This window comes from Bacillus rossius, chromosome 7, assembly GCF_032445375.1.
Source record: "Bacillus rossius redtenbacheri isolate Brsri chromosome 7, Brsri_v3, whole genome shotgun sequence".
Taxonomy (NCBI): domain Eukaryota; kingdom Metazoa; phylum Arthropoda; class Insecta; order Phasmatodea; family Bacillidae; genus Bacillus; species Bacillus rossius.
The window spans coordinates 27,049,310-27,121,398 of NC_086335.1; positions in this window are offsets into that span (position 1 = coordinate 27,049,310).

Sequence of the window (72,089 nt, forward strand, 5' to 3'; positions counted from 1 at the left end):
TGACGTTATTCGCGTACACATAGAGTGAAAACAAAGATATGGACGAAATATGTTTTAATAAACGTGGAAGTTTAAATTTAAAAAATATATATGAAAATCGTCTTCGGTATACGGCATTTCATAGTTGTAATTCTGTAAAAAATTAAACTGACTTAGTTGAATGTAAATGTGTAAATAAGATGGTGGACCTACATGTATCAACATAAACCCGTTTATAGTCACTTCCGAAAATATTAGGGGACATGCCAAACGTATTTGTGTGCCAAATGTAACTATATGATAGTGAAACTACCCTGAAATATATTTGGTATAAATTAAAATAGTAGTTGAAAAAAGTAATTTCACGTTTTGAAAAGTAAGAAAACTGACATTACAATGATTATAATACATATTTCCTTTTTAATTCTCAATAGGATTAGTAGAACAGAGTTAGAGCACGTGGATCAAATATATATCGTCACTGGATAAACTATTATTTTTAATTTTTAATAACATTATAATAAAATAAAATTATATAATACTAATATTGAACCAGCTTAATAAGGATAATGCTTGTTTTTAGGAAGTATTTGGAGATTCATTTCAGTCGTTAAGCAAATAATAAATAAATATAAACATATACTTAGTTATATTATATTTATGATTTAAAATGTTTCAGGTAAATATTTTAGTAATATCATAATAGTATAACTTATTACGCGTGTGGTCACTTAATTGTATAAACTGTTTCATAAATTCTAACAAGATAGACAGTATTTTAAAATTATTTATTGAAAATCAGATCCAAAGCCAGAGTTTATGATTTTTCAAGTCTTTTTCACTTTTATCGGAGCCGTTTCTAATCGTTTAAAATTTCCTGTTGTTTCGTGCTTATATCTGAGCGCGATTGTGGCAAGCAAACTTTGCAATTAGGCAGCGAATTCTAGTGGCAGACGTAGAAAGTTCGTGCGTGAATGGTGTCAAGAAATTATTTTACTTGAAAAGAGAATATTTTATTAATTAGTACATTTATGACGCACTGCATTATTACAAAAAAATTATTTGTTAAATTTTGTGTTCCAGTTTCGTAATATACTTTTATTTGCAACATGAACATGAGAACACATGCATTTTCTTGTTACTTAGGTAAGATGTTTGTTCATCAATTGCAGTACTGAAATTCTCGCTCACATCTTTTGAAACCTGAAAATACTATTTTTTTTTTGAAAAGTCATAAAAATAGTGAATAAAAAAAATATTTCTGGAGCGTAATTATATTTCTCTGAATGTTCACTTTTCTTCCGTCATCTTTCTATAATCCAAATAATACAACTTTTGTTTTATTAAATGAAAGCATATTTTGTATTCTTGGAAATAAATCTCTATTTCGGAAGTCAACTTATTTATGTCATTAAAATGCATTGTTTTAGTGTTATTCTCTAACAGGCTGTGTAAAACAGTAAAGTTATGTATATCGAAAACAGTTTTAAGCTGTTGTCAAGATATTATTGCCACAGACCCCGCTTTAGAAAGTTCAACGCCATGCTCTGGCAAATATCATCAGTCGACGAGCACGCTAATGCCACAGGCCCATTAGCGCGGCTCACATTGTAGTATTATCCAATTTCTCTTCACTGGTCTGGGTTTTCTTGAGCTTTTATTAATTTCTATCTATTCCGTCTAAGTCTTAGCTGTGGTTTTATAGCTTAAATTATCTAACATGTCTCAGAAATGTCACTTATGAATGATAGTAGTCTGTAATTATTTTTAATGGATCAGAAATATTCATGCAAAATTATGGACTTTTGTAAATTGGTATATTGACATTAAAACAACCGTATAATACAAAATACTGTTCGCCATAATCCTGGGTTCAGATTCTTGGCCGGGCATTTATTCTTTATGCTGTCCGAGTATTTCCAAATATTTAATATTATTTGTAAACCGTTCCCTGAATAGTTTTCCAGTATTTACTGCGCACATCAATAATCATAATAAATGAAAATTAAGTCCGCTTATATTTAACTAGCTGCACGACCCGGCTTCGCATGGCTAAACTAATGAAAAAATTTTTAGCCACATCTCCCATTAAAAGTAATGGTAAATAAAAAAAATTCTGTGAAAATTTATTACAATGCTGTATAATGTACCGGAGAGATAATGAATAGCACCGATGGTTTCCCGACTCGTGCACGCAACGTACAACTGATGTACCCGTACTTCGCTACCGTAGTCTACAGGCAGATCACTCTTGCGCCGCTCATTTAACATGCCCCTCCTTGTGGGTACGCCACTGCCGCGCGATGCCCATTTAGTTGCCATGGAGACGCAGAAGGCATGAACAATGCAAAATCCTGTTCTCTTGCAGACAAAGTACCCACCGTTGCCTTGTTTTAACCACCCATGGGATCTAATTTTCGGAAAATGTCATCCTGCGTAACATAAGGAACATTACTGTGAAGTTTCAAGTCTGTAAAAAATATATACCTATACTTGAAAAAAAGGGCAATAAAAACAAATTAAACGCAGAGAGAGGAAAAAAAACAAAAGTTTATGTTTGCTATTTAAAGCGATAAAAAGTATTTAAATACTAATTGAACTCTTATGAGGGTACTGATTGCTTCGTTGTTAATATCACACGGGTGTTTTTTACTTGTATGGGAAAATTAAGAATGATAAAGCATATAGTGCATGGCAACAATGTTAATAGGCAATAGGAAATAAACTTCTAGTGCCTACGGCATTGTCAACACACACTTCGTACGTGTACTGCATGTTGTATCTAACCCCCTCCAACGCATTTGATTCTAAATTGGACTTTTAGTAAGGATCCCTAATGTTATTGATAATATTATATAGTTTATATCCTTCCTCGATAAATGTACTATCCAACACTGAAAGAAATTTTCAAATCGGACCAGTGGTTCCTGAGATTAACGCGTTCAAACAAACAAACAAACAAACAAACTCTTCAGCTTTATAATATTAGTAAGTATATATACTGGATTTTTTTTTCATTGTTATTTTTTTAAATATGTTTGAATGAAACATAAATTAAAATATAAAATAATGCGCCAATTTTCGTAATAAAAACACAGTATTTTATCTAAAAACGTTTTTCATATACGTATATGCAAAATTGATCATGCCCATGTGTTGTTTAAGTTTACATTTTTTTTTGGTAACTGCTTCTAAATAAATATTTTGTTAAATAGAGAAAACATTTTTTTTCTTTGTTCCAATTGTCTTCGTATCCTTCTGCCACTGTGTGTCTGTCTACAGTGTTTGTAAATAACTCCCGGTAGTTGTTGTTCCTGAACAACCAACATGTATACCTCACAAGTGACATTTAGGAAATGGGTACTATTGGTTCTACTTTAGAGAACATTAATATTAGATTCAAGTTACGTAACACAGACTGAAACTGTGCTTTCTTACACAAATAAAGTTATGTTTGGCTTTGTTTCTCTGTAAATGGATTACACGCCCGTTAATTCAAGTTCGGTAGCTCCTGACAAGCTTGCATTTTGACGTTACCAATAGATATTTTTCAATATTGTTATCAGGTCAAAAAATTAAGATGGTTAGTGAAGTTATAAATTCGGTTTTTGATGATCATAGATCATCCATTCTTTAATGTCCTTTTGCTAATAGGTACCCTGTTTTCGATAATTTCTTAATCTATGTTCATAACACATTTTCTTAAGAAAAACAGCGGAGATAATTTTAAATTAAGAGAAAAATAAAAGAATACATTAATTTATTTTTCCTGAGAAAACATTGTTTTGGTTTTTCTCTTTTTCCTTAGCGTCACTTAAATTGCATTTGAAGATAACTTGTGTTGTTCTAACGTTGGAAAATCCATTATGGTTCAATATGAATTCTCTGAAATATAATTCAGTAGCTAGAGTGAAATATTTTATGCATATAAAAATTATTCCAGATGTTTCTCATTTGGAATGAAATTATTTTCGTTGTATCAGTATAAACTTTTAAGAAAATATTTGTTTGTATATATTGAAGAATATCTACTAATATAGTCGGTTTCGCTAAACAATAATTTTGCGAGTAATTTGAAAGAATCTAATAATTGGTTAGCTTCCTGTAGGTGAGTAATTCAACATACATGTTTTGTTTTAGATTTAGTTTACACTTAGCAAATATTATTCTAAAGGTTGTTTACTGACTCCAGAGGGTAAGCTGACCTCAGCTGTGGAACAACTTGCTACCCACCCGTTGATCCTCAGCTATACCTGACCCACATTCCCTTTTCCTGACAGCCGTAAAAAGTCAAGCCATTTAGAGCGAGCGGACAAGAGACCGTATAAAAAATTTTTCGTGGAGCAGCAGGGGGGTTTGTCGGAATGGGCGAGGAACGTAAAAAGGAGATAAAAGAAAACATTGAAAATTCTTTTTATTGAAGGAGAGCAAAGCGTAAGAGGCACGAGGGTCGGATCTCTTTGGGCGAAAGGACGGGAGAGGGAGGGGGTAGGTGGGTGGGTGGGTGGTTTCGGGATGCTGCGGAGGGTGAAATGCCTGGAAGGTCTTTGTCCCGCGGACCACAGGGGCTGCGCGCGCACGACCCTGCCTGCAGAAGTGGGCCAATTAGCGCGGGGAAACCCCTCACTCGCACCTCTCCTCATTCAACCGCCGCGGAGTGATTTCACGCGTTCCTTGTGCACATGCGCCCTTTTGGACATTGTGACGTCATGGCAGAGCCGGCGTCCCTGGCAATCGCGACGTGGAAGAACGTGACATTAAATTCGGTTTTGTGAACCACGCAAGAAACGAAAGTTCAGAAATCACATAATTATAAGAAATTTGCTGGTTTATAAAATAGCATGACGCAGTCGGCACAACGCAAGTATTTTTCAACTTTCAAATTTCCTACTTTTTAGTTTGCGTTTTCGAAGGTAATATTTAAAAAGAAGTGTTCCGAAAACTTTTAAAGTTGGAGACTTAATCTGCCTAATAAGACTACGATCTTGTTTTAACTGTATACATACTGTTTATACGTTTTAAATTTTTACCCAGTGATAAAAAATAACTTCTTGATTCCAATTATTTAAAATTTATTTTTATTTCGTGATAAATATGACCTTTTAAAATATGCCTGTTATAAAAAAATAGGTTTTCTAATATTTGACATTTTTTAAGTTGGAAGTTTGGTGATGTCTTACGTATTGCGTGCTTTATTAACTACTGTGAAGTTCTTGCGTTGGCTGCGTCTTGCGCTTTTGGGTCGTTGCGTCCCTCAAGTTGTCGCCGAGGCATCTGCACAGCGACACTGGTAGTCTGCGCAGGCAGAACGTGGACATGCTGTCATTCGTTCGTGGGTACTGCATGAAGTACTGCTTTTTGTCCAACTGATTGTCTGCCCCGTATGTTTGCGACGCCAAAAAAAAATTTGCTGAACTGTAGTGACTGCATTTCAGATACAGTTTCAAGGACTGTATTTCATGAAAGGGACTGTGAAATTTCAATTCACCCATACTAACCATCATCCGGAGTTTTCAATAACCATTTATGCAAAGTTTTGTGTGTTGAAACAGGACGATGATAGGGTCAAATGGTTTTTAATTGCTTACGTCATCTCCTGATAACTTTTAACTTCAGGGGTTTGAGCAACAAGTTTATCTGATAACACTGGACTAGAAAGCTCTCAAAGATGTAGCCTAATCGGTATGTACACTGGCAGATAATGAAATACCAACACCAAATAGACATTATTTTAGAAGAATACAATTTAGGCTTAACATTACTCTAGGCAACATATCTATCTGATTAAATTTTCAGGTTACAGATTCAATAATGCGTGAGAAGACATGTGAGATTCTGGAACATTAATGACCTCTGAAGTCGCCACGACTTTGAATGCAGCCATGCAAACGTGCATGCATTTTTTCGTACAGGGGCCATATGTCATCTTGTGGGATGGAGATCCATGCCTGTGGCACTTTGTCAGTTAAATAAGCTACGGTCAATGCTGGTTCTGGATGACTCTAGCTGTGTCTTCCCATGATGTCCCATACGTGCTCAGTGGACGAAAGGTCAAGGCCAAGGCCACTGACCGATACACTTTTGGATGACGGCAGCGGTATGAGGACGAGGGTTATCCTGTTGGGAAACACCCCCTGGAATATCGCAAATGAATGGCAACACAACCGGTTCAATCACCAGTCTGACATGCGAAGCCGCTGTCAAGGTACTTGGGAAAGGAAATCGTACCTCAGATCATAAGTTCTGTTGTAGATCCAGTGTGTTGACGCCGCAGAGAGTATGGTTACAAGCGTTCCTCCAGCCTTCTTCTTATAAAACTACGGTCATCGCTGTCACCAAGAATGAAATGTCTCTCATCTGAGAACACAGCAGTTCTCCACTCCACCCTCCAATGAGATCTAGGATGACACCACTCAAGTAGCCGATGGGAGTGATTCGGAGTTAGTGTCATAAACGCTACATGACGTCTGGTTCAGAGTGGTTCCTTAATTAATCAATTGGTTACAGTTCACTGTGTCACACTGGTGTCAAATGAAGTGCTAGTGGCTGCTGCAAAAAAGTTTATTTCTCAGTTAATGTAAAAAAGCGGGTTTCAAAGCCATCGCAGTAGGCACATTTCTGAGGTTAAAATACTTCGTATCACTATGTCTGTGTGAGTTTTAAACCAGCAATTGCTTGGTATTTCTTAAATATTACACAGAAACATGTATTAAGTTAAATAACTATTGTGTATTGGATATGTTTTAACATAATAATAGGTTGGTCATAGTGTCAACTGTAAAAAAGCTCATGTGACGTTTGCTTTTATAAGCTCTATTCCACATTCTAATGGTAAAATTACGTCAGTGATGGATTCCTGCTTTAATGACAGTTTCAATTGAATTTACAGCCTCCTTTAACCAGGGCCAGGTTTGCTACCTACCGTGGATCTAAGAAGTCCAGATCACTCCTAAGAACTGATGGAACGGATTTAATCCATTACTCAGATTTTTATGTTGTCGTAAGCCTTTTGTGCAAAAGAAACGCGTCTTGATAACTATTGTAGCCCTCATAAAGGGTCGCATTTCACGCCTTTTTGGGTGCCCCATATCTTGCGACGTCACGCCAGACACAGTTCCTAAGAAAAAAAAATTATAAAAGAACTAGGGAGTTTCGCTGTTCATTTGTCACGGGGAAATTTAAAAAAAAAAAAAAAGCGTCGTCAGCGCGTCAGACCATCGTGTTCCTCACGAGCCTGCGACCTATATCTTTGGTTCTGGCTTGTTCGTTATTAATAACGCAGGGAGCACAGCACACGTCACGCGACGGGCCCGACTCATAGCATGACGCAGCTTATGTTGGCGCGGTTCGAACATTGTTGTGCATGCGTGTTTGGGTCCCCTCACCCATTCTCCTTCCAGGAGGCATTTTATGCCCTTGTGAGCGTCCTAGGTCCCGCGGCATCTAGAACCTAGGCCGAGGAAACTCAAGCAAAGGGAATCAAAGGAGAGTCAGCTCTACTTTTTTGAATTGTGACTAATTCGGTGCCCTTGATATTGTAAACAGTCCCACATCATTAAAAACCAATAGTTTTGAGGTTATTAATTTTCGAGGACGTTTCTAGGCACATAGTTATAGTTCAGCTGTAGCATTTTTGACAAAATAAAAGCTGACGAGTTTTGAGCAAGAGCTACATCCAGCAAAACCTCGTTATAGGCTTAGGCTCACTTTCGCTGACACGAATGTTTTGCGACTGACGTAAACCTCTGAGTTTTATTACGGCATAGTTGTGTTTCGTTATGCGTATGTTAGTATTAAAACTAAGCAAGGGTTGGTGACATGTGATTTAAACATTTTAATGGCATTACTGGAGTTAATTCATTGTTCTATTCAGTGGTACATTTTACAATACCGACGTTGTTTATTGTACTTTACGATTTCCTACCAGAAAAATGTATGTTTATGAAAGTGAAAAAAGGTTATGTATATAAAACTTTAGGTTCGACATTCCATTCAACATTTGCGATGATAATAATTTGTCAGAACTTATAATGTAATTTATATTAAAAACAGATATAATCCTCAAATTAAATAGAAAGATGAAAATCATACATATTGTTAAAATATTTTACAGTTCCAAAACCTAATAATATAATCTCTGTTTCGTATATTCATCAAAGAGCGAATTAATGTCTATCTCGACGACGACGACGACTATAACCTGCAATAATTTTAATGCAGGGAATTAATTATTCGTATAAATAAACAAAAGTGCACGTAGATTTATTTTTACACAAATGTATGATTGAACTTCAAATTTGAAGATGTTTGGCAAACTTTACCATAAAAACAAGACGAATTTACTATCGATATAAGGTTTGATATTTTGAATGACCACCTCCATTTCACTTTACCACATCCTACAGAAGATTTCTGGTTTTTCTTGATGAAATTGTGCAAACTAAACGAATAAAATATGTTTTACGTTACTGGCCACATAATATTTTTTAAATTTTCTACCTTTATCCACTTTCCTAACCTTTCACACTTTCATTTATGGCTGTGTCTCTGTGTGTGACAGAGATGTTAAATTAAACGTTCAAACGATAATATTTCAGTTGTTTAAAGCTCTGGACGTACAACCGAAAAACATTGTGTACCACCAAACGTTTAAATTAAATTTTCTAATAATGTAAAAAAAGTTAGGTTGGTGGTGTGTTTTCATTCAAATAAAAAAAAGTTTATCAACCTTCGTATTTTTTTATACAATGACCTGACACAATAATAATAAGAAAATGATTCTCTTACTAATATTTAAATCTATTCTTCATTAAGTGGTCTCTATAGATAGGGTAAGGTAAAGGCACCTATTATGGGACCCCTTTTAAATAAAATTCATATATTTTTATTAAGCGAACATAAATTAACATTTAACGTATGATAAATCACTTGATATGTTTAACTATAAAATGCAATACATACATATTGTTTTAAAATAATAAATTTATGTCCTCTGCAAAAAACGGATGACACTGCACTTTTCCAAAGGAAAAAAAAGGTTTCCTAATATGGGACACATTATTTCTTTATCCTCTTTTGGCAATGAGGACACACAAAGTGACTGTCAGTGGCACCACAATGTTCATGAGCCCAACGACAGCAGACAGTACACTGTATCCACTGTTCGCCATGTTTGTCATCTGAAAATATGCATCCACAGAAGAGGCATTCAGCATAGTTGTCTTCTTCACCAGAGCTATCTGATAAGATGTCGAAATCATCATCCGACTCGTCGATGCTGGATTGTTCCATTAATCTTCTTGTACAACATCGTGATCTTGACTTTTGTGTGTTGGCAGAAGGTTTTTGTCAGGGTTTTATGACATTTCCCTGCAGCTTCTTTTTTTTATTTTTTGCTGTTGTAGCTCTTTCCAAACTCTTCAGGAGATCGAATTTGTAAGGCGATGAGGTTATTACAGATGCTTTGCCACATCTTCGGCTTTATAAATTTGCTGAAAGACTAGGAAGTGGCTTAATGTCTTTAGGAGAGATAGGTGTGATGTCCATAGTTTGAGCAGGACTACCATCAGAAGGGCCTGTGCCAGAAAAATGTGGGCGATCCATAGGCAGAACAGGGTGAGAATTAGATGGTCCTGCACCAGTTGATGTGTCATTCGAAGTGGCGATGATAGTTGCACTGGTATGAACATCTCTATCAGGAATTTCGTGACAACTGTGAATTACAAAGTCACAATCACGAAACGCATCACTGTTGAATGGGTAAAATCCTGTTTAGCGGAATGCATTGACTGCTATTTCCATTGTTGCAGCTCGTTGATATGCTGCACTGAACAACTTTGCAACCAAGAGTGGTGTTACAATACGGTTAGGGTTGTTTCTTAAAGAAGCCTGTATTTCTGAGGCTAATAGGTTTTCAGTGGTTTCATGAAGCCTACATCCAGTGGCTGCATTTTGTGTGAACTGTGAGGAGGGATACAAATGATTGATACGTGGTTCTCTCTAGCCAATCGTATCACATTAACATTTCTGGTGTGTGAGTAGTGGCCATCGAGAACAAGAATAACAGGGTCTTCAAGTGGTGGCTTTGTATATTCAAAAAATTATCAAACCACTTTGTGAACAAATCCCCCTGAATCCATCCAGAAGGGTGGCATCCCCAAATATAACCAGCTGGTGACCCATCCATGAGTTCTATTTTCATATTATTTCTTGGCCACACTATCATTGGAGGGACAAAAGAACCAACTGCATTCATGCAAGTAACGACTGTTATGAGTGACCCTCTCTCAGCTGATGTCAGTGCAGCTACTTCTCGTTTTCCTTTCAGTGATATTACTTTCTCAACTCTGTGCTGTACCACAGTTACCCCAGTCTCGTCAACATTGTACAACCTGTAAGGACGGCCTTTAATTTTGTCAAATTCAGTTACATAGAGCTCAAAAAATGTTTTCACATTTTCAGGACTGAAACCTTTTACTCTGGCGTGATAAATGTTTTGGGGAACTCTTAATGACAACTGTGGATGACGCTTTAAGAAAGACCTCATTCACTTCTTACCAGCTGATTTATTTTTTCTGAGAATGGGTGTTTGATACCATTAGCAATGGCTAGTTGGAATGCCATCCTTTTAATATCACATTTCCTCAACCCATAAAACCTTTTATCCATCTCAATGCAGTACGGTACGAGTTCATTTTCTAGATTACAGCTTAATGTAGGCCTTCTTCCTAATGGCACATTTACCAAATCATCAGTACGCAATTCAGTATTTTTCATATACCTTTCCACTGTGCTTTTTGGTACCCCAAAATGTTTCGCTGCTGACTTGTAACCCATAGTACCTGTTTGTACAGCTTTGACAGCTAGGATCATCTGCTCCTTGTCCATTTCTTCCTTTTCGGATTTCGGCTAGGATCCCTCTAAAAGCAAAACATTAATATGAAAGGTAATAATAAAGTTCAATTCAATGTCATTTTAAGCAAAGAAAACTGTTAATCTATGCCTATGAATTAATATCCTAAGTCCAGCATTACTTATGAAATATGTCATTACAGTTTGTTAATAACGAGAATTATATTGCTATACATTAGATATGAAGCAATTTAATTACATTATAACATAATAAATCATCATTGTGTTGTAACAAGGCGATAGTTAAATGATACTCTCATGTTTAAATGTATAACACTTTATTTAGCAGGAAGCTCTTAATATGAGACCCGGTTCCTAATATGAGATAGTATCCCATAAAAGGGTACTCTGTAGGTCTCATAATAGGAGCCATCAATACGCAACAAAAGTCTTTGTGTTGCAGATACAAAAAGTGCACGAAACACAATCTCACTAGCATGCACATAACCACTCATCTATATAGAAATCAGCATGTATGAATGTTATAACAAGTAACCTTACCTTGATTTATATGTAAGCCGTTTCTGTTATCTCGGTGGAAAACTCGATAGCTCGTAAAACACAAAATCGGTAACCACGCTTATCTGCACATTCGCTCGCTAATGAAAACAATACACACGCAAGAAAACGTTCCCTACACCGAGTTAGTGTATTGTCCGCTAGAGTTCAGGAGCTCCCGGCTGAGAAAGTGTAGGGTCTCATATTAGGAAAGGTCTCATAATAGGTGCTTTTACCAATTTTGAGAAACCATAAAATATTATTATCAGGATGGCCAGAATGTTGAAGGGGTGGTACCGGGGGGGGGGGGGCACAGAGTAGGACAGTAAAAGACGGAGGAGGGCGGCGGAGGGCGGCGGAGGATGGTGGAGGGCGGAGGTGGACGTAGGAGGACGGAGGAGGATAGAGGAGGACGGAAAAGGATGAAGGATGATGGAGGAAGACAGAGGAGGATGGAGGAGGACGAAGGATGGAGGATAACGTAGGAGGACGGAGGAGGACGGAGAACGTAGTAGGACGGAGGAGGACGAAAGAAGATGGAGGAGGACGGTAGAGGATGGAGGAGGATGCTGGAGGACGGAGGAGGACAAAGGAGGATGAAGGAGGACGGAGGAGGAAGGAGGAGGATAGAGGATAATGGAGGAGGATGAAGGAGGACGGAGAATAATGAAAGTTGGCGGAGGAGAACGGAGGAGGGCAATGGATGACAAAAGAGGATAGAGAAATGTGGAGGAGGAAGGAGGATGGTGGATGGCGGAGGAGGACGGAAGAGGGGACGGAAGAGGAGGACGGAGGAGGACCAAGGATGATGGACCAATTGCCCGTCAATTGCACTCGTAATTGTTTCTCCATCATACGATTTTTCTGTAACTTTACGAGAAACCTTATATTAATTTCCTGTAAATTCATAGGAACTTTGTCCGCAAATTTAGAAAAAAAAAAAATATCGAATGTCGATTCTTTTTCAATACGGAACTATTGGTATTTGTTATGGCTTCGGGAGTCCCAAACGAAAATTGCAGAAGCGTTCTTGCACCTGTGAAACACGAAATTCTGTTTACTTGTGCAGTTAAGATGATAAATTTTTGAAACTTTTACAGGTATGTTGGAGCATTAAAATGTGACGTAAACCGCCATAAATGCTTTGACACATTAATAAATCACGAACATTACAGAAAACGTGACATTATCAAATTTAAAGTAAAATAAATACGGACATTTCTCTTTTAATATAAAAGTTATGATTACTGTGGCAATGCAGTAATTTATTTTGGTATTCTAATCATACTAAATTTTATAAACACATTTTTCGCCTGTTTTCATTTTTCACATTGTGATTACCGAAACAATATAATAATGTGTTTTTGAAAATGCATATTCTTTAGAAAAACACTAAAAAAAATAAATAAAAGAGTTATATGAAAGTCCTGTTAGCCAAGGAAGTGTTGAAAATTTTCTGGAATTTCGTGAATAATCTTACTAAGCATTCAAAGAAAAAAAAATTTTTACATCAAAAGAGGACACCAACTGATATTATTCACTGAAGTGACTGCAGATGACTTATTAATTACACTAGGCCTTTAGATGATTTATTTACACGCGTGTTTTGTGGAGCCTTTTAAAATTTAGTAATAATTTTGTTTTATATTTTATGCTTATCGTTTTGCTAAATTAAATACGGCGAAGAATAATCACAATTAAAGTAATGTTAAAAACCGCGTGTCGCCAAAAACGGTTAGCCACAAGATCTACCTTCCCTCATGAGAAAAATGAGGCGTGTTTGTGGGAAAAGGGGTGGGGTGATAACACGTCAGACGCTTGTCATTGGCTACACGCGGACAGGGCGAGGGCGGCCCCCTCCACTCCTCTAGTCTTAACCAATTGTGTGGCCGCGCAGACCAAACACAATGCCGTGCGCACGAGGGGGGGTTCCCGGACCGACGGCCGTGAGCAAACACGACACGGCATTAATAGCCTGGGATCGTCGCAGCCCCGATCTCGCTGGCACACCGCCGCCGACAAGTTTTGATCACCGCGCTTCGGGGAGGCTAGGAGCACTCGTAGGGCGCGTTTACACGGAACGCCGAACTACTTCAGGATGCCAGGTTTATGTCAACAAACCCGGAAAGTGTACGGTTGCACGGCAGTTGGTATGAATTGTGCTATACTACGAAACGGGTTTTCTACTGTCACCGAACAATGTGTTGTGGTTCCTATTTATTTGAGCAAGTGAACCTCTGCTCAATAATTACCGTCAGCTACAACTTTAAAACAATGAATTTTTTACCTCTTGAATTTTTTTGTGGCAGTCAGTAACGTATTACACAAATAAGTGCCAATATTGCGTTTTTTCGCAAAGGACTGTTTATAATCTCAAATCTCAACAGCCAATCAGAGGCATATGTAGAATTGATGTTGTTCTGGGCTACATTACCAACCTGTTTAGATTTAATGAGAAATGGCTTCAAACGAAACATGTTCAGACTGCATGTAACCACACGCAAAAGTTGAACATTTTCACCTGAAGTAGTTCAGATTCCCGTGTTAACTGCGCACTTACACGGGACAGCAGAGCTAGATCGTGTGAATGTTTTAAGACTGTGTTTCGCACGTCATGTAGATATGTTCTGTTTATCAACATGACGGTGGCGTGGTAGTAGTCCGAAAATCATTCGACCTATAGGCACTTGACCGAATGGCAATTGCCCGAAAGGTATTAGAACGATAATAATTTTGCTGAAAAATCATTTAACTGAGAGGCACTAGATCAAAAACTTTCGGTCAACTTACTGCTCATCTATTATTTTAACACAATAACTCCTATGCATGTATTGTTCTGTCTTAAACATTCTCAGCCGATGTTCACTAAGAGTAATATAATTTTTGTGAAAAGTCTCAAGCGTTTAAAAAATTACCAACCCTTGCGAGTAGTATACGAATGTATTTTCTGGAACATGGCTTCTGGCTGTGGAGCGGGGAGCCGAGCCACATCTCTGACGTCACGTCCATCTCTGACGTCACGGCGGCCATCTTGGACCCAAAATTCCTCAAAATTCCTCAAAATTGACTCAAAATTCCTCAAAATTGACTCAAAATGACTCAAAATTTCCCGTTTTAAGAAAAAAAATTCCCGTTTTCGAGGGAAAAATTCCCGTTTCGATGGAAAATTAGGATTTCGAAAAACCACAAATGTCTTTTGCCTTAGAAAGAACACAAATTCCTAAAACTGGCTTAAGCATCCTTAACTCAAGCCAGCGTTAAGCCATTTATAGGATTATGACGTCACCGTTTCAATTTTCGTTACGTCCGCCATCTTGAAAATCCACAATTTTTATGTTAGAAAATCGGGAAAAATTTTAAAAATCATTAAAAAAATTATTTAATCGAATTAAAAAAATATTAAAAACCACTGTTGCAGTTATCGTTACGGTTGCCATCTTGGATTATATAAATGTTACATATTTCGTTACACCCGCCATCTTGGATGAGTACCATGTCATTCTTACACTTTATGTTACGACCACAATATTGGATCCTATTAATGTTGCAATTATCGTTATGGTCGCCATCTTTAAATTTGGACGCCATCTTGGAAATCCGTAGTTTTTATGTTAGAAAATCGGGAAAAATTCCAAAATTCATCAAAAAATTAATGTATTTAAATTCTGTATGATTATATCGATGTACGTCCTTGGTTAGATTCCCGAAGAGAGTAAACGGTCGATCCTTCCTCCATGAAAGCTACCTAGACTGATCTACCACCACCAGTACCAAGGTTTATATCATCAACTGGTATGACATCATGTCCACCATCTTGTCTTCATCCGCTGGAGTCCACCATCTTGTTTTCGTCTGCTAGAGTGTGCCGATACCATGTAGTATAATTATCTGGTCACCATACTTTTGTCCTCAACTGTTGACAATGATCATTGACCTTGGCATTTGACCTTGACCTTTAAATTTGACCTTCACCATGAAATTTGACCTAGACCTTGAAATTTGACCTTGACCTTGAAATTTTACCTTGACCTTGAAATTTGACCTTGACCTTGAAATTTGACCTTGACCTTTAAATTTGACCGTGACATTGAAATTTGACTTTGTCCTTGTCGACCATCATGGATCCGACATTTTATGTTCAGTACATGCTACCAGGAGCTACCACCTGCCAGAGTACTCCATCTTGTGTGTGTACTTGTATTATGGAGTACATTTCCATCTGGTTAATTTTATTCTAACCTGCTACAGTGCAGTAATCATTTATTACCGAGGTGCCCCCGCCATCTTGAAATTCGACCGCCATCTTGAAATCATGTAATAATGTAGCTAGAAAAGCGGGAAAAAATCCAAAATTCATTAAATAAATCACTCATTAACTTACATATTGATTCGATCCGCTCCCGTCCTTGGTTCGATACCCGATCGATGCAATAATGTTTAATTTTATGAAAAAAATAATAATTTCAATATACCATGTTCATCATTCTTAAAGAGACTTTAAAACCTCTACTAACATCATCCTATCAGACATCAAGACCACCATATTGGAAATTCATAATTGTAATGTTAGAGATTCGTGAAAAAGTTCAAAATTCATTAAATAAATTTGTAATCTATATACTGATTGATTAAATCGACTAAGGTCCTTGGTTCGATCCCTGGCCGATACAAATCAACTTTAATTTTAAAAAAGTACCAGAAAAGTGTAAGGTTCGAGAAATAAAACACCTCAAAGTCTTTTACAAACATAATATTTATTACACAATTTCTATCCTACTACAGAATCACTTGCGAAAGCCAGCAATCTTATAAACATTTAGCCCTGCATAGACGTGCATCGACTACTTCTTAGCTCCAAATGGCTACAAATGCTTCAAAAGGCTCCAAATGCTCCAACAGCTCCAAAAAAAGGCTCCAAATGCTCCAAACGGCCTCCAAATGCTTGACAGCCTCCAAATGCTTGACTGCTCCAAACGGCTCCAAATGCTCCAAATGTCTCCAAATTACTTCAAATGCTCCAAACGGCTCCAAATGCTCCAAATTGCTCCAAATGTTCCAAACGGCTCCAAATGCTCCAAATGCTCCAAACAGCTCCAAATGCTCCAAACGGCTCCAAAAGCTCCAAATGTCTCCAAATGCTCCAAACGGCTCCAAATGCTCCAAATGTCTCCAAAAGGCTCCAAATGCTCCAAACGGCTCCAAATTGCTCCAAATGCTCCAAACGGCTCCAAATGCTCCAAATTTCTCCAAATGCTCCAAACGGCTCCAAATGCTCCAAACGGCTCCAAATGTCTCCAAAAGGCTCCAAATGCTCCAAATGCTCCAAATGCTCCAAATGTCTCCAAAAGGCTCCAAATCCTTCAAAAGGCTCCAATTGCTCCAAACGGCCTCCAAATGCTCCAAATGGCTCCAAATGCTCCAAATGGCTCCAAATGCTCCAAATGGCTCCAACAGCTCCAAAAGGCTCCAAATGCTTCAAAAGGCTCCAATTGTTCCAAGAGCTCCATCTTCAATTGATTCCAACTGATTCCAATTACTTTTCTTATCGAACTTGGCATGGTTACTAACATGTCTTTATTAGTATACATTTTGACTGGCAGTGGTAACGTATTTTGCACCTTTAAGTTATAAGTTTTATTTAGAAATCAGATTTCGATAAATGGTAGATACCATTTGGAAAGAAAATATATTAATTTATCTTCAAGTTTATACACATTTAATTTAAGCCATTATTGTATGTAGCCAGCTTCCCTCAGTTCTTTGAGTATGAAGGATATTTCTTTAATGTTCGAATAGTTTCCTGCACAAAGCGATCCATGTAGTAGTCGTAGCCTGTCAACCAATATGTTAGGATCTTCCCATGAGGTATAATCAAACTCTTCTGCTGCGTTCATCATCCTTGCATGTTTATAATAAATATTATTATCTCTGGTGTCTTTCGTTTTAACACCAACCTCAAGGTCACTTTCGTCATCGTGACAGTGATTATCACAAGCTTGATCAGGATAATTTATTTTATTACGACGTTTCCATCGTTTTGGTCTCAAACCACCATCACAGTCTTCGCTCTTGCATGCTTTTGGTGCTTCAGCACAGTACTCAATCATGTCAGCCTTAGATGTGTCAGCACAGTCTTCGTTCACGCCAGCTTCTGATGTGTCACCACAGTCTTCAATCATGTCAGCACCACAAACTTGATCAGGATAATTTATTTTATTACGTCGTTTCCATCGTTTTGGTCTCAGACCGCCATCACAGTCTTCGATCTTGCCTGCTTTAGGTGCTTCAGTACAGTACTCAATCATGTCAGCCTTAGATGTGTCAGCACAGTCTTCGTTCACGCCAGCTTCTGATGTGTCACCACAGTCTTCAATCATGTCAGCACCACAAACTTGATCAGGATAATTTATTTTATTACGTCGTTTCCGTCGTTTTGGTCTCAGACCGCCATCACAGTCTTCGATCTTACCTGCTTTAGGTGCTTCAGTACAGTACTCAATCATGTCAGCCTCAGATGTGTCACCACAATCTTCAATCATGCACGCTTCAGATGATTCATCATAGTCTTCGACCTTGTAAGCTTCAGATGGTTCTCCATCTTTCTCATTTTCATGGAGACGACTAGATATTGGAGTAAATATATTTTCATTTCTAATGTGGTTACAACTTCCTTCGTTTGTTTTAGATTTAAAATTATTATCTTGATCTAGATCAGTAATTTTAGCATTAGCTTTTTCGCCTTCGTTCCTCTTCCGCGATGTTGTAGCCCAGTCTTCGTTATCTTTATTCATCTTAATTGTACAGGTCTTGTAATGTCTATCCAAGTAATATCTTCTACCAAAGGATTTCTGACACTGACTGCAATGAAATGGTTTTTGACAAGGACCCAAATTACACTCGCTTCTCTCATGTCGTTTAGCATTCTTTCTCAAGGTAAACACCTTGCTACAGTATCTACAGTGATGACGTTTCAATACAGCGTCAGATCCTATAAATCGGAATTCATATTAGTTACCGATACTAATGCCAGATGCAAACTAAGAGTTTTAAATTAGATATATTACTTAAATAGAATTTTTTAATTATTTCATCAGCGAGAATTAATTTATCTCATTCAAAGGTACTTTTTGCAAGTAGTTCTGCTTTTCAACAACAGATGTCGCCACATGTTACTTGCAGGTAAATAATATTTAGTTCTTTTATGCGGGATGCGGGATGCTCACTAACGATCGAAATAGAACGATGGCTTCGCTAGACTCCAAGGAGAAGGAAGTTCGTCCATCCTGTTAGTGCTTCTTAGATTTCTCAGAAATTATTTGACTGAGTAATGATAATTTTTTTTTTTAATTTCCGCCTGATAAAAATATTACAAGTAATGATTGAGTAGCAGAAGTTCACTAATTATATGCAACCTTGAATAAAAAATGACATGCTTCATTAAGTAAAAAAATCCTTCATGCAGAGATAAATTCCTCATCAGTAACCAGAAGCACTCGGAGAAAACCATCAGATGTATAGTCAGGAATAATCAGAAGCACCCAGTGAAAACCATCAAAATATTGTCAAGAATAATCAGGAGCACACGGAGAAATCCATCTAAATATTGTCAAGAATAATCAGGAGCACACAGAGAAATCCACCATAATACTGTCAAGAATAAACGGGAGCACACGGAGAAAACCGCCATAATATTGACAAGAATAATCGGAAGCACACGGAGAAAACCGCCACAAGTTTTCTTTGATATCATAAAATTTCAGGAAAAAATAATAAAAAATAAAAATAAATTAATAAAAAATTTAAAAAAATAAAATAAAAAATACATAAAATTCTGGCTTGTACTAGAACTATATCTTTGCTCAACAATGAGAAGTTCACAAGCTAGCAGAATCTGAATATTTTTATCAGGCGGAAATTAAAAAAAAAATTATCATTACTCAGTCAAATAATTTCTGAGAAATCTAAGAAGCACTAACAGGATGGACGAACTTCCTTCTCCTTGGAGTCTAGCGAAGCCATCGTTCTATTTCGATCGTTAGTGAGCATCCCGCATCCCGCATAAAAGAACTAAATATTATTTACCTGCAAGTAACATGTGGCGACATCTGTTGTTGAAAAGCAGAACTACTTGCAAAAAGTACCTTTGAATGAGATAAATTAATTCTCGCTGATGAAATAATTAAAAAATTCTATTTAAGTAATATATCTAATTTAAAACTCTTAGTTTGCATCTGGCATTAGTCTCGGTAACTAATATGAATTCCGATTTAGGATCTGACGCTGTATTGAAACGTCATCACTGTAGATACTGTAGCAAGGTGTTTACCTTGAGAAAGAATGCTAAACGACATGAGAGAAGCGAGTGTAATTTGGGTCCTTGTCAAAAACCATTTCATTGCAGTCAGTGTCAGAAATCCTTTGGTAGAAGATATTACTTGGATAGACATTACAAGACCTGTACAATTAAGATGAATAAAGATAACGAAGACTGGGCTACAACATCGCGGAAGAGGAACGAAGGCGAAAAAGCTAATGCTAAAATTACTGATCTAGATCAAGATAATAATTTTAAATCTAAAACAAACGAAGGAAGTTGTAACCACATTAGAAATGAAAATATATTTACTCCAATATCTAGTCGTCTCCATGAAAATGAGAAAGATGGAGAACCATCTGAAGCTTACAAGGTCGAAGACTATGATGAATCATCTGAAGCGTGCATGATTGAAGATTGTGGTGACACATCTGAGGCTGACATGATTGAGTACTGTACTGAAGCACCTAAAGCAGGTAAGATCGAAGACTGTGATGGCGGTCTGAGACCAAAACGACGGAAACGACGTAATAAAATAAATTATCCTGATCAAGTTTGTGGTGCTGACATGATTGAAGACTGTGGTGACACATCAGAAGCTGGCGTGAACGAAGACTGTGCTGACACATCTAAGGCTGACATGATTGAGTACTGTACTGAAGCACCTAAAGCAGGCAAGATCGAAGACTGTGATGGCGGTCTGAGACCAAAACGATGGAAACGACGTAATAAAATAAATTATCCTGATCAAGTTTGTGGTGCTGACATGATTGAAGACTGTGGTGACACATCAGAAGCTGGCGTGAACGAAGACTGTGCTGACACATCTAAGGCTGACATGATTGAGTACTGTGCTGAAGCACCAAAAGCATGCAAGAGCGAAGACTGTGATGGTGGTTTGAGACCAAAACGATGGAAACGTCGTAATAAAATAAATTATCCTGATCAAGCTTGTGATAATCACTGTCACGATGACGAAAGTGACCTTGAGGTTGGTGTTAAAACGAAAGACACCAGAGATAATAATATTTATTATAAACATGCAAGGATGATGAACGCAGCAGAAGAGTTTGATTATACCTCATGGGAAGATCCTAACATATTGGTTGACAGGCTACGACTACTACATGGATCGCTTTGTGCAGGAAACTATTCGAACATTAAAGAAATATCCTTCATACTCAAAGAACTGAGGGAAGCTGGCTACATACAATAATGGCTTAAATTAAATGTGTATAAACTTGAAGATAAATTAATATATTTTCTTTCCAAATGGTATCTACCATTTATCGAAATCTGATTTCTAAATAAAACTTATAACTTAAAGGTGCAAAATACGTTACCACTGCCAGTCAAAATGTATACTAATAAAGACATGTTAGTAACCATGCCAAGTTCGATAAGAAAAGTAATTGGAATCAGTTGGAATCAATTGAAGATGGAGCTCTTGGAACAATTGGAGCCTTTTGAAGCATTTGGAGCCTTTTGGAGCTGTTGGAGCCATTTGGAGCATTTGGAGCCATTTGGAGCATTTGGAGCCATTTGGAGCATTTGGAGGCCGTTTGGAGCAATTGGAGCCTTTTGAAGGATTTGGAGCCTTTTGGAGACATTTGGAGCATTTGGAGCATTTGGAGCATTTGGAGCCTTTTGGAGACATTTGGAGCCGTTTGGAGCATTTGGAGCCGTTTGGAGCATTTGGAGCAATTTGGAGCATTTGGAGCCGTTTGGAGCATTTGGAGCAATTTGGAGCCGTTTGGAGCATTTGGAGACTTTTGGAGACATTTGGAGCATTTGGAGCCGTTTGGAGCATTTGGAGACATTTGGAGCTTTTGGAGCCGTTTGGAGCATTTGGAGCTGTTTGGAGCATTTGGAGCATTTGGAGCCGTTTGGAACATTTGGAGCAATTTGGAGCATTTGGAGCCGTTTGGAGCATTTGAAGCAATTTGGAGACATTTGGAGCATTTGGAGCCGTTTGGAGCAGTCAAGCATTTGGAGGCTGTCAAGCATTTGGAGGCCGTTTGGAGCATTTGGAGCCATTTGGAGCTGTGTTAAGCATTTGGTGGTTATTGGAGCATTTGGAGCCTTTTTTTGGAGCTGTTGGAGCATTTGGAGCCTTTTGAAGCATTTGTAGCCATTTGGAGCTAAAAAGTAGTCGATGCACGTCTATGCAGGGCTAAATGTTTATAAGATTGCTGGCTTTCGCAAGTGATTCTGTAGTAGAATAGAAATTGTGTAATAAATATTATGTTTGTAAAAGACTTTGAGGTGTTTTATTTCTCGAACCTTACACTTTTCTGGTACTTTTTTAAAATTAAAGTTGATTTGTATCGGCCAGGGATCGAACCAAGGACCTTAGTCGATTTAATCAATCAGTATATAGATTACAAATCTATTTAATGAATTTTGAACTTTTTCACGAATCTCTAACATTACAATTATGAATTTCCAATATGGTGGTCTTGATGTCTGATAGGATGATGTTAGTAGAGGTTTTAAAGTCTCTTTAAGAATGATGAACATGGTATATTGAAATTATTATTTTTTCATAAAATTAAACATTATTGCATCGATCGGGTATCGAACCAAGGACGGGAGCGGATCGAATCAATATGTAAGTTAATGAGTGATTTATTTAATGAATTTTGGATTTTTTCCCGCTTTTCTAGCTACATTATTACATGATTTCAAGATGGCGGTCGAATTTCAAGATGGCGGGGGCACCTCGGTAATAAATGATTACTGCACTGTAGCGGGTTAGAATAAAATTAACCAGATGGAAATGTACTCCATAATACAAGTACACACACAAGATGGAGTACTCTGGCAGGTGGTAGCTCCTGGTAGCATGTACTGAACATAAAATGTCGGATCCATGATGGTCGACAAGGACAAAGTCAAATTTCAATGTCACGGTCAAATTTCAAGGTCAAGGTCAAATTTCAATGTCAAGGTCAAATTTCAAGGTCAAGGTCAAATTTAAAGGTCAAGGTCAAAGGCCAAGGTCAATGATCAATGTCAACAGTTGAGGACAAAAGTATGGTGACCAGATAATTATACTACATGGTATCGGCACACTCTAGCAGACGAAAACAAGATGGTGGACTCCAGCGGATGAAGACAAGATGGTGGACATGATGTCATACCAGTTGATGATATAAACCTTGGTACTGGTGGTGGTAGATCAGTCTAGGTAGCTTTCATGGAGGAAGGATCGACCGTTTACTCTCGTCGGGAATCGAACCAAGGACGTACATCGATATAATCATACAGAATTTAAATACATTAATTTTTTGATGAATTTTGGAATTTTTCCCGATTTTCTAACATAAAAACTACGGATTTCCAAGATGGCGTCCAAATTTAAAGATGGCGACCATAACGATAATTGCAACATTAATAGGATCCAATATGGTGGTCGTAACGTAAAGTGTAAGAATGACATGGTACTCAACCAAGATGGCGGGTGTAACGAAATATGTAACATTTATATAATCCAAGATGGCAACCGTAACGATAACTGCAACAGTGGTTTTTAATATTTTTTTAATTCGATTAAATAATTTTTTTAATGATTTTTAAAATTTTTCCCGTTTTTCTAACATAAAAATTGTGGATTTTCAAGATGGCGGACGTAACGAAAATTGCAACGGTGACGTCATAATCCTATAAATGGCTTAACGCTGGCTTGAGTTAAGGATGCTTAAGCCAGTTTTAGGAATTTGTGTTCTTTCTAAGGCAAAAGACATTTGTGGTTTTTCGAAATCCTAATTTTCCATCGAAACGGGAATTTTTCCCTCGAAAACGGGAATTTTTTTTCTTAAAACGGGAAATTTTGAGTCATTTTGAGTCAATTTTGAGGAATTTTGAGTCAATTTTGAGGAATTTTGAGGAATTTTGGGTCCAAGATGGCCGCCGTGACGTCAGAGATGGACGTGACGTCAGAGATGTGGCTCGGCTCCCTGCTCCACAGCCAGAAGCCATGTTCCAGAAAATACATTCGTATACTACTCTTGCGCATTTTTAAACCTATAGGTACATTAAAAACTTAGCAAATATCTTAGTATAACTCATGAATATATTAGTGACATAACAATGATAACGGGTTTATATTGTTAAATTCACAGAACTAGCCCTTGACTAATAGTAATGACAAGAAAATGAAAAAAAATAATAATATAGGCTACATGGCTTTTGAAATCCAGGACTAAGGAAGCATTACTCAAAAAAATCAATTACTGAATTGAGTAGAAAGGTCTTGATGTAAGGTTACGTAAATCGATTGTTTGCAGCTAGTCTAGATTGCAATGCTTATTTTCATGTCATTGATAAAGGGGTGGTGCTCTTAATGCATTGTAACAGCTGTAATGCCACATAGTTATTTAGTAGCAAATTTATATTCAATTCGAGAAAACAAGTTTTTTTTTTATTTTCGTTTATTTGTCACGGCTCCTATTCGACCATATTTTTTTTAGCTGTGGTTGATTGACGTCAAACCAGTCAATCATCATTAATCATAGCACATGTGTTGTTCTGAAGTACTCTCAAAATCTATGTATTTTTAACGAGAAATATCTCTAATCGGAAGATTTAAACATTTGCTGAGTTACAAATAATTCAAGAAACTAGTTTCAAGTAAATTATAGCCATAGCGCAGCGAAGCCAATGTTATAGGCGTGTAGCTAAAAGTTTTAAGTACCATGTATTTATTTAAGATATAAGAATCCTTTTATAAACGTTTTACTTCTAAACTTTTAAAGCAATGGGATCTACACGAGAATAAATAAATAATACATCACTTTGTTATTTTTACTTTATTACTAGATTTCAAAGTCTTATTTTTAACTTGAATTGTTATAAAGTCAATGCTACCGGTTACTGTCTGATAAATTTTTAAGAAAGTTCAAGTTATTGTCCACGAAATCAAAATAAGTAAAATATTTGTAGAGTAATTAGTTTCTTAGCTAACATTACAGCCTAATTAACACTTCGGTAAATTTACGGTATGGTAAAAAACTGCTTATTTTCAAGTACGTATAGTGTGCATTTAATGCTACTTTTATTTTAAGACATTTTGAATACTTTTTTAATTATTAAACAAGGGTAATGAACTAGATTCTTCCTATTAATTCGGCAAGGAGCCTACTGCAGTTACTAAGTCTGCTTTGTGTATTTAAGAGGTTCTATTTTTGTGAGATGGTAGTGCTATCTCAAGAATTTTTGCCATTAATGTGGTATCAGTGGATGCAAAACTTCCGCTAGAATGTGTTGGAACCAAAAAGTAAGTTTCGTTAAGAATGTTAGTTAGGCGGTGTTGTTTGCTAACCAACGATTATGTGTATCGGCAAGCACTCGTAGTCATCTTATTTAAAATGTTTAACATTTAAGTTATTTAATCTTGGTTTTATGAATATTTGGACTTGCAAAGTCATAGGAAAATTTACTCGCGCCTTACTAAGCAAACAATCGTCTTTCTTTGGTTACAACATGAAGAGAAATTCTTTTACTAAGTTATAAAATAATGAGTTAAACAACGAATACACGACGTTAAAGAAATTTTTTGTCATGTTTGTTTAGATCGTTTAAACAATTAATGAATATACTTGGCTTGTAAAAATTAGTATTGCAAATAATTATAAAAATAACATATTTTTCTAACCAGTGAGCAGACGGAACACCTTACATTATATTTATGTGGCAGCTAAAATATAGTGTTTATCTATACCACTGATATAACCATACGTTCACTCATAATTTATAAGCAGATATTTGCAACGATTTCTTTAGTCATTTCAATACAAAAGTGTTTAATAAATGATGAGTTTTACATTGAACTTTTATAAAACCTAATTATGTACAAAAATTCCATAATTCAAATGATGATTTTAAGGCTAGGTAAAAATATTTTTATTTATTTCCTGTTATAGAAGTGTTGTATTTAAATAAAACAAATATTGGTTTTGCTTCAAAGAAAATAACTCACTTATAATCTGCTTGGGAACAAATCTTTTATCTATTACTTATATTTTGTAGTTAATTCATAATTTATATAGAGCTAGGTTTATTTTTGGTTTAACCATTTATCATCGTCATATATTTCATGCGTCGAATAAATTAATTATTTTGAGAAGCATTAAAATTTTTTTGTAAATTAATTATTGCTTAAAACGCTTCAATTTACCTTACATTAATTCTTTAAAATCTAATGAAAGCTAGAAGTATCTTCGCTTGTTCATTAGAGGAAATTGTGACGTGATTTTTATATAAACTGACCTTTAACTATAAGTTAAAAGAAAAACTTTATTTGGTGGTATGCTTGAACGTACCTTGAATTCTCAAAAATAGTGTATCAATAAATGTTCATTACAAAAATAGTTTTAAATTTTTTTATACTTACCAATTTCAAAACTATTTCAGTTTATGATTACACTAGAATACTTTCATTAGTTATTCAAATTCCACTCTTCACTGTTTAAGTAAAAAATAATGATACTCTCTACAATTAAGAATACATATAATATAGTTACTGAATAAACTGAAAATTTGCATTGCGTGCTTTTTCTCACAGTATGCCATTGTTTTGTTCCATGTGACTGGGTTATTTATCTGTACAATTTAAATGGGGAAAAATATCTTTACAGTTTATAAATAAGTTAATGTACATTAAAATTTTTCAAAAATTTTAATGCTTTAATTATATTTCCCCTCAAAAACAAAATAAACTCTAAAACGTGATACTATATATAAAGAAATATATATATATTACTTTGAGTTTGAAAACTGTACTTTATACAACATATTTCATTTATTTTTAAGCAAATTTATTTTATGCATCAAATAAGAACATACTTTCCCAGAGGCTGCAAAGTGTTTGGATTTTTGTAAGTCATATGGATCAATGAAAATGGATTATAATTCTATCAGATGTCTGAAATCATTGGTAAAAACTGTTCATTAAAAAATTCAGTGTTCTTACAACTTAGGCATAAAACATACCGAATGCGAAAAAGAAATTGATTGGCTGAGGTTTTGTTATTGATTTTGTGTGCGGTTGCCTCATGGATACCACGGTAGGTATCACATACCTGTGGCCGTTATAACAAGTTCTTCACTACCGTGTTGCGTGGGTCATGTGTACGATCCCAATTCACGGACAGATAAAATAAGTTGAAAGTCGATGACCACCACGTTAAACAGTTTATAAACGGTAGATTCGGAATGTAAATCTTTTTTAAGTTCCTCTAGGGTTACAGCTGAATGTTTCATTGATATAAAGTCCATTATTTTGTCAATTTTTTCTTCAGATTTTGCCGAAAACCACCGTTATACTTAACATGGATTACCAGCCAGGAACAGGTCATCAGTGGAAGTTATCACTAACGCATCAAGCCGATATGAAGAGGGTCGCAGTTTTTTAAGCCACATGCCCAGGCATTAATTAATTATGTAGGCTATATGAGATTAGCACAGTGTCGGGTCCAAGTGGTTTGGATACCACAGCAATCTTTTAAGTCTCTTCGCCATAAATTTTGGTCTCACACGACGTGTGAATTGTTTTTATTGTCTCTTTATTACTTTTACGTAAAAACTTCAACAGTTTTAAGTCGCTACTTCCCTTAAATATTTTGTTCTGTCACTAATATAAAAACATAAACATAAAATATATAAAAATAAAATAACAAACAATAAAAAAACAAACATAAATTCACTAATTGTAAGATAAAAGGCATTAAAAGTTGTATAATTGATAATAATTAAAATATATCAGGACTTTCACGCTCACTAAGTATTGTGACAAAACAACACATGTAAGAGAGGACTAGCTATAACTCTGAAAATTTTCCTTAAATAAAGCAATAATGAAAAAATTAAAAAGAGAATACATATGGCATGTGAGACTAAGTTTTAAGGCTTTATGTTATAACTAAGTAAAATAAAATTATGTTAAACTAAAACATTCACTAACAGTATTTAAGTCGAGAATTAAGTCATTTTAACTGAACTGACTATTAGGTAATTAATTCAGATTTGGTGTAAAATCACACTGATTATAGTGTTGCGAGCATACTATAGGTGAGGCAACGAGACAGGCCAGTCGGAGTAGCGCGCCGGCTAGCACAGCAGGAACACCTGCCGAACAGTTAGCGCCCATCCTTTTGCTGTAATATTATTAGGAGCGGCGCCTCTCTCCCTGTATCTAGAGTGTTCGGCACGTCCCGAGAGCCCCACCAGCGTGAATTGGCGTAACTAGGACGCCCTTGTTCTTAGAGGTTCTAGTGTTCATTTTGGGATCCTGATGGCATGACACTTCGGAGGGCTACGAGACAGGTATTTAAGACGGAGGTTGGAATGCGGCGAGTATTTTGAGAGTGACAGAGAATGGTGGTGATACCAGCGAATCCTCGGAGCGACCTGCGAGAGAAGTGAAGTGAAGAGGGCGAGTGACTTCTTGGTGAGCGATAGCGGACCGCGAGAGAGGCGTTTAATGTGTGAAACCGGGACCGAAGCATTAGGGACGGCATTGTGTGCGACGGACGAGCGAGTAGTCCGAAGCAGTGTGTTGGGACAGAGATGCGAGGTAAGAGAACAAGCAGCAGACAGAGCCACTGTCGAGCCTAGCTCCAGTAGGGAGAGTAAATAGTGCACTAACGAAAGTGGGATTAATGTGTGCACAGACATATAAATTGTTGTAAGTTAAATAATAGCGTAAATATTAGGATCTTCAGCTTTCCTTTCCTGACAAGTTTTCCAACTTGGTAACGAGATACAACTTGAGCTAGAAATGTTACCTCAAGTAGGAATAAGAAGACGTTCTTAGGGCTTAACTTTATTTGTGCATCCTGGAGATTTAAAATATGCTTCTTTACTGAATTCTCCCCCACATCTAGACGTAAAAGGGATGTTTTCCACGTCAAGCCACGAAACACAAGTTATCCACTTTAACTGAACTGACGATTACTTACTCAAAGCATATTTGTTGTGGAATCACATTGAACGTTAAACCGTGCGAAGAAAAAACCGTTCTTCTCTTCTCCTCCGACCAAACCTTGTTGCGACCGGTGTGCCGATGATGCGAATGACGGGCACAATTTTTGAGCGACGTGTCTTGCTACGCTCGCGGGACGATTCCCGACGACAATGATGAATGGTTATATTTGAGGACAGCGCGGACTCGCATTGCCGGAGATGGCCCGGCAGTTCGGTGCGGTACGTACCAACTAATTCAATAGCGAACTTCCCTTTCACCTCCCGTTCTCTTTCGGCCGTCTTTTACCCGCATCGCAGAAATGCAGGGCGTTCAGAGGCGAATGAAACTGCCGCGGAGTTTGAGACTGGTCAGGCAATTTCATGCTGAGACGTAGTGAAGTTACTTTATGCCTCACCAGCGCCACGTTGCTACACTTGAAATATTGGTGAAATAGTGCTTGACCATGCCTCACGATGGTTAGTAAGTTTATTTGGCAATTTCCAACATTTAACCAAACTATTTTCATAAAAAACAGCCCTTTAAAACTGTTTCCACACTGCAAACACTAAACATAAAAAAGTTTATTTTTACATTTAGTTTTCCTTTGTCAAGAAAAAGGTTGTACAACTTCAAGAAAGATTTTGTAATTTTGTAAAACACAAGCTATGAGTATTTTTGCATATGTGAAGTACGTTTTACGAGATAACACTAAGTATTTCTTAAAAAAATTACTGCATAATTTTATATTTGAAATGATATTCCATTCGAACATATTTTTTAAACTATCTAAAATAAAATATTATCAATAAATGTAACTTACTATGTTTTATTATGCTTATTGATATGCACAGATATAATAACATAGCTATTCAGGAAATGGGTTACAAATAACTTTAACTATTGTAGATACTGGAACAACACAAAGCATAAATACCCAGTTAAAAATCCGAACCCAGTTTTACGCGAACACTATTCTTAGCGAAATAGCGAACTTGCAAAGGTTTAATTAATTTGTAGTTTAATTAATAGTGTAAATATATACTAGCTTATAAATAAAACTGCAATTAGTTCATTGGGCTATACTTTCCTGACCTGTTTCTCCACACTCGTAACAGTATTATTACCTTACTTGTTTCAGTGGTGAGAAGGGGGGGGGGTGGCACCCTAGAAACAAAAAACCTCTCTCGGAAGGGGTCCCACTTGCGCTTGCAAAATCGTAAATGTCAATTAGAAATAATAAATGTTGTCCTGGGCGCCCTTGGTAACACTGCAGATTTTCACCCATGTTCGATATGTCGGATAAAAGGATAATTTTTTTGTTCTTTACTAATATTAAAATTTTTTTAAACTTTTATTATCAGCAGGGAAAAAAAAACATGAAAAGAGTGTGAATGGAGATTTAATTATTTCAGCAGATTGTCAATCATCCAAATGACCCATTAAACTACTCTTCATCATCGAGAATGCGCCGAGCGCATCAGGCAATGTCAATTTTCTGCACACGCCAAATTATTTAATTTTTTTATGAAATGAGAACACGGCGGGGAAGCAAGCATTCTCTTGCTGGACGTCGCTTTACTGAACGTAACAAACTGCTGCTCACGACCAGGAAAATGGCCTGAAGAAGAAGGAAATAAACAACGTGATTGACACATTTGGGGCAGGACGGTTTCACACGACACACTACTGACGGTTTGTAATGAGTTGAAAAAAGGAGGGGGGAGAAAGAGGAAGCGTAGCTTGGGTGCAAACAACATCCGCTACTAAATTATCTGACGCAGCTACTTTCTCTAATAATAGTAGTGAATAAAGACACCTTTCTTTTTTTTTGTGTCGGGTAAAAGGTGCCTTCCATCAGCAAACACTACACGCCGAGCCCTCTTCCCGCCATAGCCGTTACGCGTGTCGCATTTCCGCGCGCGCACAATTCACGTGATTAGGACGGAAGAGCTGCCGGAAACAAGGATGGCGGCACCGCGCATGCGTGCGGCGAGTCCTGAACCTACGTACGTCTCTAGTCTCGGGACGCATCCACTCAACTCTGGAAAAAGTCGCATTGTAGCTCGGAGCTTGCGTGATTTCTCCAATAACCACCTGTCGCTAATAGACTAACAGGAATATAGAACTTAAAAATAAACGTTTTCTTCTGTAGACAAACTTAGCAACTCGAAGCAAGATAATGAAGCATCCGCTATGAAACAGTTATAGTAAATGACTTAAAACGTAACGTAATATCAAACGCCATAAATTTAAGCAGTTTTTACTAAATATGGAATATTTACTTATATATTATTTAATATTAGCCGAAATTTAAGCACTCACCAATTAAATAAAATTATTTTGTAAACCTATTAGCAAAACTGTTACTTAGAATTTCTGGAAATAACGGAATAAAAATAAGTAACTTTATACAAATAAGTGAACAATATGTAGATATGAATTTAATTTTGATTAACTTTTCCATACTTAAAAATGTATAATAAATATAAATTTTTATATATAATCATTTATTACATTTTAACTGCTCCATTGAAACACGCATAAACTAGGCCGAAGCGAGATTTCGTGAGCCGCTAGAAGTCTAGGGACTTCCTGTCTTAACCCTTAACGACTTCTGGAAGTCCACCGATTTGTTCGTTTCCGTTTCCGAGCGGTGGAGTCGCCGCCTCGCTTGGCGAAGAAGACGTTTCCAAGGTCCCTTCCACCTCGAAGTTAGGCCCCCACCTCCCCTCAAAATAAAATAAATTGGTTGTCTGTAAAGTCGGTTAACGGACGATAGTTTAACGTGACGTCATAACAAAACATTGATACAATGAATGCATAAATTTATGAACAAAATTGAATCATTTTTGGTATTGAATTATCACTATTTTGTATGGATACAAAGAAGGAGTGAAATGAAATCTACAATTTAATTGATGAATTTACTTTTATTTGCACTCATTAATTCAAATATGTTTATTACTTTAACGAACCGATTATTTTAACTATATCTTTTATACATGTTTGCGGTTTAACTTCTTCCAATCTGTGTTATTCTGTTAAGGATAGGACGACGATAGGAAAAGTAGGAAACGAATGGTAGTGTTTCAAGTTTAATGTGGCTCGAAAAAGTCAAATCGATGGTTGTTCCAATCGAGTTGTAGAGAGATAGATACGGCGCAAGCGTACAATGAGCGTAACGGGATACAGCGTAGCGGGACAATGTGCGTAACGGGACACTTTATCGTGCATGCAGCCGGCGTTCATCGATTTATTAGACGTTGGCACGTCAAAAATTTTAAAAAACTTTCTTTAGGGCACAAATTTAGTGTGGATTTGAAAACCAGGTCGAGATAGCCGATTGATGTCTATTAACGAAAAGCATTTAATAATACGCCGAGGGTTAATGAGTAGTTCTGTTTCCGTATTTCTTTTCTGAACCGTTTTTTTAGACATGAAAATCCTGTACAGATTCTTGAAAGCACTCAAGTGAATTGCATTACATATTTATCTTAATTTCTACGAGTTATACGTAGGGGCCTACCAATTCAGGATGTATATGTGTTAGTGAGGCGGGATAGTAGTATGTAGTAGTATGTTTCGGGCCAACGTATTTCTTACGGGACTATGTATGGGTTGGTGGCTTACTCAGTTGTGACTTACCAAAAGTGAGGAATCAACATTGTTCGGGTGTGCTCGCCACTCGTGGATTATTATCAGGATCCCGGAGGTCATTTATGACGACGCCACATCCGGCATCTTGGAATACAATTTTTTTGAAAATCTGTAATTATTTAACTAGAAATTTGAAAACAAAAAAAAATCAAAAAATCATCAAAATATTCGTTTATTATAATTTTGTTTTATTCGATTGATTTCTGTCCTTTGTTAGAACCTAGCTCGCTGCAAAAAGTTTCATTTCAGGAAAAAATTTTATTCAATAAAATGTGGCAGCAATCCTATAAGAGGTGAAAATTTCTGCTCTACCAGCCTCCAATTGAATTTATCTATTCTAGTCCTTGGTTCGAACCTTACTTGATACAAAAAAAGTAATTTCTAAGAAAATTATTTAATTCCAGACAAAAATGACTGCATACAGGGAAAAGTATTTGAAGGAATAAATTACGAGTTGGAGAATTCAGGCATTCCCATTAGGTATTCACTATGCTGTATAAAAAACATATTATATTATTTAAAGTTAAAAATTTGTTGTGACGTTAAACTGTTGTTCTGAAAATGGCGTCTTTTAGTTCCTGTGTTTCCCCTTTGACTTGGCTCTTCTCCTTCCTACGGTCACACTTAGTGTCATTCGAGTGTCGCTCGCAGAACACGCTGGTTGTTGCTGGTCCTTCCGCCTGCTTCCTGCTGCTCAAGAGTTCACCGATTACGGGAGAAAGTTCTCTCGCGAAGAGTGGCACACCTGATGTCTACGGGCTTGCTCTTACTTTTCCTTGAAACGTGCTGTGTCAGGAACTGGAAAAACCACACCCATTTTCCTTTCTTAAGGGCAAAGCACTACACTATTTTGAATTTGGTATTTTTTTTTTTTTAATATTTTACTTTGTCAGTTATAGGCAAAACAAACACAAAAAAAAAATGTCTTTCAAAAAATATTTAAGCTGTTATCATTTAGTTTCAACGAACAGGCTTCAACATGCATGTCGTTAGAAACTACAGACAGTTTACAGGTTTTTTAACGAAGAATAATCTGAAATAAAAACGAAGAGTTCTTCGTAATTTCCTATAACATGACCATCGCACATTGGGGTATTTTAAATTAATTCCTCGCCAAAAAACAATTTTCAGGAATTGATTGCAGCTCATGGACTGATTTTGGTGATAACAATGGCGCTTGGTTGACGGTTACTGTGCGCTGAATTGAATGACTAGTCGGGTTGCGGCCGGAAACTCAAACCCGCTCTATGCTTAGTGCAATGCGAAAACAGAGGTGGGAGATAACAAAAGAATGAGTAACGATAACATGAGTTCAGATACTTGGTAAAACAGTTTCAGCTGTGCTGCCTGTTGGGTGCTTTTTAATTACAGTTATTGTAGAACAAAGTTTCCGATGTAGTTTAGCTAGTTTTGAAAACAAATAAAAAAAATTGTTGTAAAATTAATAAATATAAGTAGTATCGTGCTTGGTTTTAATGAGAAACTCTTAAAAATAATAATAATTTGTAGCATAATTAATCCCTGTGTACGTAAAATTCAAAATTTGGTAACGTTCAAACAATGCAGATAATTCACAAGTATACAATTTGAAACGTGTTGAGAGCCGTTGAAAGGAGATTTTTAATACTTCAATACTGCTGATTTTAAAAATGACTTTTGTTTTCCTCCGTCACGTCAGTATTTTTTTAACGAATGAGGAATGAAATGTTAACATATTTTTTTCAAAAACATATAATTATGATTTGTACAAGTGTTGCAAATGAATTTGTAATTTTTTTTACTCCGAAATGTCACATTTACGTTCACTTATTAACGGCACTTCAGTAAATTCCTGTTCGTTTGGTAACGAATGTTTGTTTCTTGGATTTTCTCTATTTTTTTTTATAATTCGTACACATCAAACAGCAGTTATCTAAAATTATTGAAGTATTCAATCATCCTTAAATCTTCTCTCCATCTATAGAATATCCTGGTGAAACTTCTCTCCTTGTTCCTCACTGACTGACCGCCAGTTGTCAGGAAATAGGCTACGTCTAAATGCGAAAAACAGAAAGTGTATTTTGAGACTCATGTTACGTACCAAATTTCTCAACTTCTGTAGCATGTTGTTAACAATTATGAAATGATCAGGATGTTTGTTTTTTTCTAGAAAATTTTACATAACTCTGTTAAATGCTTTCTAAGCATTTTGCTCTTAGAAATCATAGTAGCTCAAATGGCCTGTCTTTAGCTAGACCTCTGGTTTGAGGAACTACAAAGATTCCTTCTTTAATTTATCCTGCTGAATGAGCAGGCAATGTGTCACTGAGATATTTAAAACAATCATCATCTTGGTCAAGAGCTTTCGATATTGTTTTATTATACGACGATTAATATGAAGAAGTGGCAAAAGTATTTTCTTAAAATCTATTAGGCTACCCCTTATTATGTTCTTACAACCTGATATTAAACTTTCTCTTTTGGGTAATTTTCTTTGTTCCCAATGTTGGTTTCTTGACTTACTATCCCGCTCGCACATATAACACGGATATTCAGTGAATCCCTGTTGTTGGCCAAACATTTTTCAGATGACATTCAAATATCCACACCTCAACCCCTAATGTCAAACATATTTTATTTCCTCCAAAACGCACTTGAAACATTCATTATTATGCTTTAGCTCTACCGAGTGTGCTACTGAAACTGAAGAAAGAGTACTCTCTTTTGAAAAATCTTTTACTAGAATCGATAAACAACCTCTAGTCGTTTAGATCATATTTAACAAAACCCAGTTTGTTTAAGTCTGGAATATTATTAGAGTAAACTAGATTTTCTTCATTACTGAAGTTTTGCAAGAGATATTTTTCTTTATTCCTGTAGAATGTCACTGGCTTATCGACTGGAAGTAAGTAATTTTCCTGTAGTTTGGAACCTCACTGCTCAGCTGCATCCTAAGGAAGGCTTAAATCTTTTAGTATATAATTTAGCTTGGCTTGTGATAATATTTGAGGCACATCTGATGCTGAAGGAACAAATTCGTCAGACACAAGTGATGATTGTGAATCACGGTTACTAGTGGTATTTGAAATAACTTCACTACTGTCTGTAGGTGGCTTAGGTATAGGAATAACTGGGCCATGTCAGATGGCAAATTTTTTTTATATTTCCTTCTTTGTTCTTTGAATTAAATTCCTTCACATTGTATGTACAAAATTAACAGTAAGTACTGTCATTTTGAGGTTCACGACACAGCATTAATATTCCAAAACGTAGTGTTTGTTTTTCCCCTTAGTCCAATTTCGTAAGTCTTCAACACAAACACTGCAAACAGTACGAGGAGCCGATAACCTTTAGTAATCTCCTAATTTAATTTATTTGGGTTATGTTTAACTTTGCTTCTTTACAATAAAACTACTAAAAATATAGTAAAGTGAATTTGGATTATTTACACAACTCATTTCCATTATTCTGTACTGAACTTCTCAACATTACGAGTGAAGAAAACGGGTTCGTAAGGATAGCCCCATTAATTTTATACAGCTTTATTTGCTACTAATAATTAGAGTACTTATTTAATCACCACACAAAATGTCTCTTCACAAATCACTAAGTATTTGTGAATTCCACAGTTCACACTCCTCTGGTGCTAGTCTCAACATTGATTCGCCCCATACATCGCACCTGTCCACACACACCATCTCGCACCACTCGGTCACACTCGCATTGTCCCGTCGCTCTGCCTCTCGCAAAAAGGAGGGGGGGGGGGTGTTCTCTCACCCTCTTCACAGAACACGCACTTCACTCAACTAACCTATTGGAATTCCCCGCGGAGGCTGGCGTAGCGACTTTTACACCCTCAGCCGTCATTCAGGACCGCCTGAAGTGGTTGTGACGTGTCGCTGACCCGACGCTCGAAGCATCAAGAACAGCGGCGTGTTGTTCACGCCAATCCACGCGGCGGCCTCTGTAAGCTTGGCTGGGCAAACATTCCAGCACGTACCTGGCTCACACTGCGGGCTTGGTTCACGCACGCTTTGTAAAATATGATAATGATAACAAAATGGTAGCATTTATATATGTTAATTTCTTGCTTTATTGAACAACTATTAAGGCGTATATAAATTAATTAACGATACCAAATGCTGTAAGCAGCCCAGGATGGTCTGTCATTTGCCTTAAAACAGCTTCTAGTTCCTTTAAGTAGACGTATATAATGGTTCATGCTAAAATAAGTGTAAAATAAATAAAAATTCGAGATATTAAATTTGAAATAAATGGTGTATTACGACTACACAGGACTCGGAAATAAATATAAAATGGCTTCAAAAACTAAAAAAGCAAAATCACTGTTGACCTGTAATTAATCGAACGAAATTGTTGAAGAATATAAACGCACTAATCTGCGTGGCTGCACAAGATTCACTTATAACTTCAGTTGAAAATATGATAAAAGTTTCTCAATACATGCAACTACCAATAGAAAAACACGAAGAGCTTATCCAAATTTATTTAAACATCAACCAATATTTTCAAAATAATATTATTCGAAATTGATATAAGAAGGAAATATATTAGCTTAAAGTAATTAAATATTTTAATTTCTTCAAAAAAACGTTATTTTAAACATATATCATAAAAAAATTCAACTTTTTAGAACTAGACTTCATAGAGATTATAAATAGTCCATAATGATTTCGTTTCCTACTGTTGCGGGGTGGTTTCATACTAAATACCTTACGAAATGCTAAAATATGTATTGGCATGGCTAAATGAATTAAACCTGATATAAGATTTAACTTGAAAACGTTATTGCAATCAAAATGTAGAAGACAATATACTGTGTGCATTTAAGGAGCCAAAAGAGTAATTTTATTTTTTTCTTTTCGAAGAAATTTGTATCCGCTTACGCTGCGAGACAATAAAAAGAGAAGGTTACTTGTTTGTTTTAGTTTGCCGGAACGGAGATTATACTTGGGGTGGTATAGAGTTGGAAGATTTTGGATCGGGTTATTTTGGGGGAAGGGGAGGGGGGGAAATAGGGATTGTAATCACGGTCGTTTCGGCCGCTACCACCGAGGCGGACACGCGGGCTTGCAGACCCGCCCGAGATCCAATCACCGAAGGACACAATCACGTCAGCTGCATACCTCCGCCCGGGATTCACAACCCCCTGATCGCAGCTTTGCAAATTGCGTTCCCCTCGCGTAGTTTCAATACGGAGAAGGCTCCCAAGAGCTGGGCTGTGGAACCAAGACCCGTCGCTTCTCCTTGTGTGTGTGCGCAGGGCCAATAATTGATTACGTCCGTTCCCCGAGCGTGGTCGGTCGAGATACTACCCCCCACCGCGGTCCTTCCTTTTTTCCTCTTCGGCCCGAAAAATTCTCATTTGGCTGTCCGCGCTCCTCCCATGCCGGAGTCGTGTGATTGCGAGCGGAACGGGTGGAGGAGGGCTTCCCTCCCGGCATTAACTCCGTAATGACATCGTTGATCTTGTTAGGACGCAAGCAACCAGCGAAGGGCAATAGGGGGTGGGCTGTAATATCGGAGGCCCGACCCGGATGGGCTCAGAGAGCCCATTAGAATAGCGTGCAACCGAACCCGCGGCAGCTTCCCAGGACGCGAAATGAAATCGGCGTTCGTTTGAGTTCATCGTGACTACGTCCTCACTGCAGTGCAAACATATATATATATATATATATATATATATATATATATATATATATTCTAAACTTTTTTCTGGTACGAGTTGCCCTTTGAAACCGATTATTTTTATGTTCAACGTCTTAGCTCTCGTTTTACGGCATTGGCGTGAATGCAACAGAAGTAAAGGAACGGAAATGGGTGTAACAGACGGTGCTTCTATCTACGGCGGATTGTGCAAAACAAAGTTCACAAAGCCAAAGGGAAATTTTTTATAATATTTATATGTTTAATTAATATTCACAAAATGGACAGTATTTAAATACAACTATTACCTATAGTCAAAAATTCAGAAAAAAATTTCAGTGTTGAGTGTTTTTATAATCATTATTTTAGCTTTTATTGATGCCGATTCATTACATTGTTTAAACTTCCGGTCTGCAAATGGAATGATTCGATCGTCGCTGTAGCTGCTCCGACAACGCATTCTAGCGAGGATGCGGAAACTACGTGTGAATTGCGTCAAGAAATGAAGTTGATAACACAATTTGCGTATATGTTTATCACGATCGGCATTAATTTAGAGGATTCTACCTTAATTTTCGTATCTTGTGATCCAGTTTCGTATTACAAGTTTACTTACAACATATGAACAAATGAATTTTCTCTTTTCCGAGTGATAGACATTATTCATTACTGTCGAGTACTGAATGACTCACTAGGTATCTACCTTTTTAAAGATCAAATGTTACTATTGTTTTGTTTCAAAATAAAATTTTCATATTTATTTGATGTTTACTGGACTATTAGTCTTTTCCTTTTAAAAAGAGCATTTTAATTGATTTTTAAAAAGCTTTTGAAACTCGTAAAGTAAAAAAATAACTCTTAGCTTAGTTGAGTGTTTTAACTTTGTTGAAGTTAACAGCGAAAGCAATCCATTATTAGGTTCCTCACACTGCCCACCGCTCAAGCAAACGACGTTAAGGCATGAAGCACCTGACGAAAAACAACTCCCACACACATACAAGCAAATTTTCTTGGTCACAAAGGACCGAAACATCATATCGCATATTCGCTTGACGCCAGGAAAAACTCAAAAAACACCCCATTACCTCCGCAATTAGACAAAATTTTATGAACACTGAAGACCAATGAGCAGAAAATAAAACCCGTAAATGAAAAATACAGAATTATTTTTCACCTACTTAATATCAAAACGGGCTTTATATGAAAGCAACGGCAAATTATCAAGCGGCACTGTCTTTGATGTTTAAGAGTCTGTGCAGGCTAGCCCAATGCTCTTATGACTCTCAACAATTTTCAGTGTCTTTATAGCATTGCAAAAATAACTAAGCTGCTAAAACACTACTAAATTTCAAAATTTATTGTAATATATACGTATACATTTCGTAGTTAAATGTCCATAGATTTACTTTCCGATGAAATTTCTTTATTTAAGATAATTAGGAACAGACACCATGTAAAGCAAAAAAAAATCACTATATTGTTATAATTAGATATATATGTATTTTTAAAAAATTCACTGCATTTAAAAAGTATGGGAATTAAAATAAGAAACACGGGAAAATATTAAAATAATATATGCGGGCGAAAAAATAACGTGCACTGTACTGTGATATTATTTGAGATCGTTATCAAGTATTTTTCTTGGATAGTGCAGAATAATCATGTGTAAAGTATGTGGCTGGTGAGTTCTAGCGCACTCTGGATAATCTAAGCACTTTCGTTTCTTGCTAAGTTTTTCTCTTTTCACGAATACGTAATTAGGGTGAATGTTCCATCACTAATATTTTGAGAGTTGACACTGGTGTAGGAAGGACTACGTTTGCGTTGAATGGTCTGTAGTTGTGGAAAGGAACCGAAGTCTTGCTTCCACAGGACGGTTGCCCTCAACCTTACTGCCACGTAAAATTTCAAAAATATGAATGGCCAACGTCACACGTGACGTCACTGCGACCTTCTGTGGAGCTACTGTCATGATGGCCAGTTTTTATTTTTATTTTGGAATTGCTGCCGTTTAACTACGAATCACATGATTCGTCATATTTTCTGACCTACCTGTGCCACATATACTCTACTTACAGTATACAGGTGCAATATATACAAATAAACTGGTTGTTGAGGATAAAATCACATTATATAACATAAAAAAATAAATATTATTTATGCAATTCACATATTTGCAAAGAAATTTAAATAAAAACGTTAAAGACTTTATAAATAAAAAGTGTGTGTGTGTGTGGATTCCACGCTTGACAGAAATGAAACTTCTTGCTTATTAAATCTATATAGGGATAAATTATTAGTTTCTGTTTTATTGAACCAGAGATGATTATTGAAAGTATTAAGGATGCGGTATGATCTCAAATGAAACAATTCAATTTTTCTGCGCCATGTACTCTCGCAACAGTTTACTGGCACTTTTTGGCGCCTCTTTTGACGGTTTATTCCCACGTTGCCTTTCAGCGCAATGGAAATTCATGAAGAAAAAAAAACTCCTGGCGGGTGTAGTTCAAAATATAGCCTACCCAGAATTTTTGTGCAGTAAAGTAGAATGAAGGAAATTTTCATCTGTTTCAAGTTGAAGTTTGGACAACAGTAATCTTGACGTTCCCGTGACCACCTTGAGGCCGTTGTAAACAAGGTGAAGAAATGCAGTAACCCAATAGAGGGTAACCCACCAAAGGATGTTAACGACTGATGAGTAGGGACAGAAAAAATTCGCGGGTTCAATGACCTCCAGGATGAACTCCATAGTTCTACGTACACTCGGTCAAATGCCACCCACTCATTGGCTGCTGTCTTGTGAGACGTCCCAACGCAGCAGCCTGTGATTCAATAAAGCTTTGGTTGGATGTTTCTCATTGGCCCAGAGTCATCCAGGTGAGTTGTGAACCAATAGCAGAGGCAGCACTGAGATATAACGATTTGCATTTTAGCCTATCGCGAAATGAATTCACGAATTTTTCCGGTCTCTACTGATGAGCAATGTAAGAAAAGGCTTAACTTCGTAAAATCTCAAATTTATTCCAGCCTGGAGTGAAATGAGTTTGTGCCTTGTCATAATTCGATTCCAAAATACTTAGTTCAGCTAGAATGCGTTGTAATTGTATATTTAAATCTTTAGTATGTTTGCATTTTTTTTTATCTGCAAAAGGTGAAAGTCAACGTTTGAATGAATGTTTGATGGCACATAGATGACTTAGGTAAAAAAAAATATTGTTAACTGTAATGCGATGTTTAATGCGTGCGTTCACGTTAACACGCCACATTATATTAACCAATCAAAATTTACTTTCTCGCAGAATTTTACAGCTTCTAGCCGATTATTTTCTTTGTATTTCACATAAATAAAGTCAACAACCGCGAGCACAATAAACGCTGCTCTGGTCGTAAAGCCTGCGTTTTCACCATATTGTATAGTTTTTGCACCTTCGAAGTAAGCAGGTACCTACGCGAGATTTTACAGCCTTTGCCGTGTGCACAGCGGTAAAATTTTTTTTCCCCCCCAATCGCAGCGCTGCCGGGAGGCAGTCAGAACCAGAGCGGTGAACGTAGGAGACTGCCCTTCCTCCTGCGCTTTCCTGCTTCTTGTTCTTCTTGTTTCGTTCCGCGGTGGTCAAAGCGAGCAGCGCATTACCCTCCCACGCGCGGCTCGGGTGACAAAGTGACCTCTGCCCACCCACGCCATCATCATCATCATCATCATCATCATCATCATCATCATCATCTTGGCCCTGAACCACCCAGTGTCGCCAACTTCCTGGTGCCACCCATGGAGGGAACAAATCAGGGTAGTGGGTGTTTGCAATCTTTGTCATCTTAATAACTGAAGACGGACAAAATATCACCTACCTTACATATCAAGATTTTTTAAATTTGTTTTGTTACGAAAAGTTTAACGCTCATTCCGTGTTGATTTGTCATTAACATCTTCTTTTAGGAAATGCACCATAGTGAGTTCCCTTAGGCAATCATACCAACTTCTAGCTCTAGTTTTGCTAATTAATAGCCAACCTTGTCTACCATTCTTCTTTTCAATTCACGATATTGCAAAAATTAGATGCAGTAGCATATACATTTATCTCCTGCTACAGTGTTAAGGACGTAATGGTGATGGCTATGACCGCCATCTTGGATTCTGACGTCATGGTCACCATCTTGGGTGTCCTTAACTTTGACAATTAAAAATTGACAAATTTTTACTCTAAATTTGCCAACATTTGCCCAAAATTCGCCAGAATTCACCTAAATTTCCAGTTTATTAGGAAAAAAATCAGAAAAAAAAAGATCCATGTACGAAGGATGGGGGTAACCATAAAATATTCGAAAAATTTGATTTCATATACCTGAGAAGACTTTTGTCTTAGAAAAAAAAACGAAAATTACTAAAAGTGGCTTCAGACTCCTAAACCAAGCCGCCCTAAGCCTCTTATGTCATTATCTTTACAATTAGGATGTTATGGCCACCATTATGATAGTAAAGGCGTCACCGTTGCAATTTGAGTTATGACCATCATCTTGATAATCCGTAAATGTAAACAAAAAAATTTGGCAAAATTTTAAAAATAGATTTAAATTGTAATTAATAAAATATTAATAAAAAACTTATGCCATTTTTAAAGTGCGCAATTTTTATCCAAAGAAATTAGACTATATTTAAAAATAAAATATAAATTTAATAAAAATTTTTTTATTATAAGTAAAAAAATAAAATTCTGTATTTTAGTCTATATTTGGCTATCGGCTCTCACGATTCTGTAACTATTATTTACTACTGGGCCATTTTTTTTCGGTGGAAAACGTTTTTCTAGCAGGAGCGTTTTTTTAGTGGCGAATCACCAATGGCGAACCTTCCAGGAGTCACGCTTAAAAATAAGCGCTTCCTACAGTCAAGATACATACAATAGGGGTGACGGATAGCTCATAAAACAGTTAAGACTATTGAATCATATGCAAGAGTACCTAAACAATGATCTATGTAACTGTTGTCGAAGCTCAAAAGGAAACTAACCTCAAATATACCATTTACTGGTGAGGAAAAACATGGAGTTTCGTGACAGAATACACAGAAGAAAAAAATACTTACTATTTTGGAAAATGACAACCAATAAAATTTTTATTCCGTGTTATCAGACATAGTGCTCATCAGCAGTCGCATTAACTCGGTTAATATTGAGACTTGACTGTACACTATTTACTTTTGTCCTGTTCGTCCTTGTTCTTCGGCGGTCGGCTCCAGGCTCCTGCTGGCCTGGGGCTGCGCTTTTCGTCCCTCGAGTCCCAGTGGTCGTCCAGGCGGCCAATTGCGGGCCACGTCTGGTCACGTGCAGGGCCGGACGGATAGCCCGCTGTGTGGTCCACGGCTCAGCATCCCTGCGTCACGATGCCGCTCGGGCCCACGCCGATTAGCATCGCCCCACATCCGCCGATGACCGTCTCCCTGAAGGAAAAAAAAAAATCAACGAAAGAAAAAAGGGGTCAAACAAACAAATGGACAGACCACACCCTTCCCCGTCCTCATCCTTTTTTTTTTCCCCCGCAATCAAAGCGGAGTAAACGGATAAGGACAAACGTCATTGTTTTCGTAACGACTCCTTTAACAGGTGACGCCTGTCCAGTCAAGCTTCTTCAGAATGGCCGAGAGAGGCAATGAGTGTGTCCCACGCACGGAATTAAAATGCTATGTCCCTGCGAGGAAAACACAAAAATAACTTGCGCGTTAGTTAACATCGCTATCACCATATTCCTATCGTCTCATTCCTTTGGGTGATTTTTCTCTATCTTGCATTAGTTTCTCATCCTGAAAACTTTCCATTATGTTTTTCGTCTTACCCTGAACGACTTAATATCCCAGTAAATTTTCAGAACTGCCGTGTCCTTGTGCGTTTTAAAGTAATATCTTTAGGCTGACCACAATCAACTGAATAATGTAATTCTTTTTCCAAGTAATATGTAGGAGTAAACGTTTTCCTGTAAAAGCCTTTATAAATACTAACTTTAAAGATAATTGCTTATTTGTTATACAAAAACAGACAGTTTATTTTATTTTTAGCAATTTTGGAATTTGGGAAATAAACATTATGATAAATAGCTATCGAAGTCTAACCTAAAATCTTTACTAATGAAGCAGACATTTTTTACAGGATTTCTCATGGAACCAATTTTTATACTGGAACTATAAAACTGTAAAGATTATAATGTTGTGCATTATACTACATGCACAGAGATGTCAGAAAATATAATAATATTTATTTTACTGAAATTACAAATATTTGTGTTATATGTAAAATGGCACTTAACATTTAGTAATTGTTTTGATTCGGTTGCTAATCGACACAGTCCAACTCGCAACTCCTTCTATGGAAAGTAAAACGTTTTTTACTCCAATTTAATGATATAATTGATTTAAGAAATATGAGTACATCTCGGTAATTCTTATTTATGAATAGGAACTGTTTGCACTATAAACTATGATACAAATACTTTTGGTTGTGAAAATAAAAACTATTAATTAATGACATCATGGCGGCACATCAGCATTTGAACGTTGATGATTAAATATTTGATAGTTTTAAATTTAATTAAATTAGAGTCTTCTCTAGTAAACGTCCATCTGATCCTGACATGTTGCAGCACAGCTGCCAATATACAGTAAAGAAAAGTGTAAATAACTAGGCATCCGTCCAGTTTATAACTGCCCAGGGAATGCTATGTAAACTTTTATTTATTCAAATAGGAAATTATTCCACGATGTTGTGCAAAAGATGTTTAAATCTAGTGTTCAAAACTAGTGGCTGAGGAAAACTGTAGTCAGCCATGTTATAGACAACTATGTCTATTTTATACCAATGCCAAACAAAATAAGATTGTGTGTGATGACCACTTGCCAAACTAGCATTTTTTAAGAGTAATAACTAGTGAATTAAAATACTTTATTTAAGTGACATTTCGACCCTGGAAAGTATTTTTAACAATTCAGTAAAATTAGTCGAAATAACGTTTGAACAAAAAATAAATACACAGAATTTTCTAGTTTTGTAGTTACATTCAAACACATCAAATTTAATATAAAAAAGAAGCACACCAAGTCATAAGGAGACCAAAAAATATTTATGTCACAAATATTGCCTGGAATATTAAAAGCACGGCCACACTGTCAAATTTTTGTCTGCAATATATTTGACAAAAAAGGTTTTATTTGTAGTATTGGACGGAAAATGGCTTCCCATTTTCTCCATTGAAAAAATTGGGACAGGTTACCTCAAATATTTTTTAAATCATGTAAATCTATCAAAGTTTGATTTTTTGTAGCAGCTATCTCAAACTTTTCAATTTGAATCTCAATTTTGAAATTAAATAAGCATCACAGTGCTTAATGTAATATTTTAACTGGTCATCCTATCGGTGCATTTTGAAATTAATTGAACATGTATGAATTTAATTCACAATAATATTCGTCATATAATGAAATAATTATAAGTTTTTTTATAGATTATAGAAACATAATCACCTGCTTACACATTAAATGTTTTCGCTTACGAAAATCATATTTAAAAATTATTTTAATTATTTGTATTAAATAAACTCTTTAAGCGCACATGTATTATTCGCCGATTTAAAGAATCGTTGAGATGAAAGAGGATATAATTTTTCATTTTCGCTAGGTACGTTTTGATTGGTCGATTGCATCCAAAATCCAACATTATTTAGAACCTGTCCTATATTCAAAATATTTGATGGAAACTCAAGTCATTCAACTCATCAAACAAACATGGCTGTGCTAGTGATGTTTTCGGTGACATCATAACCCTCCAACTTCATTGGAGACAAAATATTTGGTAGTGTTTGAAGTGAACATTTGCCGGTGTGACAGGGTCTTCAGCACACATTTTAGCTAGTTAGAGATACAAACATTTAATCTACAGTATTTGTAGATATAAATAACGTAATCGTGGTCAACTACACAGGTGCTAGTAATATCTCTTCCTCAAATTTTTTGTCATTAAAAATTTTTCCTCTCTAATATAGAATATTTATAATATTAAAAATCTCATGGTTTACGAGAATTTATTTCGCCCATCCTTAATTTATATGAATATACTTTAACTTGGAATGTACCGAAGGACCTAGGGACAAATGTAATTGTTCAATGATAGTCTACCGTGAGAGATATTAGGTTTTTGTAGAAAAAAAACTGTTCAAAAGGTGAAAAAATATTTTTTTTTTGTGTTTGGCCTCAACCAATCAAAGCCAATGTAAATGCGATCTTCCATCGGTTTGGGTGAGGATTCATTTTAACCTCAGTTTTCATCATTCTGTCGCATTTTCTTTTCTATTGACAGTCCCGAGGCTAAAAGGCAGTAGAAAGAAAATTTAGAAGGCCATTTTCCAGTCAATGAGCTCATGTTTTGGAAAATTGCTAGCATTATCAGTTAGTGAATAGAAGCTAACTTTAAATATTTTTAGTCATTGAAAAATTTTCACTTTTTCACATAAAAATTATTAATTTAATACTATTTTTAATTGTTAGGTTCTTGTAGAAAGCGAGGTAACCTATAACAACACATAGAACAAGGATAGGGTATAGAGGGGCAATTCCGATCACTTCAAATTGTGTTGTGAAAATAAATTGTTGAAAATAAGATTAGGTAAATGAAAATACATGAGCATAAACTTCAATATGTATACTTAATATATCTTGAATGAAAAAGGTAATTAATGGCACATATAAATTTACAAAAAAAATTATTCTTTAAGAGGTGATATCACAGAATTCACAAAACAAGTGGGGTAATTGCGATCACACACGGGGTAAATCCGATCATAGTGGGGCAATCATGATCACACACATTTACCGCATCTGAATTGTTTCTTTCCTTTGGCACCCACACAGATTTCATGATACCAGCTTCTACATTTCTGGCACTTGATCCAGTCCCCTCTGTTGGCAGACTGGCTCCATCTTCTGTTGCAAAATCCACATGGTGCGTCACTCGAATCTTTCATGATGAGGATTTCTTCTCCACTAGAGTCCATTTCATTTTCTGCAAACAGTCTTCGTCTCTTCACTATGCAATCTATCTGTTTCTTTTTTAATGTGGCAATTTTAACTTTTTCTGCTGTTGCCTTGATGTTTCAATCCGATGTCACATGTAGAGATTTCTGCTTTCTGGTTTGTTTCGGTGCATTCCTATTTGTAGATGATTTGTTTGGGGTTGGAATGATGTCATTAAATCCAATGAGTTTCTGTTCACTGGGAGACTTGGACGTAGAAGCTGATATGGACATGGTGGATGAAGCTTGGGAACTGGAGAAAACTGTGTGTTTGGACGGGGAATGTTGGCTGTGTGACTTATTTTGAACATGATCAAGAGAAACATCAGATGAAGGACCTGAAGTTTGCATGGTGGATGATTTTGTTGATGTAGAAGGAGATTCAGCTCGGAAAGCTACAGATGGTAGAAATTTATCCATCGAGATAGCCTTAGGGTTAAATGGGTAGAGACCAGTACACTGAAAATCTTTAGTAGCATTCCCATGGGATGCAGCTTTGTTCCACGCAGCTGTGAGAATATTTCCAAAGTCAGACTTGTTGATCGATTGTGTTGGGTTGTTGTGAAAGAATGTGGTTGCTTCTTGATTTTAGAAAGTTTTTAATGGTTTTAATAGTGTGTGATCTAGAGGCTGAAGGACATGCGTGGTATGAGGTGGTAAACAGAGAAGTTCAATTTTATTTTCTCTGCAGTAGTTCAGGCATTCAAGCGAACAATGTGATGCGTGTCCATCCAAAATAAGAAGGCATTTCTCTGGGAGTCTGTGCTTTTTAAAATGTTGCAACCATCTGAGAAATAAGTCCTCATTTATATATCCAGATTCAGACATTGCTGCTACAGATCCAGATTGCAAATTAGCACAGTATGACTCTCGATACCGCACACCCTTGAAAATCACGAATGGTGGTATGTACACCCCACTAGCACTGAAACAAGCTACTACTGACACATTTTCCCCACGTTCTAAACTTGTCAATTTAATTACTTCTCTTTGGCCTTTTTCACAAATGAATTTTGATGGCTTATTGTTTAAAGGAAATCCAGACTCATCAACATTATAAATTCTCTCTGGCTTCTCCCTGAGTTCTAATTCATTCGTCAAATCTCCAAAGAGGTCATAAAAGTCGTTAAATTCTTTTTCATCCATGGCAGCTGCCCTCATTTTTGACAAACATTCCGGTTTCCTCAAAGAGAGTTGAGGATGTCTGGCCATTAACTTGCCAAGCTAATCTTTACCAGCCAATTTTTCGGTATTGCTCCATGGAATTTTTAGACCCTTCTTTTCAGCATACATGTATGCTGCATTTCTTACCTGAATTGTGGTCAAACCAAAGCCTCTTTTCGACAGGTTGAGCAGTCTGTCACACAGTTCATCTTCCTTCTCAGCATTTAGTACAGGTGGGTGACCAACTTTATGTTTGCACTCTTTCCCTTTGTCTCCTAATAACTGCTGTAGTTTTACTTTTTGGATCCTGTTCTGAAGTGTTGTGAATGGCACCTGATGTAAGTTAGCAGCTGCTCTGTTGGTTGTTTCTTCATGGAGGACACTGCTGATAGCATTTGACATAGACTCTTCGGACCACTGAAGAGTGGTGTTCTTTCTTTTGTAGTTTCTGACCATCTGAAATTCACAACCATAGTACATATTAGTGTTGATTTACATTTGAGATGTTTTAAATGCATGCAACACTTCAGTAAAATGCATCAAAATGTTTATCTCGGTTATAACTTGGGTAGTGTGGAATTCTGTTATCGTCTCGTATTCCAGAAAGGATTTGGAGATTAAATAAATTATTAATAACAATGTTAGATTTCAGTATCAAGATGTTTAAGAAAATCCGTAATTAGCTAAACTTTGTTGCGAGAAATCTTATGCTGCTATGGTCCCCGAAGACCCATTTCGAAAGTTGTTAGATTTCTGCACACAGCGGCTGGTACTAAGAACCAGTAAAATTTGTGGATGGCAAACACTCTGACAGTATTTAACCAATGGTCATATTTCAAGGTACAAACTTGACACTTTTTTGTTTTATATATGTCAAGTTGGTAATGCCTTTATTTTATGGCATCGAGATGAAAAAATGTTTGCGAGTTAATTAAAGTGTGGCCAACACGGAGTGCGATTAGCCAACTCTTTCTTCAGTAATATAGGGTGCGACCCACCAAGCATCGGCAGTAAAACCAATCACCGCAACGGAATGTGCGGTAGTCGAAAAGATAAACATCAGTATCTACAAACTGGCGACAGCTAGGTCTCTAACTGTCCCCTCAGCTATCCTTGAAACATTAAGATAATACTTTTTTCTGTCAGCTAAGTGCACCGTGACAATAGAGCAGTGTCAAGTAATCGCTTTTAAGATTAGTTTATAAATAAGATCCTTTCTGTGCTGTATTCTCCAGAGCAATAAATTATTTCCTGTGATCGAAATAGCCCCAATAGCGTGATCGGAATTGCCCCATTTTGTCGACTTTTACCTTTGCCGTCCAAACTGTAAGAGGAAACTGGTTTTTATCAGAACTGAAACAAGGATATTGTTTTCCAGTAAATATGCTACGTGAAGAAACAAAAGTACTAAAAGATATCTCGTTTCTGGAATTGTAGCTTCTTATTTTGGAACCTGAGATTTTATATAGAGTGATAAAAATGCATGGCGTGACTTACCTTGGTGTTGAATCGCTTCCTTACACACAGCAAAGTTTAGAATAACAACGGAATTTTTTTACCACGTGAACACCAACACTCCCAGCTTGCGACTGATGGGATGATATTGTTTCCTTTCGGCTCATGGCTTGCTGTATTGCCAATTCTCTTATTATGATCGGATTTACCCCGTGATCAGAATAGCCCTGCTCTACCTGTTGAGAAAAGAAATCTAACATGACCCTGTAGCAAAGAACCATTCCAACATTGGCATAGAGTGGTTTTTTTGGGAAACAGTGGAAAACGGAAAATAGAGTGGTTGGAACGGGAATCAAATCCACGTACTCTGGAATTCGTGTCCAGTGTCTTCACTCCATTGCCAATTGTATTGATTAAAGAATTCTAGCTTTTTTGAGAAATTATAGAACACGGTGTTTTTTTTTGTCGCGTAGCATGATAGGCTAGGATCGCATCCTATCCCCATTTTTCTAAGCCATTTATTTTGCAGCTGCGGAGACTGCCTGTTATTCAGCCGGGTGTAAGGCCTCGCGGGACGTGAGTGATCCCAGCCGCTGACGGTAGAGTAAACCTTCTGTCGCCGGGCGCTGCTGATGAGTGGCTGGGAGAGGAAGGCAGGAGGGACGGATGAACGCAGGCCCGAGGTAACCGCCCAGGTCCATTTGTCAGGATTAAGATGGCTCTACCCTGCGGCCACCCGCGAAGCCGATACGTCAGCCAGTCGCAATCGCATGCCGTTCACGCTAACAGCCCTTCTGACAAATGAATTTTTTTTTCTAGAATAAACACATTATATATATATATATACTACACAAAATTAAATATTTTAAAATATAAAATGATTTTTAAATACTAAGATATATCAATTTAATCTTGATTACTATTTCAATAAAGGAACACCTTACGAGTCGCACCTGTGTTTTCGTACCATGTGCGTCTGTGCCTGAGGACGGGAGCAGATAGTAGTTCCCGAAACGTCGCTTGTTTCTGTTTAAGAAAACTGTTGTGCTTGTTTCGTCTATTCGTTTTGCTGTGTTTTTGTCTCGTTTCAACTGTTGTGCGGAATTTTTTGGGTTAGGTATTTTTGTGCTGTCATCATTTGTGGTTTTTTTTTTTCGTTCTGTTAGTCCATTTTTCTTTGTTTTTCTTTGTTTGTTGACCATATTCATGTTGTGGAGTATTGTGTGGTGTTTATATCCTGACAACAGAAATTTTTTGCTTAATTTGTGTTTTTGTCACTTGTGTTTTTTGTAGTTTTCTTCTACAGACGTACATGTGCTTAGCAATGACGTATGTTCAAAAGATTACGTCAAGACATTAAAAAGCCTTTAGCATTCCTTGGTATTTTCCTTCAACTCACAAAGAAGGCTCCGACGCGGACAGCACCAGGGATCCGGATGGCAGCGACTACAATGGCAACGCAGATCCCGACGGCATCTGTGATACCGGCTCCAGGATAAGCAGCGACAGGCGCTGTTCCGTCATTTGAAGTTTCGGTCAGCAGCCTCGGAGACTTGAACGAACAACGAACGCTTATCGCACCAGTACAAATACTGAGGTAGATCATTCACGTCGGACTTGACGTTACTTTTAAAATGGTGGAATTTTCTAGAATACAAGATTGTAAATTGAAGTAAGCAAGGTGTTTTTATTAGAATTTTATTTAAATTTTAATTAAGAATTTTTTTAATTTTTAAAATTAAATTACATGTTTACTCTCGCCGGGAATCGAAGCGAGGACTGAAACGAATTAAGAAACTGAACATTTGAAGTTAATAATTTTAAAAAAAAAATTGTATTTAAATTTTTTAGTTTTCTTGACCAAAATTACAGAACTTAAAGTTTACGGTCAAAGTCACGGACTCTGCTTGCTGGGATTTTTGAAAAAAAAAATGCTAACTCTAAGGAAAACTGCCTAATATGAGAAGAAAGGCCCTACTCTGAGTAAATTCGCTACATTCTGAAGAAAATTGGTACATTTGTAATTTTTTTGGGGGGGGGGGGGAAAGTAAAACTGCCTAATATGAGAAGAAAAGCCCTCCTACTCTGAGTAAATTCGCCACATTCTGAAGAAAATTAGTCCATTTGGATTTTTTGAGGGGGAAAAAAAGGAAAATTTTCATCAAAACGGGAATTTTCCCCTAAAGTTAGGGAAATTTTGAGGAAATTTTATGAAATTTGACATCAAGATTGCCGTAATGACGTCACATTTAGAGACGGTGGTCCGGCACCACGCTCCACAGCCAGGAAACTGGCGTCGGACTGGCTAAGCTACACTACTCAGGTTTTACGGAGTCCACTATAATCTTGGAGATCCTTTTGTCTTAGCCTTTTTGCATAGCCGTGTTACCTCAAACACCACAAAACCCTAATTTATCGTATAGGTTTCTTTACAGTTACACGCCGTGGTCATATTCCCTTTGGTCTGATTATTCTACCACAATTATCAATGTCATCAAAATTCTGATCTTGTAAAATTAATATTAAATTTTTTTTTTCATTTTGCATTTTTAATCAAAATAAAATTTTTCACTTAACAGCATATTTTATTTCCGAGTGTCCCTTTTCAAAAATAAAAGAGGGGAAATTTGTTTGGAATTATAAGATTAGATCTACCTGTCCATTTGTTTTCTTTTCTTCTTAACCCAATGATAGATAACTATATTCCAAGTCTTTTCACTGATATCTAGCAGTGTACAAAATTATTATTCAGGTACACTGTAATATCGCTCCAGCTGTTTTTCATTTTTTTTTTTTTCTTTAACGTTGTCGCAAATAAAAATTATGCATTAATCCTGCAAGTATAAAAGGCTTCGTAAATATTTCTTATGACATATAAGAACATTTTTGAACTGTTTCAGAAGCATTATATGAATAGAGTGGTAAATAATCATGATTTACATTGAATATTATTTTACCACTTTCTGAAAAACATTGACTGCACTCTAATTAAATAAACAAATTGAGAAAGAGGAGCAGCCTCTATTTTCCCTCCTATTTATCAAGCCACAGACAATTGTATTAAAACATATTGAATTGGTTTAAGGTATAGGAATGGTGTTATTTAGTTATTAGAGTTTAAATAATAAATAATTCTCTTTGGCTAGTTATGGCTCTGTAAAATAAGTATACTCTTTGATTAATTTTTAAAATTGATATATGGGCGCCACCCTTATGCACAACTTAAATTCCTTACTATGTCAAGGCTAATGTAGTGTGGTACATAAGAGAAAGATTAAATATTCTCACACTTTAGAGTCTCCGAAAAGGGCATGAGAATAAACAACAGACAAATTGAAATCATAAAGGACACATACACATACACTGTAAAATGACAACAGGGAAACATATGATTAACACAAATATCCTTTAATCAAATAAAAATATAATTTAATTTTTGGTTGGTCCAGTGGTATGCCATTCATATTTGATAAAATTACTGGAGTTAGGTTGCACACATGATAGAAGGAAAACAAAAGTTCATTTAGTTCGAAATAATGTCTGTTGAAATCTCAATTTACAATCGAAAATTTGCGTGAGAAAATAATATTTATTTGTAGTGTTCGTGATTAAAGTTGATTTTTATATTCCGCGGCTGAACTCAATAGATAATTGCGGTAAAGCATCTTGAGACATCTGTCTCAGTTCACCTCTGGGTGTTTGAACAAAATCAAGTGTAGGAACAGGATACGTGATTGTTTTTAATAAAAAGTTTGTCTCAATAGGTTCTTTAACGTGCTCAGCAATAAAATACAATATTTAAAAGTCCGTCGGCAATATTACGATGTTTGTAGGTAGAAAACAGTTAAATTAGTATAGCATCATGAGTCGGCTGTTTACTCACGGTAAATCACTCCTAAATACACGTCAGTTGTGACGTGCCCTAATTACACAACATGTACTTTAGGTTTATACGACGTTTTAAACATCCTGGTTGTAGGATGATCTACCCAGCTATTTATCTTCATTGATTTTTGAGGGGATTTAAACCCGGGCTATGCAGCCATCATCGCCGTTATTTCAAGACTCCCTACCGTTAATTCCGTAGTGACGCTTATCTTAAGTAACACCGCCGCTGATTGGCTGAAACACTAAGATTGTTGACTTAATTACACGTTCAAAATCACTCACAGACAATTAACAAAACAAATTAATACATCAAAATGCCTTAAATTTAAAATATGATTTTCCAACAATGAAAATTCTGTTATGCAATTATTGAATAAAAAGTTCAATTTGCCGTTTTAAGTCCATTGTTCCCTAGAGGGGTCTTGCTAATTGAGCTTCGGCGTCACTCAGATTACACCATAGAGAATGGTAGTTGCAGATACGTCCAAATACATAACCATAGAACAAAACATAAAATGTCAATAAATAATAATAATTAAAAATGTTATTTAAATAAAACAAAACACTTTCTGTGCGTAGGACAGTCATGTTTCAGCACAATATTTATTCTTAATTTGCACTTGCCATAATATTATACTTAATCCCTAAAAACCTCAGAATACGTTTGGAACATATTATATTCAAATCAACGATACAGGTAATCATAAGTATAGGTTTCATATCCCTAGACCACTTCTATAAGAACTTTTTTTAAGGAAGTTTGTTGTTACCTAAGCATTCCTTGTAGTGCCAACACATTCATAATGTGTAGGGATTATATGGCAGAATATCAGTAAATAATTAAAAAATAAATGGGAAAAATTCTCTAAGAACTGTTCTTAAAAAATACCTAAATTAATATATATAATAGAAAATTTCTGAAATTACCTATGGAAAACATTTTTATGTAAACATAACAAATATGTGTTTAAAAACCTATAAACAGCTAGGTTTCAAAACCAATTTGTTCTATACGAATATTTCCAATATGAAGATATTAATTTTTGTTTCTTAAATTGTAATGTCGTAACTGTTACCAGAGGTAGGTAGCCTACGTATTTTTGTTTGGGATTGTTTTGCAATACTTTTAGTTGCATCAGTCAATGATAGAAATTGCATAACTACAATTTTATCTATATTGCTCTAGTATAGCTACATATACGTATATGCGTATATGCAACATCACACAATTGTTTTCTCCTCAAGTTCAAAATTGACGCTGAAGAGCGTGTAAGGTTTTTACTGACGTATATGCTGCTCGAAGAGGCGTTGCGTTTACTCCAGAGAACGTTAAAATAATGTTTACCCTCAGTAAAACTACTATAATTTTTTTTCTCCTTCTAGCCGATTTTCTCGCTTGAACTAAGACTGGACTGGGTGTAGGTTAAGACAGTGCATTTTATATGTTTTAACCAGCCATGTTAATTTGTTTTTATATAATTATTGTGAAGAAATATTTTATGAATCTCATAAGGTATAATAATAATTGAGTTGAATGTTTTTATCAGCTGTGGAAACACCGAAAATTTACATAAAGCTAGCGATCAGGACAGTCTAGACTCCACAAACGTGTGCATCGTAAAGTCGACGTCACGTGTTCATAGGTCGTTTTCACATTTCACCTTCTATGCTGGTTTCTCTTGATTCGATAATACGTTTTACTAAGGTGTTTATCATTGTCTTCTAGCTCTTCAGGACAAATCAAATACCCCGTGATACGTTTAAAAGGATCATTTAGGCGAGAAACCATTTGCAGGCTAGTCCGAAGCCGAGATATAACGTGAAATTTGCGGGTCTCTAAAATTCATGAGAAAATTTTCATCAAGATAAACGTATCAAAGTTTAAAAAAGGAGTATATTACTATTAGAGAACATGTGGCTTAAACATTATAAACAAATTTTTTTAATGTTAACATGGTAAAAAAATACCAAAAATTAAGAAGATAACATTCTTTCGCGGCCATTGTATAGTCCTAATAAACTCTCTTGGTTTTTGAAGTTGAACTCTGCCGAAGTGGTCGATTGTACCGAAGTTTCGTCCTGCATTGCAGTAGGCATCTCCCGGGTGAGAAAAATTATTAGAATGATGTCTCAACTGGTTGATTTATGTCTGATTCAAAGCAAAGTGGAGCGTTGGCAAATTCTACCACTTCGACGCCGGCCGCTCAGACTCGAAAACCAATACCAATTTAAAAAAAAATCTCGTGAAAACGCAATAAAACGCGATGAAAGTTCGCAGGCGGAGGAAAGAGTCTGTGGCGCGAGAGAGAGGTGGCCGCCGGCGGACGGGGAAATCTCCGGAGATGCGCGCACACCGGCTCCGACAAGCCGAAGAGATGCGCGCCATTGTGTGCGCGACGCCACACCGCCATGTACGGAGACTCGAGCTGGCGGCCATCAACAAAAGCCGCGATGTGCGCGTGGACGGAGAATAACTTTCTTTCTCTTCCGCGTCGGGCGTGAGAAAGCTAGAATAAGTTTGTGCTGACGTGCTTTCAGTGAGTACCTACCTGCGCGCCCAACTGTATGATATTTGGCGCAACGATACACAGAGAAAAAAAAATTCTGTTTACTTTTACAAAATATTTGTTTGGAAACTATTTGCCCATAAATAGACTGTTAATTTGTACAAAACGTGGCTATGGTTATTTTTAGACAAGTATATGATAATACTGAGAATCTTTGACGACAATTGACACAAAATATTTACATTTTAATTCCTGTTTCACTCAGACATAATATTTCCAAACCATTGAAAGGATAAACAAATATTCAAGACGGTAGAGTTGGTGAGGTATTGTGTCTTCTGTGTTTTACAACGACCATGACCAAACCCAGCCCAAGAGCGTGTGTACTCGGCCGCGTTGCGGACCGCACGGAAAAACTCCCACGGCAGCCCCGCGCATTACGGATTGGCTGCGCGCCGCGAGGCGGGAGGGCGCGCCGGTGTTGCCATTTACAGATTTCATGCTTGCGTCTCGGAAAAAAGTGAGCATAGATCGACACTACATCACCGCCTGTGCTTCTGTTTGCGTGCACGATCACACGGAATGGAAACAAAAACAAGCAGATAAAAGACTAGTGGGCAGTTCAGCCATAAATCTCCTTGGTAGCAAGGACAAACTCTGCAGCGCCGTTGGTTGAAGCGCCAACTCCTGTGGAGGGTGATGGGCGAGCGCTCCGGGTTTGAATTGCTGATAAGGCATGTTTTACATTTTTAATGATATTAATTTTTTTAGAATTTTAAGTCTCTCTTTATAAGCCTACTTTCAAATATTAGGGCAAGCAAAAAAAAATAATTTTAATAATATCAACAAACCAACTTTGGTTCTAGTAATAATATTAAAATAAAATAGACCATTTGGTTTCAGAGGAAGTTATAATCAGTTATTTCCGTGGTTGCGTGTAGTGCAGAACCAGTTAAATAGTACTATTGCTGTTTAACTATTGCTGTTCCTGTTCAAACTGTCTTGAAGGATTATTTTTAAACATTTTTGCTTCTCTTAAGTCAATATTTTTATATTTCTCTCAAACTACAACCCCCCCCCCCCCCCCCAATTCCCCTAAACCTGAACAGATGTAAGAATTTTTTTTGACGTGATAACGTCTTATAAATCGATTAATGCCGGCTGCACGCACGAAAAAGCATGATTCATTGTCACGTTCCGCCTGAGCCGAGCGTGCAAGCGAGAGCGCGGAACAAGCGATAGAGAGGTACGATCGGATTGTGACGCATCTATCTCTCTTCCACTCCATCGGCCGATGCGTCCGAGTAAAAGAGAGACAGCGGCAGCACACAACCTACACGTGAACTGTTTTGTCAACTGTTTATAAAGTGAGTAAAAAGTTAATGTGTTTTCCATTGTTTATTAGAACAACATTTGCGGCAAAAAAGGTAGTTAATTCTTGCATTTTAAGAATTTGATTAGCGATATAATCTCCTATATTTGTTCTTTGATTATTAAAAAAAAAGTTTTATCGGTCGGCGAGTGCAGTAGCTAATAATAGGTTTGTTACAATTTAGACTAAAAAATTATTATCTCATATAAACGATCGTATAAAAAAGTCAACTGCTTTTATTTAGTATTCAATGAAAAAAATTGTAATTTTCAATTAACTCCTTCTTTGCTTTATACAAAATAATGATAATACAGTGAATAATTCAATTCAATTCATAAAAGTATGCAATTTTTCAACAATATTTTCTTATGACGTTATCACGTAAAATTATCGTCCGTAAACCGACTTTACAGACACAACTTCCCCCCCCCCCCCCCCAATTTATTTGCTTATTATGGTAGCCCTCCATTCCCCATTTATGAAGATGATTTCGGTCTGGAACTGCAGGGATTGAATAGAATATGTTGGTGTCGAAAGTGGGCATCGCACCTATCCTCTTCGTATGTGAAGTCGGCGAGGCAGCTGGGAATCAAGTGTCGAAGTGGCCAGAGTCTTCCTGAATGATCCAAAATTTTTCAGAATGTTTTAGAATGTTCCAGAATGTTCGAGAATATTGAAGAATGTTCCAGAAGGTTCTGGACCATCGAAGAGACTTTTGTTTCCGGAATGTTAGCGATGTTCCTGTTGGTTCTGAATTATCGAAGCGACTTCCTGTTATGGTAAATTCAAGAACGTTCTAAAATGTTGTAGGAACCGAAAACGAAAGTCCAAAATCTTCTAGAACATTCTTTATACTCATTAAATTACATATTATATATGATTTATTACAACCAAAATCCGTTTACAACCCTGGACAGAATTTTGGTACTTCTTAATGAAATTTGTCATTATTAAAGTTAAAAATAAGAGGAATATTACTGTCTACGACTCTCTACAATTTAATTTGCGATTAGTGAAATTTTATAAAGCCGACCTTGGATGAAACTTGAGGAAAATGACTGCCTACGTGAGATTTTGAAAAAAAATTCCATCCCTATTCCATTAAGTGAAGCGTATACACTCTGTGCAATGCCCAAGAAACACCAGGTACTTAAGCTAGTACAAAATAAATAAAATGAGTGCGTGACCACCACGTGCATTAGAAGTTAAAAGTTATAGACAAAGAAACAGGAAATTTGTATGGTACATCAATAATTAAATCATGCGTACAAGTGGTTAATGTGTGCAAGTATACAGTCGTTTGGATACGTGTACATGTATGCGAGTGTAACGTATTCTGTGCAATCATCCTAAAGCAGAAGTATGCGAGTAAAAAATGTATGCAGCTAAGCAAGTATGCGAATGCGCAAGTATGCAAATGTGTTATACTAGAAAACATGTCATCGAGCGCTGCTTATGCTATCCTTGTTTTAGAGAATAATATAATATGAAAAAAAAATTGAGAAATAAATCGGTCTCTAATAATGTTCACGATCAATGTTTACATAAGATGTTCACAATCGCAACAATCACAACGAAGAAAATTTTCACAATCGCAACAATCATAATGAAGAAAGGCTTTTAAAAAGTCGTTTAGGTTTTCGTTTTTCTTTGCGCTTTGATGAGTCATCGCCTCTTCTGAAACTACTAACAGTACAGCAGTTTTAGTCTACAGCAAAGGAAATCACCAACGATGAAAGACGTCACTGAGCAAACTATTACATTTATGACGGATATCAAATAGAAAACTAAAATCACTTCCTCATAATAATGAAACCTCTATGACTCTTTGCCCAAACTATCAAATGAAATTCATTACCGCACTTGTTAAATTGAGTAAATATAAACAGAATAGTGAAACACTCGTTATTTCCTAGTGCCACGTGAGAATACACAAACTTTTGCATGATCAAGTCAATGTCATGAGTTCATTGGCTGCTGGCAACATAAATTTTTTTCTGGGTCGAAAGGGGTCTGATGTTTTGACACGTGTTTTTTCATTGGCCTTAAGTCTTTAAGGGTGTGTCAGGTAACCTTTGATTCAGTGACAAGGGTTGCTCTAAGAGAACAAATATTTTATATCTACAAATAAATAAAGCGAATTTCGTCAATGATTACATTTTACGTTATTATTTTCAGTCACACAGCTTGTTTGTTTCACTTGCGATGTCATCACAAATTACTTCTAGAACCTGGATATTTTTGCTTCTGTGCTTTTTCTCCGTGTCAACGAACCAGTTGATGTTCGGTCGGGTAAACCAAGGGAGAGGGAGGGTAAACAGGAGGGGGGGAGGAGGAGGATATGAAATTAACAGGTCACGTGGAAAAAAAATAAATCACATCCCCACACGAAAAGCTCTGGCTGAGACGGTGTTGGCGCCAGATTGCACGGTTGATAACCCACACCGGAGGATCCCATCGAGATGAGAACACGCTGGCGCACCCGCCCTTGCTTATTGCGAGGTTACGTGCTTGTTCTTTTGTTCCGTCGGCGGGGCACGGCGGTCGGAGGAAGTATTCGTAGGGGGAGGAGAGGGTATGGGGGAGGGGAGGCGGAGGTAATGAACCAACCGTGTAGAGCCAATTAGCCGCCGATCCTCCTGGCGCCCCATGATGATTTGGTTCGGAGCGGTCCATCTCGCGGACGCCCGAGTCTGATGAAGATTGTCCGGGTCGGAGGAGGGAGGGCGGGGTTGGGTGATGTAAAACAATGAATGAATGATTGAAGTCGCCGATGCGATATCTCCCCTGCCGGAGAGAGACTATGAGGGTGTGTGTGTGTGTGTGTTTGATAAGGCTCGGCCACACTCTTCAAATATATCTCACCTCCAACTGACAAAGAACGCTAATCACAAATTATCCAGGGATCGTCGTAAACTTTACGAACATTAAGTTCAATAACATTGAAATTGTTTGTAAAAGAATACTCGTTGTGTATCAACAAAACATATCAAAAACTGATTAAGTGGACAGCTAGAACACTATTCTTTTGTCCACGCGTGTGTTTACTTATGTTTAGAACGAAACATACAACTAGGAAGATAAAATAGGGTGCGGAATCAGTTATTTGAAATAATATCTAATTTAATTATGTGTTTCTATGAAAAGTCCTTAAATTTAATGTAATTTCAAAACCCTAGCCATATTTTCTGTCCTACACGCCAAGCTATTTACTTTATTTTCTTGATAATTTTTGCTATTATTTTAGAGATTTTCCTTTAATATTTACTCCAATTTTTTTCTCTTCAAATGTTTGTTGGGTCACAAATTGTTATTTTTATCAGTTATTTACCTGAAGCGGACGTTTCGCCCGTCAGAGTTCATACGCACCATCCTTACCACTTATCACCCTCTCCCTTCCAACAGTTTATATTTCTGAATGTTTACGTGTGCTAATGTGTCGTGCGCATTGCTTTCCGTACATTTCCGCTCTGCGCACGCGCATTAGTTTAGGTCGGGACGTATATATGCTCCTGCAGAGCTATCTTAAGTTTTCTTCTTCAAATTTTGTTGGTCGTTATGTTACTGCTTGTTTCAATTTGTAGGGGTCCGTCATGTAAATGAAAGTAAAGTCAGTTAGACGGTTCAAATTTAAATTCATTTTCTCGACATGTAAATTTTCTTCCTGAGGTTTTTAAGTATTTAATGTTCTTGCAGTTCTTATTAACCTCGTTTGATTAGAAGTTAAAATCATCATGTGTAAAATAGCGGCTATATTAACTTATTTTGTGTTTTTTTTTTTTTACAGCTATGTTCGTATCAGAGTACTCGTCACGCGACTGTTTGGTTTTCATTATATATGCTTTGAACTGCTGTAAAGCTTTCTTTTAGTAACATGTCGTTTCGAGACGCTTGTGATAATCTTCTGATAAACAATCTGTCGGGTTTTTGCTATAGCCGTTATGGTTTTTGCCACTCTTTGACTGAGCGCATGCACGCAACTCATGCATGTTTTACTGTGCGGGTTCGTTACTGAGGCAATCCGGGTTGCTGGGAATTTTCTGGTGTCTTGTCCGCGCTCAAATCTTCGCGGCATGCAAGTCGTGCTCGTTCATTGCTTATCTTAGTTTTTATGTCTCCGCGTTGCTTTGCGTGGCAGAGGTGTGTCATCTGCGTGAGCCAGTTTTCATTTTAGTACGCGAGTATGGCATAAATGTGAATCCTCGACGTGAACTGCGTTTTGTGTTGCTATGCGTGTTTTCATTTGTGTATGGGTATAGACCGGAAAAATTCGCGGATTCATTTCGTGATAGGCTGTAATTCAAACATGTGTAAAATTCTGCTGGTTCTGCTACTGGCTCGCAGTTTAACTGGAGCTCTCTGGGCCAATGACAGACTATCGACCAAAGAATCGTCGAATCACAAGCTACCCAGTTGAGACGCCTCACAATTTAGTACCCAATGAACACGCGTGTTTACTTGAGAAATGCAGAGGATAATGGAGGCTTTCCTAGAGGTCATTGAATCCACGAATTTTTCCGGTCCATATTAATGGGGGTGCCAATGTTTATTGAGTGCCACAAAAACGTTTATTTTTCGCGTAATAGTTTTACACCCAATTGCCGGTGTGTTTGCTACCCAATTGCCGGTGTTTTGGAAAGTTATTTTTTATGTCTCAAACGGGATTTGTTTCAAATGGTATGTAGATTCGATGATCACATCTAGAGATTCCAGTTTTGTAGAGATAGTTTGCCACATTTGCTGGTTATTCGCACCAGCTTGTTGTTCTGTTGTACGCTATATATACACACACACACACACACACACACACACAAGAAATTTTAAACTTGGCACGTGTATATTATACTTGGAATGAAAGTTATATCTACTACGTAACATGCGTGCGTCTCATAACCAAGAATCATTACTCTCTCTCTCTCTCTCTCTCTCTCTCTCTACATATATATATATATTAGATATAACTTTCATTCCAATTATAATATACACGTGCCAAGTTTAACATTTCTTGTAAAAAGTATTTGTTTGCGTAATTTACACTGGGTTATTCTAAACCAATTTTTAATTGAGTATTAATCAGTTTTATACCATTAGAGTATTATTGTTCTTATATTTATTCTTGTGTACGTTTGAGAATCTAGAATACTTATTACATGCTCCCTCACGTCAGCTTCGCTAAATCGCCACATGTATAAGTCATCTGCCAATGACCTTGAACTCACGTTGTGTTGCCCGCATTGGCATGCACGTATATTACTATGCAGAATTTAAGAACTTCCTTATATGATTGTAGTTTTGTTCACATGTATTTTACCTATCAGCTATCACGTTTACAATGCTGTAAATTCTTTCTCTATTTTTTGTAATCTATATATTTATGCCTGTATTCGTACCAATCATATGATTCAAATTTTGATTCCCACTTGGAGGATTTTTTTACGTCAAGTGTTTTCTTCTTTGAAATGACTGAGATATTAAATCATGCCATGCCTGTCGACAATAAATATTACGTGTATGTGTTAAATTTGTTGCCTTCCCAAACATTAAAAAAATGGTTACCTTTATATCCTTTAAACGAGGCCTTATGGTTAGAACTAGCTAATCATGTTATAACATCAGTATCAAGCTGCCCTTCCTCTCCGTTTAAGCACGGAGCTGAACTTGAGTATCTCGAGTCCGAGCACGTTTTTGTAGTCGCTTAGGACACTCTAGGTCTTAAGTGGCTGCATAACAAACGTAATTTTTGAGCTGTAAAATATAACGCAAGTGATAATAAATAGTTTTAAACAATTGCGTGCCTTTTTAAAGTTACCACACAATATTATTTTAATATCTGAAGAGAACATTCGAGACAAAATATCTAATTCAATAAGTATATCATGGTAAATTTTAAAAGTCCTTAAAATAATATATCTGACAAGAAAATTAAATAGCACTCGTGGCGTGTGAGACAGTGTCTAAAGTGCCTTTTTTTTTTACGAATATTTCAATTCATTTTGTAATTCCTATTTTTTGGTTAGGACACTTATAATTGAAAATTGTTTCTATTCCTTAATTTTTTCTGAAAAACATTTCACATGTTACTAACTATTAGTAAAATTTCAGGCAAATAAACATTTTAAAAAAAGTCTGCGTGGAGTATAAATTAATTATTTTTTTATAGAACAATAAATAATAATTGAGAATACTACGGATGCAGGTAATATTTCAAATGAAACAATTTTTTTTCCACAAGAATAAATAAATATTATATTCTTTAAATAAAATTATGTAGGCTACTAATTTTTTCTCGTACATTAAAACAAACTTGCGCAAAGTAAAATTAAAATTGAATTTAAACTATTCTTAAACTTGAAGCTGGTCAGTAGTTAGAAAGTTTATGCAGCTTAACTAATTCTTCATATGGACGTGTGGAGTCTGAGGTTGTGTAAAAGAAATAAAGGAATTTAAATTTATTTAATTTTTTGAAATTGTATGGCTTACTAAAGATTTGTTCAAATATATAAATATTTCATAAATATTTGAATGATTATATTACCGTAAACAAACACTTGGCTAAGTGTGCATAAGTAAATAATACTTTCTCTGTAAAGCCTTTATAGGGTAGGGTTTATTTTGGCATGCAAATTCCACAATGAAAACAAACATGAATAAGAAAAGAAATAGATAATATTTATTTTTAATGTAAAGAAAATATTATTTTGACAGGCAATAGGCCACACTAACTAAAAAATAAATCATAATGTTAAAGAAAAATATTTAAAGTCGTCAGATATGTTGGAAAAAACCCCTAAAAACGTCACTGTCGTTTTCAGTAATATTAAAACAATTTCTAAAATATTTATATTTTTATTTCTCATGATATATTTTAAAATGTAATTCAGCCAAATCAGAGCGATAAAAACAATAAAATTCCGTTACTTAGGACCTCTGAACTTAGTAGTCTCAGCCTGACTGTTTATGTTCGAATTTTTTTTTTAATTATGTCGTGGAAAACAATGGAAAAGTTTGTAATCAAACAGTTTCAGGTGCAGGCCTCACAAAAATTTAGTTTTCACACACACTCTGCTATGAAAAGTGGCTGAAAACTGTAAAATGTGTCGTAACTACTTTTCAATATTGCCTACCTGGATGCAAGATATCTGGACCATATGCACTTTCCCACGCAATCTATTTATCTGCGCGATACAAGCAAAACATTTACGTGCACTTTGTCACGTGGCTTCTGAAAGTTACACTTATTTCCATTACGATACTTTTTTCATTGGGCTCTGATGACGTCATCAACTTGACTTTAATAACGGTTGTAAAGTAGTTTCACTTGTAATAAAAAACGTAGGTTAGTAAATATTTCAGGCTTTAGCGGTCATTATATGCTCTCAAATGAAATAAGAAAATCAAAGGTTAGAGAGACTTACTTATAATTCGCAGTGAGCCGTATACATGGACTATTTATAAAGGGGCTTGCGTAAACTCTTATATATGCTCATCTTGAACATGTGAAACCCGGTTTCTATTTTAAAATATATCTAAATCTTAGCTATTAGTATACGGCATTTGGTGGGGGTAATCCATGAATGTGACAGAAATTTGTAACATTAGATCTCATTATACGGAATTTGATGAGAGTAATTTCGTGAATGCGAATGAAATGTGTAACGGGAAGAAGGGATAAGCGCGCACCATTCAATTTTTCGGTGCGGCCCACAGTTGTCGCTTGTGCTCGGCGTGTCAGCGAGTGAAAACTTTCCCATGGCTTTTGAAGAGAGAGAGAGAGAAAGGGAGAAAAAGAAAGAAGACACAGCTGTTTACCGTTCGTTCCGGCAACAGAAGTCTTTAACAGTGCGACGCCTTGCTGTGGCTTTACTAATATCTACGTTATAAATTCGTTGTGAAATAATAATTATTTATAAATCATACTATAAATTAAATAATTTTATAACTGTTCTATTAAAGTATTTTCAGAGACTGGGTGATTATATATCATCGAAACGCCGCTATCTATTTCAACAATAATCGAACTATCACTGCTATAAAACAAACCATTTCCCTTTTAAGCCTGTTTGTGCCATGACCCTCGACAAGACATAGAGTGAAACTTTTGATTTTATTGTTTACTCTAATGAAAAAATACATTAATCACAACTTTTTAACGTCACTGTCCCACGAGAAATTAGATTTTACACATCTCTGGCGTGTAATGTAACACTCACTCACATTTTTTTTACAATCCAATTTTCAAACTGTCATCCGATTTATGAGACGTATTCACATCAAAATGGTGGGTGAGTGAGGGTCTTCGTTTTTTTCTTTTCTATAGGAGCACATATACATAAATGTTTATTTAAATTGTAATTTTAAATTGTAATTTTTTTGAAACAATCATTGAATTAAATTTGTCTAAAAATTAGTTCTCTTGTTTTTAAAACTATAAAAATTATTGAGGGTTTTTGTTTTGTTTGGTTTTTCGTATTTTTGAAATTTCTTATTACATTTCCTTTTCTTATTGATTGTGTGGATAAATTACTGAATATACCGCACGTAGCATTAAGAGTCTATTGGCACTCACGCGCAAGCTTTCTTTTGTGTGTGTTAGTAAGAATCTAGTATGGTTGTGTAAAGTTGTCAAACAAAGGAAAATAAAAACAATTGATAAGTGTAGCGTGCAGAGGTAACGCACAGCAATATATATATATATATATATATATATATATATATATATATATATATATATAAATATATATATATATATATCTGTAAATTTACAAAAGATTTCTTTGAAACCTGTTGCCAAGAAAGAGTTTGCAACACTACAATAAAATGTGTACAACACGTGGTTATGGTTATTTATGCACTCATGAGTTACTTTATTAGAGTAAAATTTTTGAAACAATAGAAACAATAATGGAAAATTCAATAGTTGCAATTTATTTTGTTTTAATATGCTTATTAATATGCGCAGTTAATACTGGAAAGCTATCCAGGGAACGGTTTACAAATACCTTTAACTCATGGAGGTTACAGGGAAGACACAATGCATAAGCGCCCAGGGGAGAATCCGAGACCGGCAGTACTGCGAAGAATATTTTGTATTTACACAGTTTTTTTTCCACTCAAATTTACAAATATCTGTAAATTAACATGATTAAAAAAATGTACAGTGCACTGCATGTTGAAGAACTACACGGGGCGACGGTCCCGCAGAGCTGAAAGGATCTTCAACTTGGATCCTTTCAGAGCGCAGTGTTCTACCGCCGCAGCCGTGGTAGACGGCGAACTCGCAGACTGCCACCAGACTCCTCTGCGCGCGAAAACCCGTTCCGTCTATTCTGGCGCTGAGCTCGCTATTGCAGCGTTGCTTCCACGGGTAGTCGCTACGGTGTCACGGGCGCTACGAGAGTTGAACTACTTCCCAAGCGAATCGTTTCCTCGCATCTTTGACGTCATCTCGACAAAATTCACGGGCGTGACAGACGTTCTAGACTGATAAGGTCTTCCATTCACATCGCGTCGCGGACAGCGACATTACTAGAGACCTGGAAAATTCGCGGATTCATTTCGTGTTATGCTAAAAATCAAATATTTACACCTTAGAGCTGCTTCTGCCATTGGTTCACTGTTAATCTGGAGGATTGAGGGCCAATTAGAGACCTTCACTCATAGAAGTGTCGAACCACAGGCTACCCAGTCCAGACGACTCACAAGTCAGCAGCCAATGAACAGTTGGCTTTTTCCCGAGTGTGTAGTGGATATTGGAGTCTATCCTGAAGGTCATTGAACCCGCGAATTTTTCCGGTCTCTATACATTACTGAAATACGTGCCAAAATTTTCTTTTAGTATTATATTTAAAATATTGAATTGGTGCAACATAATTTTTTTATGGGACAGAAATATTCATGTAACATTAAAGAATACCGAGCTCAGATTTAGACCTTTGTGTTGTCCCAGTATCTCCAATAGTTACAGATAATTTTAAACCGTTCCCTGAATAGCTTCCCAGTATTGACTGCGCACACAATAAGAATGAAACAAGAAAATAATGTTAAAGTTGTATATTATTCATTTGTATTATCTATGGTTTAATAAAATTATTCTTGAATGAAATGCCAATAAAAATATAAAATTTGGTGCCAATTTTCGTTAGAAATATTTATAATTATTTCGATAAAAGAATTTCATACATACAAAAATAACCGTAGCTGAGTAGGTACTGTCAAAAGTTACAATATATTTCTTGTGATATTAACTATAATGTATTTTTTTGGCTTGGCAACTGGTTTCCAATCGAATCTTTCCCAAAAGTACACGATTTTCTTTCCTGTTTAATGGTATAATAATTCGCTTAGTTAAAAAAATCACAAATTTTTTATTTGCGCTAACTTTGAAACGTGTTGCGATAGTGACCCCTTTTTTTACGGATTATCGTAATATATATATATATATATATATATATATAACATGTCGAATGATAAAAACTTGTAGACATTGATGGCTACCGAAGTGTGGTGCATATGTAAAATGTTAGATATCATAGTCCTTCGCATCGCGTCCATCACGATACTGCGGCCCCAGCACTACCATGTCGTCATTCCGTGCACGTTATACAGCGTGTTGGTGCCAGTCTGGACACTTTTCATGTTAGCCTTTGATACATAGATAATAAAGTCACAACAAGCGACATTGACTACGGGAGTGTTTTTAAATATTTTTTTTAATTTCCTGCGGAGCTTTCGAAAGATATCATATAAAAATCAAAGAAATTAAATTATTAGTTCCAATAAAAATTAATTACCAAGTATTAACAATATTCGTTCATTAAACTAAAAAAATTTCCATTTGAATTGTTATGGAAAATAAATAGTTTTAGCATAGAAATTCAGATTATATTAAGAATTTTTTTTTCTGAAGTTATGAACTTTTTTAACGTTTAACATTTCTTAATGGTAGGCATAGATAAACCACAGTATTCTTGTTAGGATAAAAAGTTTATATAAAATGTTCATAAATGTTTACAATAAAATGAACAATATAAACAGTATGTTCCTTGCAGTTCAATAGAGTTGCTTATCTGCATTTCTAAATTAAAATATTTTACGTAAATGTCCAGAATTAGTCTCACTACGTTTTACATACATATTTGAGACAATTTTCTTTTAAAATTGAAGTGTCGATTAACGGTTTACCTTTGTAAGTAATTTCAATTACATTTCGACACATACAATAAATCATTATCATGGTTACTCTTTTTGAAGGCAGAACTATAGATTGGTAATTTTCACAACTTAGACGTGAGTAATAGTTCTCATTGTGATTTGAAAAACCTTTATTATGAAGTAAAGTACAGTTAGCTACGTTTGTATAATATCTGATTCCACTTAGCCCTTCGTCCAAATACATGCCCATAATTTAAGTTTTGTCCTGATTTTTTTCTTAACACTTTAAAAACTCCGGCAGTTAATGTAATAAAGGTTTTCTTTGGTTCTACGAATTTAAAGTTTTAGTTATTCTAGAATGTCAAAGCTTACAAGTTTTCAGCTCTAGGTTTATATTACCTGAAATAGAATATGGCATAGTTTTTTTGTATTATATTTTATTTGCGTTCATGTTACACTGTCTGCAGAGAGATCATACCAATGCAAACAAAACTAAACTACGTACAGCGAGGTGCGTCGAAACTTGCATATGGAAAAGTAAATCTTACAACGTAGAGCTATAAGAAATTATTTAAACGCTTTAGAAATAAAGATAAAATTTGGCAGGTATCCTATCGGTTAAAAAAATATCCTGCACGTAAGAAATAGAAGCAGTAACTTTAGAGTTGCTATTAAAATCACAGTAGCCTATACATACTCGCAGTAATTGTACGAAGAAAAAAAGTTGGTTGTCTGTAAAGTAGGTTTACGTACGATAGTTTAAAGTGACAACGTCATAAAAAAACATTGATGAAATGATTGCATACTTTTATGAATAAAATTGAATAATTTTTATTGAATTATCACTATTTTGTATGGATACAAAGAAGGAGTGAAATGAAAACTACAATTTAATTGATAAATTTACTTTTATTTGCACTCATTAATTCAAATATGTTTATTACTTTAACGAAGAGATTATTTTAACTATAACTTTTATACATGTTTGCTATTTAACTGCTTCCAATCTGTATTATTCTGTTAAGGATAGGACGATGATAGGAAAAGTAGGAAACGAATGGGAGTGTTTCAAGTTTAATGTGCCTCGAAAAAGTCAAATCAATGGTTTTTCCAATCGAGTGGAAGAGAGATAGATGCGACACAAGCGTACAATGAGCGTAACGGGACACAGCGTAACAAGACAATGTGCGTAACGGGACACTTTTTCGTGCGTGCAGCCGGCGTTCATCAATTTATTAGACATTTTCACGTCAAATATTTAATAAAATATTTTATTTACTAATATTTAATTAAACGATGAAGTTATATTTACTATTTAAAGAATATTGTAATAAAAGTTAATATTTTAATTTTTAAAAAGCTTACATAAATTAATATTAATCAAAATGAAGACATACAGATAACGTGGTCCAAACAGGTCCCGTAACTAACAGTGATGTGCTGCGTGCCTGCTGCTGGCGGGAAACAGAATGTTCATTTCACGCTCGTATACGTGCACGTAAAAACGTAGGTAGAGGAACGAGTTGTTTCCTTTTACCTTTACCTCAGGTTTTCATAAGTTTACCCTTACTTAATATATTATATACTCTTCCATGTCGCACATATTGCGAAAAAAAAGTTTACCATCGACCACACGTCAAAATGTTTTGAGAGATATATGTATTCGAGCATGAATTAATTAAAAAAGAAATCGCTTTGCAACTTGATCCTACAGTAGGAGCCATCTCGATTTAATAAATGCCTCTCACTGTACAGTTTGTGTTTCGTAACTTGTCTCTAATTTGGTAATTTCTCAAAAGCAGCACCCTAAATGTCTTGATGTAGGCGTTAAATGTCACATGCGAAAAGTCTCACGATGCTTGTTTGCGAACAAAAAAAAAAAATACTTCGTGAAGATGTCTGCGATCACTGTTGACGAAAAATCGAATGCATAAAGATTAGAGACCGGAAAAATTCGCGGGTTCAATGACCTCCAGGATAGACTTTACTACACCCACCTGGTTCATTAACTGCTGACTTGTGAGTCGTCTCGACCGAGTGTCTGTGATTCGACACTTCTTTGAGCGAGCGTCTTTAATTGGCCCTCATTAATCCAGATTAACAATGAACCAGTGGTAGAAGCAGCGCTGAGGTATAATTACTTGAATGGTAGCGTAACACGAAATGATTCCGCGAATTTTGCAGGTCTCTGATAATGATGTGCAGAACATTGGTACCGCTTCTGAGATGTGTAAAATTTGAGAAAAGTTAAAAAAATTAAGAAAAGTTTAAAAAACTTGTTCCTACGTGAAGATTACGTGACATGTGCGTAACTGTGTTGTTACGTTCACGTCTCTTGCCGTGAACCGATCTTCAGACCCGGGTGGCATCGCCCCGACAGCTACCGGTGCCATCCATCACTCCGGAGGGCCGGATAACGGAAGTGGGCAACCCGTCCAGTGATGGGGGGGGGGGGGGGGTCCAGTGAAGGGAGGGGAGAATGAGGAACAGGTAGGGGGTGGTTTAATGGTCACGTCTACCCATCACGACGACCGTCCGGTAACTGGAGCGGGCGACCCGGATGCGATGGGCTGTGGGACCGCGGTCTGGACTCCGTACACCGACGAACACGAAACAAGAGACTACTTAACTCATCAACTTTGTCTATTGTTAAAATATAATAAGCAGAGACCTGAAAAATTCGCGGATTCATTTCGTGTTATGCTAAAATTCAAATAATTATACCGTAGAGCTGCTTCTGCCATTGGTTCTATGTTAATCTGGAGGACTGAGGGCCAATTAGAGACCCTCACTGATAGAAGTGTCGAATCACAGGCCACCCAGTCGAGACGACTCACAAGTCAGCAGCCAATGAACAGTTGGCATTTGCCCGAGTGTGAAGTGGATATTGGAGTCTATGCTGTAGGTCGTTGAACCCACGAATTTTTTCGGTCTCTTATAATAAGTGTCTGTTTCAATAACCAAAATTCTTACAGGACTAGTAACGAATGGTATAACTTTATTTCCTAAACTAAAAAGCATTATATGAGACAGCAAACCACCTAACATATTCTACATTTCAAATGATTTCTTTATAAAAATTTTTTCTACTATGACCGATTTCCGCCCCCCAATTGCCAAATATATAAAAATACATACATTTAAAGTTTAAAATATTTAATAATAGTTCATGTTGGCCCACGTAACAGCAGCTCACCAATATTTGATCTTCTGATGATTAATATAACTCCACATATGGTCTAAGTATTTTTTTGCAGTTTTTAATTAATCCTCGCTCAAAAAGTCATAAGTAAATATTTATATCTCCTTAATTATTTCAAAAAGTAACATTAAATCTAAAAAAAAAATTGTCCTATTCCGTAATTTCATTTAATGTCAAATAAATAACAAAATTCTCTTACCAGACGACAATATAGCATGTATATAATTTATTTAGTTATATTTACCCAGTATAATCCAGTCATCTACTGTAATGAATGAACCAAATAATATTAATGTAAAAATAGAACTCGTAAGAAAATAATTTTTTTT